Source organism: Anser brachyrhynchus, assembly GCF_964034855.1.
Source record: "Anser brachyrhynchus genome assembly, chromosome: 4".
NCBI lineage: Eukaryota > Metazoa > Chordata > Aves > Anseriformes > Anatidae > Anser > Anser brachyrhynchus.
This window is the reverse complement of record NC_137698.1, coordinates 58,545,491-58,617,579: the sequence shown is the minus strand read 5'-3', so window position 1 is coordinate 58,617,579 and position 72,089 is coordinate 58,545,491. Positions and strand designations below refer to the sequence as shown.

Below are 72,089 nucleotides of genomic sequence, written 5' to 3'. Positions count from 1 at the left end.
AGGCAACCTAATTCTCCATGAGGTCAGGAGCAGGGAAGCCATTGCATAGTTGACACAGGTTTAAATTTACTGACTTGTGACTGTTGTGTCAGAGTCAAGCCTGGGAGGTTTCAGACACTGAAAAACAGAAAACGTTAGCAAAAAGCTTCTCAAATCAAACTGTTTTTCTCTTGCATGAAGATTTCTCAGCATGATGCTGTTTGACTACTAGCACTACGTTTGACAAACAGTTGTTGCCAACACCCTCTTTCTGGTGCCTTTCATCAGCTTAATGTAAAAGGATTGTAGAGTGGGAAGTCATGTAAGCACTGCTCTCATCTTTGAAACAAAATTTTGGGGTGCCAGAAATTCTTACATGAGACTGAAACTTTCTTGTGTGAACCCATCCTTCACTGGTTGTTTAAACTATAGTGCTTCTGGTATGTATCAGAACAACAGAAGTGAAGAGATCGCACAGCTGTTTTAATCAAAGAGCAAGCAAAGTAGCTGCAAAAAATGCTTCCCAAGTTAAAGGAGAGCCTGACTGCTTGAATGATCATCCTTGCTCAACCTGTGAGAGAGTATTTGCTAGATATGACTATTGGTGAATACCTCTCTAAACTTGTAAGGAAGACCATCTTTGCCAGGCTTTGGTTTCAGCTGACTTTCCCAAGAGTCATCCATGCTGGACAGTTAAAGTTCATGGACTTGGTTCTGAACCTATGGGTATCTAGGGAGTGATGTAATAGAGGTTAGGATTTAAACACTTTACACCGTAGGTTCCAGATCAGATGGAATATATTACAAGCAGTGTATATGGCAAATGCCATACAAGCTGTAATAGATGGTCATAAGATTGCTCGAATAACTTTATGGCTATAATTACTAGGGTTCTGTATATGATAAAACATCCAGTATGCTTCCTTATACTTATCTGTTCACGTTAATTTGCAGTTATGTCTGTGAGAACAGCAAAAACAAATGCATTTGTATACACAGAATTTGGTGTTAATTAAGTATGTATAAGGCTTCAAATCAAATCAATCAGTGTTGATACTGCATGAAGAGAGATCAGAAGTGCCTCCCACCACAGACCAAGTTTGCATATTGAAAAGTGGGTAGAAATAGAACTGATTCAGGAGCAAACAGCAAGATTTTGCTCAAATTCTTAGTTTATTTTTTTGAAGAAATGTCAGCAATCGTAAAATGTCCACAAGTGAACAGAGAAAGAGACAGAACAAAGGTCCACTTAGCTAAACAGCGAAACAGCTCCACTGTTTCCAACGCTGAGCATAATAAATGCTTGCAAAAATAGCATGAACGAGGACAAGCATAGACTATGCCTTCTATAATATAGCTTCTTTGCCTATGGCAATAAACAGCTTAGGGTATTTAACAATATCGTCCAGTATTAGCCCTATAATTTTTAAAGTTGTGCTTTTGGACAAATCACTGAACTTTTTTGCATTTTTCATCTCTCCTGTCCTTCAGCACTTGCTTATTCATTTAAAAATGCCTTTATACAGAATCTAGTGCAATTCATCCTAATCTCAGTTTGGATCTGTAAATATCACTGTAATTTAAATCAATTCTTTTCTGTAGTACTCAAGATTTAGTTTTATTGATTTTTCACAAAGCTTACCGGAAATGTACATTCAGAATTGTTAGCAAAGCAGATTGAACTTATCAGTGGACGTTTTGGGACAAAAAAAATTTCTCCCAAACAATACATATACATAATTCTACAAAACTTTCCAGGCTTTCTTTCACTTCAGATTTGTTTAACTGGTTCTTACACATGCATTTAATTCACATATCTAACAAACACTGCAATAAATATATATTTTAATGTGCTTGGGTTTTATTTGAGCAGTTACTATTCCATATTCCTTTGTAATTAAAAAAGTTCTAAGGTAAGAGCATGTAGAACATATTGCAAGTGAAGTCAGAAAAGAAAGGACCTGTTGTGATATCAAGATAAAATTCAAACCTTTCGTTGCAAAGTATGATTGAGATGTTTAGTACCCAGGTCAATTGTGGTAACAAATTTTGATTACTTAAGAGACTAAACAGATAATGAGCACAGCATCATTTCTTACTGAAGCTAACTGTGATGCTGCAGTGCAACATGCTAAAGGAACTGTGAATTCCTAAAACATTTAACATCTTCATGTGAATGATGTATTAAGAATGCTTCTGGCTGAACCATCTGTTGATGGCACAGCAAATAAAGGATACTTAGAGTCAATCTTGAGAATACTTATTTCTTGGAGAACAGAAATTAAACATTATTATACTTTCTACTTCAATTAAAATACTCCAAGATGGAAAAAATCTGGTTATTTTCCCAAGATACACAGCTGCTAAATTGATTATTAGTCCTTCAAGTTAGAATAGGTCCACTGTTTTTTTGTTGTTGTTTTTGTTTTGATTTTGGTTTTGTTTAGTTGTTTTTTGTTTGTTTGTTTGTATTTAATTTTCAGGGCAGCACAACTTAGTTTCCATTTATTTTAAAGGAAGGAGTCCTATTCAGAAAGTTATAATCACTCATTTTGTTCTATAAGTTTTGTTCATAGATGTTACACTGTGGAATCGGATGAAAGTCAAGGTGAAGAAAGTTAGGCCTAATCAAATAATCTTTAAAAATACTGGTAAGTTTGAAACTGAGTAATAAGAAAGCCAGTTATTGTTGTGATGTGATATTCCAGCCACCTCTTGTTACCTGTGTATTAATTAACCTTTTTTTTTTTTTTTTTTTTTTGTCTATCACTGTCATAAACTTGTGAGGCATGAAATGGCCTATCTTCTCATGATTAAGGAAGATAAGAGAGTTGTTTGTGTCCAAGAGATACTGGTATAAAGTTAAAGGCATTATATCTTCTAAAAAAATCCCAACAGTAGAGGGAATAATATTAGTATCTGTTGAATTTTTTGTGCAGTTTCTTTCTTCCTCAAGTACCCAAATTCTAATTCATTTACATTAATCATCTTAGTTTAATAAATGTACAGAACCCGATGTTATCATTTTTGTTTTAAAATAAAAACAATAGAAAACAATATGGCATAAATAAAGCTTTGTGGTTTTTGTTTGTTTGTTTGTTTTTTCTGCTTGAAATCTGTATCATTGTTCTAGTTCTTCAACATAATGTATTTTGATGTACTAAGAGAGTTAAGCAAATCTTTCCATCTTACTTTTTGAACACCTCCCACATGAACCAGGCAAATTAAAATTATGGTGATGTTCATTTTACATCAACATTGTTTCATTATTAGACTTGCCCTTTTTGGCATCAATAATAAAATATTTTGATCAAGGAACGTAATCACAAATTCTCTATAGATCACACTTGTCCAGAATTACAGAGCTATAATACTTTATTATATCATGTAACTTCTAAACTTATAATGCTTGTGGGAACAAAAATTCTTTTAAACTAAGGAAACAATCTTTTACATATCATTAATTTTCTTGTTTGAGAGATATACTTTATTGCAAAATACTTATTATAACCTTTTTTACTTTCTTTTAACTACCCCAAATATTCATCTGTGGGGTTGATGTATTCTTTGTTTGATTTCTGATTGAAGATATGTTGCTTTTAAAGAGGCTTTTGAAAAAAAAAAAAGAAAAAAAAGTCTTCTCAGTTTGTTATTGTTATTGTTGTTGTTTTTTGTTAGTCTCATGAATATTAGACAAAAAAAATAAAATTCTGACTGCAGTCAACATATGAAAGCAGAAAATTCACAATTCACAGGATTATATTCTGTTTTGGAATGTTGTCTTTCTTCATCTGGAAAACTATAAATATGAGGAGCATACTAAAAATTACACAGTGGGAGTATGAAGCACATTTTTTTCATTAAATCATCAAACAGGTGGTCAACAAATAAATGCAAATTCAGAACATGAATACTTTTAAAATCTGAACCTGTTTGGTAACCACTCTCTTCACTGAAAGTGTTTTCTGGTATGTGCTTTTTGGTTTAAAATTGTCAAAGCTTTACTATCTCACAGAATTTGCATATACCATCAAGTTGCTGCATGTCAGTTTACTGGCATTCTTAGTCCATCATAAATCTGCAAGTCCATGTAATAGATTATTGAACGTTAATCTTTGCCTGGTTTGATTTTTGATGTTCTTATTTCTTATATTGTACCTCCCATTATGTCTTAAATTTGAATATTATGTCAGCTATTATGTCTGATCTTTGACTGAGTTCATTTTTTGATAGTTCCACATATGAGACAGCATAAATCATACTTAAATTAAAGTTAAATTAAATTAAAGTTGTACTGTTTTACAGTTTAGCCTAACCAATCTGGTTAGGGGAGAACTGAGAAACAGAGACAGAACTGAGTACTTCTACTGTCCCTGAATTCTGATCAGCTTGAAACTTGAAACTCACTCATTCCAGGCTTAAAACATGTTTGACATTTCCAGGTCATTCCCAGTTTCTACTAGTTAAAATGAAGTAACATACTTTGAAAGTGTTCTTGGAAATAGTGTATGCAAAAACTCTTAGTCATATTTTCATGCCAGGGTGTGCTGTAGGGAAATCAAATTCATTTTGTTGGAGGCTAATTTTTTATAATATATCATTCATAAACAAAGAATTGACTCAGACTATGAAATATCTAACAGTATTCTGCTTTTTTTTTTTTTTTTCCTTTTTAACCTGATTGTGGACTATTATTTCTGCACAGGAGCATCTGTGGAGTATGTATGGACACGTTTTGTTGGGTCAAAACACAATATTTAGCTAAAGAAAACTTAAATAGTTTTTTTCTTATGATGGTGTCTAGAAATATCAAACAAGAATTTGGCCTACAAATTTTTGTACGTATAGAAAGTAAGGAGTAAAGGAACTTTGACTGAAGGAACTGATAGAACAAACTTTGTGTTCTAAGTCAGATCTATAACAGGGCATATTATACATGAGTTATAGAATGATTAAATTACTCAAAACATGTCCATCAGAGTCAGCAATGAACATAGACCTACTGTTTTTCAGCGAAGAGTTTTAACTGCAAGACAACTTCTTCCCACTTTTATATACGTTCCTTTGATTTCCAGCTGTAATGAAGTATTTGTAACATATTCTAACAATACCAGGACAGTTGATTCAGTCACAATTTTTGCTATATACGTGGGTATATAAAACTGCAAATAGTAGATCAAAAAGAAAATACAGGGACACAAAGGCATTCTTTCTGTCATCTCGGTATAGAGCTCAGCTCAAAGAAATCGTGATGTTTCCATATCAGTTCAAATTATACTAATTGCATGAAAGAAGAGTAGGATATGACCTGAGTTTGAAATAAGGTTTGAAGACCATGTAGTAAAAATTTACCTAGCCTCCCACATTAGGTTAAGGCAATGAAGGTAGCATGGAATTTTCCTTTTGTGTCAGATTATTCTTGTTACTCATATTTATGATATTGCAGCTTTTACTTTGTTGTGCATGTTCATTTTGCATCAGTAAATTAGAAAATACTGTAAAAAATTTACTCCCTTGGTGTTAAAATCCATTCACCTTATTTCTTTGGACTTTGTTACACAAGAAAAGGGAAGGATAACAATAATTGGAAAGAGAGAAGAAAAAAGAGAAAAAAATCAAAGGGTGCTTACATAATCGCCTGGATGCCATCCTGCATAACGCGCTCTAGATGATTCTGCTTGGCAGAGACTTTGGACTAGATGATCTTCAGAGGTCCCTTCCAACCCCACCCATTCTGTGATTCTGTGATTCTGTGATACTTCTACTTTTACACGCAAAAGAATATGGTTACATTTAATTTTTATTGTAAGAGATTCCTGACTCAAACTCATGATGCTGTTCACTCACTCTCCTCTCAGAGGTTGTTCCATCTCAGAGACTGGCCATAAAAACAACAGATTTTATATCCAGCAGATGACAGTGAAGAAATCTCCTGAACATGTGTAAAGTAATAGAGCTGGAAGAGATAGTAAAGTCCTAAACTGCATCTCCACTTGAGAAACAGAAACTTTTTCACTGGCTTCCTGTCACTTCCAAGGAACTCAAGATGTGTGGAAAGATGGATCTGTTATTTCCATGACTACATTCTTCCTGAGAGCATAGAAACCTTCGTCTGGAGGACAGGATCTTGCAATCATTTTTAGTTATTACTGTTTGCTTGTTAAGAACCTTCTCTGAGAGGACTAAAGGGCTAAACTCATATACAGAAAGGTTAAGTGACAAACTAGAGAAGTTTACAGAAATCTAAGGACTATTATTAGTGCCAGGCATTTTGGGGGGCTGAGACAGAGTTTATCTACAAAGAAAAAGGTTTTGATTTGTTCCTATTGTCTAACTTCTTTCAGTGCCTTCATTTTTGAAAGTAAGCTTCATAGCAAGTTTTGAAACAGTCGCTCTTTTGGATTCTTATAACTGTACAGAGGAGAAGATTTTTGTTGCTTGTAGGGGTGAATACTTGAATAACCATGTGGTTCTTTGGCTGAATTGCTTTATTGGGATCGCATATCTTTTAAAATGGTTAGGCATTTTTGTTTGTTTGGTTGGTTTTTGCTTTTCCTTTGGAAAGTATTTTGTTAATTTTCGCACTGTATATTCTAATATTTCTTATTTTCTACAAAGAATTCTAGTATGAAATTTAAAATTTGATAAAGACATGTTACATTTGATTAAAAAGGGATAGCATTCTGCTAAGGAAAGAATTTGAGATGCATGACTTTAAAGCACTGAATTACTTAACAGTTCTCAGGATTCTTAGTTCCAATACCAGTATTTGCATATTATATTAGTGAAGTGCATAGTAGTCCAAAGTGGAAATTTGTTATATATCAAGAAGTATTTTACTTAAAGTCACTTAAGTAAACAGACAAGACAAATACATAAGATATAAATAAACAACATCAAATAAATAAAATAAAAAATAAAAGCCTTTTTGTTCCAAGTTTTATAAGCAGTGATTGGGAAATGTGGTGCTCTTTGCTCTAGATCTTGGTTCAAGTACTTTAGTTAGAATTGAAAAAAGCTCCTTCATTCTGCTTAGGATCTGCACCTGGGAAATTTGCCTTAAAGGCATGCAATTACTTCATTTTACTTAAAATCTGAAAAAGAACAGTATTTTATTTTTAAACACAGCCATGAAATCTGTTGCCAACATGCAAGAACAGGCTACATCTAAGGCAATTCTCACAGAAAGAGGTATCTTTGTTTGCATATGTGTATAAATGTTTATGAGGGGACGAACAGATAGCTCATAAATAAGATGCTTAAAATAGGAGGACAACATCCTGTACTTTAATTCTTGTTAATTATGAAAATAAATAAATAAATAAATAAATAAATAAATAAGGTAAGAGGTATTAAAAGCAAATAAAGGAATTTAACCTTTTCATGCATATTTTGGATGAATCTTCTCTATATTTTAAACAAAAGCAAGGGTCACCATGGTGGTGACCAACAACAGGACAATAGATCTGGTTAAATATCGATGTGCTGCATAAATTTGATACAATTAAACTTCTCTGGATTTAGGTGAAAAATTATCTTTCTTCAAGAAAGGTAATTTTTAGCTGGGCTTAGAAATGAGAACGGTAATGAAGAGATACTAAGTACCTTTTGATATGAAAGAAGAATAAGCTTAAGATAAAACAAATTGCTTGCTGTGCTATAGCAAGATGTTTTGTGACCACAGCCTTGGGGTTACATATCTGTGCAGTTTACTTGCTTAATCTTAAGTGCCTAGTGATGTTTCAGATATTCTTTGTGTCTGACACGCCTACAAAAACTAGTAGATAAGACCCAGGAACTGAAAGATTTCCCAGCTGGAGATTATATGTGTGGTCTTAGGACACCAAAACTGGCTGATTAACACAGGCATCCAGTGTAAATTTTCATGACTAATATAATATTAGATCCCCCAAGTGCTTACATATCTTTTGTACTATAATTTTCATTTCTTGCTCCCTAAATCTAACACCAAATACAAGTCCTCTGGCCAAAATAGTTGAAAATCATCATTCTGCTTCCTGAATTTTGCTCAGGTAAACGTGAGACAGTTTTCCTTACTTTCATTTTTTTTCTTCTTGTGCTGTTGGCTACATGGGTTTTAGAGTAGGATATCCTTGAGAGGACACAAGAGTTCTATTAAAAAAAAAAAAAAAAAAAAAAAAAAAGGTAATGTAAAGGCACAAGGAGGTGATCTGAGACAGCCAGCATGGCTTCGCCAAGGGTAAACTGTGCCTGACCAATCTGGTGGCCTTCTACAATGGAGTAAGTTGATAAAGAAAGACTGATTGATGTCATCTACTTGGACTCCTGAAAGACCTTGGACACAATCCAATCTGACATCGTGATCTCCAACTTGGAAAGAGATGGATTTGAATGGTGAAACATTCAGTGGATAAGGAATTGGCTTGAAGGTCACACCCAGAGAGTAGTGATCAATTGCTCTATGTCCAGGTGGAGGGCAGTGAAGAGTGGTGTCCCTCAGGGGTCTGTCTTGGGACCAATAGTGTTTAATATCTTTATCAATGACATGGGGTCAAGTGCCCCTCAGCAAATTTGTAGATGACACAAAGCTGAGAGTTGCAGTCAATACAACAGAAGGAAGGGATGCCATCCAAAGGGACCTGGACAAGCTTGAGAAGTGGGCACACTTGAACTTAATGAGATTTAACAAGTCCAAGTGCAAGGTGCTGCATGTGAGTTGGAGCAATCCCAAACAATACAGACCGGGTGGTTAACTCATTGAGAGCAGCCCTGCAGAGAAGGGCTTGGTGGTTCTGTTGGACAAAGAGCTTGACATGAGGCAGCAGCATGCGCTTGCAGCCCAGAAGGTCAACTGCATCCTGGGCTGCATCAACAAAGGAGTGGCCAACAGGTTGAAGGATGTGATTGTGCCTCTCTATTCTGCCCTTGTGAGGCCCTACTTGGAGTACTGTATCCAGGTCTGGGGACCCCAGAACAAGAAGGTTTTGGATCTGTTAGAATCCTTCCCCCAAAGGAGGGCCATAAAGATGATCAGAGAGCTGGAGCACCTCTCCTGTGAAGACAGGCTGAGAGAACTGGGGCTGTTCAGCCTGAAGAGAAGGCTCCAGGGGGACCTTATTTCAGCCTTTCAATACCTAAAGAGGGCTTATAAAAAAGAGGGAGAGCAACTTATAAAAAAGAGGGAGAGTCATATAATGATAGGACAAGGGGAAATGGTTTTAAACTAAAAGAGGGGAGATTTAGACTAGACATTAGGAGGAAATTCTTCAGTGAGAGGGTGGTGAGGCACTGGAGCAGGTTGCCCAGAGAGGCTGTGGATGTCCCATCCCTGGAGGTGTTCAAGACCAGACTGGACAAGGCCCTGGGCAACCTGATCCAGTGGGTGGCATCCTTGCCCATGACAGGGGGCTTGGAACTAAAGGATCTCTAAGGTCCCTTCCAACCCAGGATGTTCTACCATTCTGTGTATCTAAGGTGAAAGGAGACAACCGTAGCTTCTAATGACAGCTACTATTAAATATTGCAAATATTTAATAATAAAATTGTCCATCTATATTTTGGTATACTTTATCCCATTGAAAAAATGTACCAGCATTTTTGATTTTACCAACTGTTATTACTACAACTTGCAAATGAATCAAAAAGGGAACTGTCTTTGACAGAGCTGGAGTAGGAGGGAACAAACAGTAAAAGAGCCCGAAAACCCAATTGTCATACTCTTCACTACCAAACTCGCTTATCTAAGTTCTTCCACTTTTTATTGTAAGTTAACGTTATGCAACAGAACATAAAATGACAATATCTATAATTAGGGTCCAAGTAATAAGAGTCTTGCTTTGTCCAAAGTAAATGATTTTAGTGGACATTGAATCTATTGAACACAAAAACATTAAATTGTCTACAGACTGTTTTTATCAGGTCTGCAGATAATTAATTAAGCACAGATGTCTCACCAGAAGATGAAATTAAATGCATGCACAAATACGTCTCAGAAAAGCAGAATTAGAGAAGAGGATAAGGAATAATGAGAATTTGAAATACAATATATCAAATGAAGAAAATATGTAGGATAGGGACTAATCATATTGTGTATTACACAGATGGTCTGGGAGAGCATATGCACAGTGAAAGCAGCAAGTGCATCTAGTGTTCAAATTGCTACAGTGTGATTTTACAACTTCTAAGGCGAGCACATTCAGTTAATTCAGGTAAATCTTGTATGCTAAGTAGTACAGCATCTGAAAGCTGGAAACACTTGGGATTTTTCATTTTTCCTAGTTGTTAAAAATTTCCCAATCACTTAAAGAAGGAAGTCCTACAGTGTTTTAAATTAATATTTAGGCACCTGTCTTTTCACCTACTTATGCCACTTCATTTTTTCCCATTAGAAGTTACTCAATAGTCCAATGTTTATCAAGCTGTATCTTATACTACAAACTATACCACTGTGTGCATAGTGGGCATGTAGAACATCCAACTGACTGATATTTCTTTAGCTCTGAGTCTCTTCCACACTCCTATCTGTTGAAGAATTTCATTAAAATAAAGGTAGAACTTAAATGCAGAAATTAGCTTTCTCATTTAACATTAATGTATCAGAGATAAATCCAGAATGTTAGAGACTCACAAATGGTTATTTTTTGAGTGTCAGAGAAGACATAAATTCAGCATGCCTCTAGCATCCTTAGGATTAAATGAAGTCTAGTGAAAGATTGTTAGTGAAATGAAGTGGGACAAGGATTCAAAAACAATTATAACCTCCATCAGAGCATGTAGTTGTTACAGAAGTGTTTCTTTCTGCCCTATGAGCTCTGACCTAGAATTGTGGACATTGAGTACTATATTACTATGGACTGACTTAGATTCTAATTATACACACTTCAGCTTTATGGTACTGATGTTTCTGATAGACTACTACCAGAAATACAGCAACAAGGTGTACATACTAGTTCACAGTTTCCTTGCATTTGGGGGTTTCATCATTTTAGGGGAGGAATCTACTTGATTATTGCATTTTTTAATATCTATCAAAATTTATGTTTATTAATCAAATCTTTACTGCAGTTCTTTACTGCAAAGATGAGTAAAGACTCATCTTTGTGCCTGCAAAGTTTTAAATACTACTTATTATAAATGTATAAAGAAACTATATTAAAATGTTACATTCTAAGTGTTTTTAGCTGATAAAAATAACAAAAAATACAGCTAATTTGATAAGACAATAGTTTTATTATAAATATTTTAACATTTAGATCAGCTTTAGTTCAAGGAAACTCTCTTATTTATAGGTTTGGACATGTAAATTTCCTCTAAAGTAGCAGCAGTATAAAATTCAGGGAAAATATGTGATTCTAAAAGAACAGTACAGTTAACGATTCTTATTACTGCTGTTACTGGACCAGCTCTCACATTGCAGAGTAACTGAATACTTTTACCGGTTGGGTTTGCTTAACTGTCATGCTTTCTTAGCCAAAGGCACAAAGCATTGAAAGCCTGTTGCTGAAGGTATTAGCAGCTTTACTGATTATGTGTGAAACTAGCAAACCAACAGCACTCTTAATGATAATGGAGCTGATATTGCAAAGGGAGTTTGAGGTGGTAGTTTATTTTATTTATTTATTTATTTATTTATTTATTTATTTATTTATTTATTTATTTATTTATTGACTTTTCGATTGTTTTCAGCAGTGATAACCACGCTTAACCAAAAGGCAAAATTAACATGTTGTTCTTTACAACCAGGTTATCCAAGACATGGACAATGTTGGTTAATTTAAAAATTACCTTACGACACATTATATGTGAAGAAAATTCATTTTTTAGCATTTTAGCCACTGCAGGTGGAAAAGGATAAAGAAAGCACAAAACAAACTGTCAATTAATAAAGCTGTACTTTGACATTAGGATGAGACAGGAGTGGAAAGAACAAAAAGCAAAAGAAAAGAAAGGTAAGGAGTGAAAGTATTCATGAGGGAAGACAGATATTGTTTCCCAACTCTGGCACATGAGGCCAGAGGTTGTCATTAAAGATGTTTCTGGTCTCATGGCCTCAAACACCATGTGGCATTGCTGGTGCATGTATTATGGTGCAACAACCCAGAGCATAACAGGCACTATCAGTATAACATGGATAGTCTTTGTTTAAGTCTTTCTTTATAAGGAAAAAAAAAAAAAAAAAGGAATATTAAATGAGAAATAAGTTAATGCTAAAATCACACATAGAGAAAGAAAAATGCAAAAAAATATATAGTTATGTTTGTTCTGTTACTTTCTATTCTCCAGGACTTGAGTCACTGTATAAAATATCACGGATCTCTGAAAGTTATACTTGATCCATATCTGTCCTTGGTCTAAAGTGTACTTTGACTTCCACTGTTTTTAGTTTGTGCTTCTCCCCATGTCAAGCTTGTCCCTCCATCCCTGATCTAGAAGTCAATGCTATCTTTTTCTACTAAGCAAAATACAGATATGCTTTTCAGTATTACTAACATGGTTGGGACCATAAAGCAAGCATTTATTTTCAATGTTTTTGTTTGATTGTTTGTTTGTTGCTTTTTTTTAAAGGAAAATAAGACAAAGTTCTGCTCCTGTGTTACTTTGAAATGCCGTCATTGATTTTTTTAGTCCATTTCAACCACATATGGAGTAGAGGTCTTAAATAAAGGAAGTTCCTACAAGTTGTATGGAAAAAAAAAAAAAAACTGGCTGAAGGAGAGATAATAAAATGGGTGATCCTTGGAGAGAGAGAGTTACAAGACTAACTTAAATCCATTCTGAATCACAGCAGCCAAATATGACCACACTGGTATGTGTTCAGCATAATCCATTCAAAACATATTGTCAAAAACACAAACAACTTAAATAAAGAAGAAGAAACTGTGTTTGCTCCAATATGATATAACAAATATAATATCATTATCACTCACTTAGCTTTTGTGTTCTTTGTTTTTATTAAGACATTAGTCTGGATGAATGAAAACCTTTCTTATTTCTGTGGACATATACACTTATGTCTTCATGACTGTACTGCCTGTTTTACTATGACACATCTGTGTGCTTGTGTCATTTTCAAAACATCATGGCATTCAATATTTAGGAGAACGGAGTGTGTACCCCTCCCTCCTAATGTTAAAACGATATAGGTTAATTGAATCATAGCATGTAGGTCCTTGCCACCTTCCTCCCTTTTTACCAATGGAGGGGAAAAAAAAAAAAAAAAAGAGAGAAGCCACTGAGGACCCACTGTTCTCTTTCTCTTTACTTGCATCATTAAGAGCATTATCTGCTTTAGTACATTAATATATTAAGTATATATATATTAAGTATATTAATATATTAATGATTCCAGCCAACCTATGCACTATTGGATGCTGCCTGCTTCCTCATACACAAGGAAGACAAGGGAAAATAGATTATTTTTTTCCAGTGGGGAAGTGAGAGGAGCTGATGTCTTGTTGCTTTATGTGAATACTACAAAAGAAATTATAGACTACTCTTCAGCCAGGGAAGAGACTTTATTTATATTGTTTAAAAAGCAGATTCAACAGAGCTAGGAGGGGATTGAGTGACTGTTTTGTTCCACTGTTATTTTGTTCCATTTTGTTAATAAGGAAAGTTCACAGCTTTGCAATCACAGCCCTAGTTTCAACCCCTCTGACTCCAGTAAGTCACACAAACACACCACTCAAATGTGTCCGAACAGAAACTTCACAATCAAAGCAGCCAACATATAGCCTCACAATCAAACCCAGTCCTTGAAAGAAAATACAGACCACACAAGACTGGCTGGACAAGCCTACACATGACATGGTTTGAAATGAAATTGTATCAAAATGAACAGAATGAGCTGAAATAAAAAGCTCTGTTACATTTTAATGAGTTCTGTTCTGTTTCCAAACTTCACGTCAGTTTTTACATATTTTTTTTTTTAGCAGATGGAATTCTCATTAAATATTTCGATTAAGATGAGACTAAATTTCTGAGAGAAAAAGTAGTCCATCAGAAATATTTATACCTAATGGTTAAGATGTTATTTAAATGTATTTTATTATCATCATTAAAGATTGAAATGTAATAGTGTTATAAGCTTGAAATTTTATCAGCAGCAATAGTATAATTCATCATACACAAATAAATAGATCTAGTTCTCATGTGTCTTGATTTTATGAAATGTACCTTCCCATAAATATTGTAGAAAGACACTTCAAACTGGCTCAATAGTAGTTCAAAAACTGGTGTACAGGGTTATCAAAGTTCCCCAGAAAAAACAATCTATTACCAGTTACTGATTGGTGTATCTAGAAAGTAATTTTACACATGTATAATGCTGATTACTTGGAAGTAATTGATTACAGATTACTTTTTTCTTTGCTCAGTACAGCTGTTACCATGCTGGCTACTATGACCAAGTACTATAATATTGCACACAATCAAGACAGGAGTAGTGAGATTGCCAAGAAAATTAACAGAGAGTATTTAGAGTTGCTTTTTCACATGAGAAGTGCATGCACAACATCTTAGAACAGAATTTTAAAAAATAATTTCACTTACTATTCTTTATTCTTTCAAAAATCCTGCAAGTCAGCCTTGTTCATCTCTACTACTCTGTGCTTTGGAAGGATTATTCTTTTAAAACTAAATGATGTACGTGCCCTATTAGGCAAGCATATCCTATGTATTCTTTTATCATTCTTTTTTAATCTGCCCTAACTTATTCGGTCTTTTCTGTTATTTTTATCTCTCATGACTGTCATATTTATCAACCCTCCAGGACTGGACCTAGACATATTGAAGAAGGGAGTTGTGTGAACCGACACAGTGCAGCTTCTCCCTTCTAAAGTGACATGGAGCATGTGATGCTCTGCGCAGCACTGATTACAGAACCACAGTATCTTGAATCACCTCCACTGATTATTATGTCTTCTGTATCCCTTCAATTGTAACTCTTCTCTCCCTAATGTGCATTGTTAAACATCTGCAAAATCATGTGATCTTCTGACCCAAAAAGTTTTTGTTGAAAGGTCTTATGTTTAATGAACAAAAGATGGCCTGATCTTAATTTATGTGAATGATCACAGTAAATTATAAATGAGGATTGTCATTGCTAACTCCTTCGTCTGATGAAAATGCTCACTGAAAAAGGCAAGCCATGTGGCCTAACAACATGTCAGTTTTGTCATGTCTTGATTTTGGCTTGCTGACTTCTAAATGATTCATCTCTATCACCCATAGAGATCACTTTGCATGGTCGATATTAACATAACGCATAAAGAGAAAAGATAACAACATCAGATTATGAAGACTGAAATAGACAGACCAAACTAAATACCTTCACTCAGCATATGCTGGGTCTATATTATATATAGACTCAGAGAAGAGTCTACTCAGAGTCTGTTATATGTACAGGCTCAAACATATTTTTTTCTGATTCTGTTTAAGAGCATCAATTCATGGGGACCTCTGTGTAGACTTCATCTTTATTTCAGAACTGTATCAGAATTATTTTTTGCAAAAGTAGTGAGAATCCTATGCTAGAAAAACTATTTAGATCAAGAATTCCGCTCTCACTCCCACCACCTTAGTGTATATCTGTCTCACCTACAAGGAACCTGTCCTCACTCTGTATCTTCACTCAAATGTAAGAACTTCTCTAGGAGTCATATATAAGACATGTAAATCTGATTCATATACTTCCTGGCTTGTGAAAGGTACTAAAATGTACCACTAACTTTAAGCTTAGTGAATAACTTATTTCTAGAATACTTTAAATAACTTTACTAATGTGATTCTTACATTGAAAAGAGAATTAAATGTAAATACAATTTAACTGCTTATATTTCAGCTTAAAAGATGAGGCAAAATGAAGATCCAACTAATAACGGCAGCTTACTTTAGAAAATAAGAATTACAGAAATAAAGACAGAATCTTTCTGAGTATGATATTTTAGTTCTTCTACACTAGAGGAAAGGGAGGAATCCACTATTATTTGCTAGATTTTTAAAAAAGTCATCTTAATTAACATACAGTAGCTAAGTTAACACAGATTTTTAGTACATTGCATGCTCAGGGAACTATAGGCCTGTTAGCTTGACCTCAGTGCCAGGGAAGCTCATGGAGCAGATTATCTTGAGGGTCATCACGCGGCACTTCAGGGCAACCAGGCGATCAGGCCCAGTCAGCATGGGTTTATGAAAGGTAGGTCCTGCTTGACAAACCTGATCTCCTTCTATGACAAAGTGACACGCTTGGTGGATGAGGGGAAGGCTGTGGATGTGATCTACCTTGACTTCAATAAGGCTTTTGACACCGTTTCCCACAACATTCTCCTCAAGAAACTGGCTGCTCGTGGCTTGGACTGGAGTATGCTTTGTTGGGTTAAAAACTGGCTGGATGGCCGGGCCCAAAGAGTTGTGGTGAATGGAGCCAAATCCAGTTGGAGGCTGGTTACTAGTAGAGTCCCCCAGGGCTCAGTGCTGGGGCCGGTCCTCTTTAATATCTTTATCGATGACCTGGATGAGGGGATCGAGTGCACCCTCAGTAAGTTTGCAGATGACACCAAGTTAGGTGCATGTGTAGATCTGCTCGAGGTAAGGAAGGCTGTGCAGGAGGATCTGGATAGGCTGGAGCGATGGGCTGAGGTCAACTGTATGAAGTTCAACAAGGCCAAGTGCCGGGTCCTGCATCTGGGGCGCAACAACCCCAAGCAGCGCTACAGGCTGGGAGATGAGTGGTTGGAAAGCTGCCTGGCAGAGAAGGACCTGGGAATACTGGTTGATAGTCGGCTGAATATGAGCCAGCAGAGTGCTCAGGTGGCCAAGAAGGCCAACAGCATCCTGGCTTGTATAAGAAGCAGTGTGGCCAGCAGGTCTAGGGAAGTGATTGTCCCCCTGTACTTGGCTCTGGTGAGGCTGCATCTCGAGTACTGTGCTCAGTTTTGGGCCCCTCGCTACAAGAAGGACATGGAGGTGCTCGAGAGAGTCCAGAGAAGGGCAACGAAGCTGGTGAGGGGTCTGGAGAACAAGTCTTACGAGGAGCGGCTGAGGGAGCTGGGGTTGTTCAGCCTGGAGAAGAGGAGGCTCAGGGGAGACCTCATCGCTCTCTATAGGTACCTTAAAGGAGGCTGTAGAGAGGTGGGGGTTGGTCTATTCTCCCACGTGCCTAGTGACAGGACGAGGGGGAATGGTCTAAAGTTGCGCCAGGGGAGGTTTAGGTTGGATATTAGGAAGAACTTCTTTACTGAAAGGGTTGTTAGGCATTGGAATGGACTGCCCAGGGAAGTGGTTGAGTCGCCATCCCTGGAGGTCTTTAAAAGACGTTTAGATGTAGCCCTTAGTAGCCCTTAGGTTTACACTAAACCCTATGGTTTAGTGTAGGACTTGTTGTTGGGACAGAGGTTGGACTGGATGATCTTGGAGGTCTCTTCCAGCCTGGACGATTCTGTGATTCTGTGATTCTTTCAATGTCCTCTGCTTTGTTTCATTTGTTTATTTAGTGAATTCTTTGTAAAAACAATTATTAAAAAAAAAACAGAAATTGTTTAAAATATATTCAAACAGCACACAGAAAATGTATCCTTTTTAACAAAGTAAGTACTTGAAGTCTTCTTTGTATCTCACATTTGCTGCAGAAGAGGCTTACTTTTTAATAGTCTTTTTCTCTTTTAATATATGCTCTTTTAGCTGTAATATACTTTCCTTTAGTACATCATAAAGCACACATGGTAATAGAACTTGGCAAGATAGCATAAACATATTTTTCTTAATGTTAACTATGAATTGGTAGCGTATTCATGCAGTAAAACTTTTTCTTGTGACTTCATCTTACTGTCATATAAAGAAATGTCTGTAAATGTGCTATTAGCTTTGCATTTCATTCAGCATGATAGATTTAGTTAAGGCCACTATAGTAGAGTTAAAAAAATCAATGCAATAAATGTCAGTAATAATAGTCTACCACAGAACGGAATGATTGCTAGAGATAAATAAATAAATAAATAGACAAACAATGTGCAGATTGTACAGACAATACAGACAAGTAATAGGTATTAAGTTTGGATACAGACAATGGTTAATATTTTTAACATTGTTTTCATTAATCACTGATAGTATATAAGTAGTTAGTGGATAGTATTAGTGTTAATGTATAGTATTACACCCATGCATTAAAGAATTAAACAAATTATATTTAATATGGGAAATAATATCCATGAATTGCAATACCTGATTGATTGGAGTCAATAGTATCTTTTAAGAAAAGTTTTCAGGAAGGGAAATGCAACAGCATAACAAGAAATAAGAATTTTGCAGGGCTAAAGCAGAGGTCACTAATAATATGACTAAGGCCCTGTCCAGTGAGAACCAAAATGTGAGGGCTGGAACAAAAAGGAGAGGATAAACTCTCCAAATAACAGTATAGCCATTCTTGTTCAGAATTTCAAGACAGGGCTAAAAATATATATATTTTTGCCTTTGTATGACATTTCTACTGCCTTTGATGTGTCTTCCTGACCTATGAACCTCATGCTTTGTGTGTTGCAACTGATTTTATACATCACTTAGGGAATTAGAAATTGTAGGGATGGCAGTGTTTAGAAGAGTGAAAAATCAGTTTTAAACTTAAAAAAATAAAATAAATAAAAAATCCTAGACTGACATTCATTAACAACGCACCATATTATCAAAGGAGCTCTTAAACATTTTTTATCATTATCACTACTTATTCCAAACACTTCATGATAATCACATCCTGAATTAGCTGTATGCCACAGTATTCATAGCTCATGGCTAAAGCCCTTTGTAAGTCTTAGTCATCAAGGTCAAGGTAGTCAACCTTGAGAGCCTGTTGTTAAGAAAAGCTGGAAATGTACTAGTTCTCTGTTTTTAACTCTCCCCTCCTTCTCAAATTTGTTATCTTTTCCTTTTGTTGAATTTCTAGAGAATTGCTCACCCTTGGCCTCCCTTCCCTCTAGACTATGCATTCTGCCATGCTGACTGAGGCAGGACTGGTTTCCCAGTATCCCAGGACACAGTGTGTGCCTTACCCTACTGCTTTGCTGTTTTTTTTTTTTCTTTTTTTCTCTCTTTTTTTTTTTTTTTCTTTTGCTTAGCTGCTGCTCCTTTTCAAAAAGCAAAAGCTATCCTCTTCTAGCTCTCAAGGTTGTGTTTTCTCAGAGATCAATAATTGACTATCAGTGTACTGTTTACAGATTTGGGGCCTCTCCTTTCAGCCTGTGCTTGTATTTTCAGGTATTTGCTGTTATCCCATGATAAAACTGTATATCACAAGAAGAGAAACGTGGTACAAAGCTCTGGTTCACACGGCATGTTCCCATAGCAAGTTGATAACAAGCCTAATAGGTCACGACTTGAGCCTTGCACGTAAGACAGTAACCATGGGGTCTTTTTCTTCCAAGAAGCAATGAAAATTATATTTTTACAGGAGCATTGGTTATAAAAATCTTTATACAAGTATAAGATATTAGTGCACTTAGGGTTTAAGTTCAAAACAAACCAGTATTAAAACCTGATTAATGGGCTTCTACTTTTACAGACACAAAAATCCTCTGTTTTAGCTACATGTGTTTAAATTTTCCAAGTTTATCATTCCAGTTACTGCTGGCAATGTCCATGGCAAATCCTTTGCAAGCAAGATACGAGTTCTTCATTAGGCTATATCTTACGATCAAAAGATCTTTGGATACTTAGACAGCTCTCTTTGGAGACTCTCTCTTTGGAGACTTAAATAGACATTCAAAGACTGTTCTGCAGCCATCCAGCCCAAGACAAGGGAATTCTCTGAGCACCTGAAATTCTTTGCAGTGCTCATGTCTAGAATTGTATTGGTGAAGCAGCTAGAATTCTGGGTGTTGCATAAACTATTCAAGTGTTTAAACAATAGACAGATTACAGAGAATCACAGAATGGCCAAGGTTGGAAAGAACCTCTGAAGATCATCTAGTCCAATCCCTCTGACAAGCAGAATCAACTAGAACACGTTGCGCAGGATGACGTCCAAGCAGGTTTTTAATATCTCCAAAGAAAGAGACTCCACATCCTCTCTGGGCAACCTGTTCCAGTGCTCTCTCACCCTCACAGTAAAAAAGTGCCCTCTCATATTCAGCCAGAACTTCCTGTGCTTCAGTTCGTGCCTGTTGCCTCTTGTCCTGTCACTGGGCACAACTCAAAAGATACTGGCTCCATTCTCTTGACACCCTCCCCTCAGACATTTATACACATGCATGAGGTCTCCCCTCAGTCTTCTCTTCTCCAGGCTAAACAGGCCCAGCTTGCTCTGTCTGTCCTCATACAAAAGGTGTTCCAGTCCTATAATCATCTTGGTAGCCCTCCTCTGAACTTGCTCTAGTAGTTCTATGTCCCTCTTGTACTGAAAAGCCCAAAACTGGACACAGTGCTCCAGCTGTGCCTCATCAGGGTCAAGAAGAGGGAGAGGATCACCTGCCTTGACCTGCTGGCAACAGTCTTCTGAATGCACCCCAGGATGCCATTGGCCTTCTTGTCCACAAGGGAACACTGATGACTCATGGTCAGCCTGCTGTCCACCAGGACTCCCAGGTCCCTCTCTGCAGAGCAGCTCTCCAGCAGATCAACCCCCAGCCTGTACTGGTGCTTGGAGTTATTCCTCCCTAGGTGCAGGACCCTGCACTTGCCCTTGTTGAACTTCATGATGCTGCTCTCAGCCCAACCCTCCAGCCTGTCAAGGTCCCTCTGAATGGCAGCAGCACAGCCCCCTGGATATCAGCCACTCCTCCCAGTCTTATGTCATCAGCAAACTTGCTGAGGGTGCACTACGTTCCATCATCCAGGTCGCTGAAGAATACGTTGAACAACACTGGACCCAGTATGGACCCCTGGGAGACACCTCTAGCTACAGGCCTCCAACTAAATTCCTCACCACTAAGCACAACCCTCTGAGCTCTGCCATCCAGTCAACTGTCAATCCACCTCACTGTCCACTCATCTAGACTGTACTTCCTGAGCTTGCCTATGAGTATGTTATGGGAGACAGCGTCAAAAGCCTTGCTGAAGTCAAGGTAGACCACATCCGCTGCTCTCCCCTCATCTACCCAGCTAATCATAGAAGGATATCAGATTGTTTAAACATAATTTCCCCTTGGTGAATGCTGACTATTCCTGAGCACCTTCTTATCTTCCCCATGTTTGGAGATGACCTCCAGAATGCTGTCCTATCACCTTTCCAGGGATGGAGGTGTGGCTGACTGGCCTGTAGTTGCCTGGGTCCTCCTTCTTGCCCTTTTTGAAGACTGGTGTGATATTGGCTATCTTCCAGTCCTCAGGCACCTCTCCTATTCTCCATGACCTTTCAAAGATGATGGAGAGCGGCCTAGCAATAACATCAGCCAGTTCCTTCAGCACCTGTAGGTGCATTCCATCAGGGCCCATGGATTTGTGGATGTCAGGTTTACTTGGATGATCTCTGACCCAATCCTCTTTGGCCAAGGGAAAGTCCTCCTTTCTCCAGACTTTCTCTCTTGTCTCCAGGGTCTGAGATCCCTGAGGACTGATCTTAGCAGTGACGACTGCGGCAAAAAAGACATTCTGCAACTCTTCATTCTCCATATCCTTTGTCACCAGGGCACCTGCCACATCCAGCAGTGGGCTGACATTTTCCCCACTCTTCCTTTTTCTACTGATGTATTTGAAGAAGCCCTTCTTGTCCTTGACATTCTTTGCCAGATCAAATTCCAAATGGGCCTTGGCCTTCCTTATTGCATCCCTGCATATTCTGACAGTGTTCCTATATTCCTCCCAAGTGGTTTGTCCCTTTTTGCACACGCTGTAAACTTCCTTCTTCTGTCTGAGCTCTGCCAGGAGCTCCCTGCTCATCCATGCAGGTCTCTTGCCCCCTTTGCTTGCCTTCTTACTCATAGGAATGCACTGATCTTGAGCTTGGAGGAAGCGATACTTGACCAGCTGTCTTGGACCCCCCTTCCTTCTAGGGCCCTAACCCATGGAATTCTTCCAAGTAAATCCGTGAAGAGGACAAAGTCTGCTCCCCTTGAAGTCCAGTGTCACAATCCTGCTTTCTGCCCTGCTTCCTCCTCTCAAGATCCTGAATTCCCCCATATCATGATCACTGCAGCCAAGGCTGCCCCCTACCCTCACAACTCCAACTAGTCTTTCCTCATTCGTTAATACAAGGTCCAGCAGCACACCTCTCCTTGTTGGCTTCTCCACACTTGTGTCAAAAAGTTGTCATCAGGGCACTGCAGGAACCTCCTGGACTGTTTGTGCCTAGCTGTGTGGTCTTCCCAGCAGATAACAGTCCCCTGCAAGAACCATGGCTTGTGATTGAGAGGCTGTCTTTCTCGAGCTGTCTGAATGTCCTGGTTTCAGCTAGGATAGAGTTAATTTTCCTCCTAGTAGCTGTTAGGGTGCTATGTTTTGGATTAGGATCAGAAGAGTGCTGATAATATGCTGATGTTTTAATTGATGCAGAGCAGTGCTTACACTAAGCCAAAGACTTTTCAGCTTCTCGCTCTGTCCTGCCAGCAGGTAGGCTAGGGGTGCAATAGGAGCTGTGAGGGGACAGACCCAGGACAGCTGACCCAAACTGGCCAAAGGGGTATTCCATATCATCTGACGTAATGCTAAACAATATATAGGGGTGGCTAGCCGGGGTGAGGGGGCTAGCTGCTCGGGGATAGGCTGGGCATCAGTCAGCGGGTGGTGAGCAATTGCACTGTGCATCACTTGCTTTGTACACATTATTTATTATTATTATTATTGTTATTATTGTTATTATTATTATTATTTCCTGTCTTAATAAACTGTCTCTATCTCAACTCACAGGCTTCATTTTCCTGTTTCTTTCCCCCATCCCAGAAAGGGAGGGGGGAGGGTGAGCGAACGGCTGTGTGGTGCTTAGCTGCCGGCCGGGTTAAACCACAACACTGAAGAAGGCTTCCTTCTCAGGAACATCCTCTTCCTGATCAGGTGGCCTGTAGCAAACACCCACAACCGTGTCAGCCATGGTCGCCTGGCCTTTAATCCTTACCCATAAGCTCTTGAAACACTCTTCATTCACCCCTAGGCAGAGCTCCACGCATTCCAGTTGCTCTCTCACATAAAGAGCAACTCCGCCACCTTGCCTTCCTGGCTGGCCTTTTCTAAAAACCATGTAGCCTTCCATGACAGCATTCCAGTCATGTGAGCTATCCCACCATGTCTCTGTGATTGCAATGAGATCATAGCTTTGTGACTGCATGTAGATCTCCATTTCTTCCTGTTTGTTTCCCATACTGTGCACATTAGTATGCAAGCATTTCAGGAAGCTTAAATGCCTACTTCTCGTGATGCATGTGTATGTATAGAAACACTTCAGATGTCTTTCATTCAACTCAGCCCCTTGCAGGGCAGACTGAAGGGCCTCATCAGCATGCAGTTCCTCAAAAATGTACAGTCTCATAGCTTACCGCTAAGGGCTGGTTTTATCCCTTCCCCCCTTCAAATCTAGTTTAAAGCCCTGTCAAGCGGCCCTGTTAACTCCTGAGCAAAAATCCTTTTTCCTGTCATAGAAAGGTGCTCCCCATCAGATTAGCCTGTTCCAAGGCCTAATCCATTAGGAATGTGTACTTACCATTATATTGGTACACCCCTGTTTGAAACCAGAGGCCTACTGCCCTGACTATTCATAGTGTATATACATTAGTTCAAAGTTCTAGCTGCAATCTAAAATCACTGAACCTGTTATGATAAGAACAATGACTATCCTATGTCTTATGGAAGAAGTAGTTCAGTTGCATCATTATGCAGTCCATCCAAACAATGAACGTTTAATTTGAATCTATTTAGTAAAAGTCACTGTATTATCAGAGGACACTTTTACTTCCACTACTAGCTTTGACCATAATTTGAAATAAGGATATGATTTACTCTTCTCAGAGTTATGTCAACACTCTAATTCTTGCTATTTAAAGGGAAAAAGAAATAGAGGAAAACAAACAAACAAACAAACAAAAAACAGTAGAACAGTAGAAAGCATTCCAGCAGCAAATGTCATACAGAAATGCAGTACAATAATGAAAGCACTTTGTAAAATATACCACCACAGGAAGAAGGAAATAGCTTTTATGTTTACAGTGTTTACGTATCTCTGCTTGCATCTAGTCTCCAGTAATATATTTCTCCAAATCCTCAGTTTATATGCCTTGCTTTCTCATCTGATGACAAGCTTTATGTTTTTCTAGAATCCTATCTCACAAACATTTGACATCTGTTAGAGAACATGTAATAAAAACCTGAATAGTTTGTTAGAAAATAAACTCTCTTTCCGTGGACAGAAAGTGTGTATTTCTTTTAGCCACAGTTTACTAATTTCCTTTTACTTTATTCACATACTTTCACTACTTTCACAAATTACAAATATTATTGATTTAGACTCAAATCCGACAGAAGCCCACATATAGTCTTCAGTACCATAAAAATTATATATATATATATATATATGTATAACATTCTATATTTTTCTTTCAAGGCTTCAAAGCAATTTGAGATTTCCCTGATAGTCTGGGCTGTTCCCACATGTTGTCATTATGTGCAATTGATCAACATTGGAGAGAAATTCAAGCCATGAAAAGACACATTAAATAATAATATTACATTAATTTTCTTAGTAGTTTATTGAGAAATTAAAGTAATGAAACGTATTCTTAAAGATTTATACCTCAGAGTTGAGCTCTTATTCGGATCATTTGAAATCACAGTTTTCACAGTCCATTCACAGCTTTCCTCTGTGAAGGGACCCAGTGATCAAGCTCACTCCCTAGCTCTGGGTTATTCAGAAGTATAAACTTTTTTTTTTTCCTCTTCTAATATTTTAATCTATTTTAAAATAATCATATGATAATCTGATTCTTGAAACTTCTTTTCCTCTGTCCATTAGAACAAAAGTTTAACAAGCTGATTGATTATATTTGTTTCTATCTTTTCGGTCTATAGACTGAATTCAATATAGCTATTTCATTTGTGCACCAGTTAAGGGTTTATCTTGGTTTTCAACAGTATGCTGCTTTCAGTATAGTACAAATAGCGGTAATTAAGTCAAGCAAAACATACCATATGATATATACATATGAAAGAGTATGTCAGACTAAAAGTGGTAATTTCATTAAAGTATACTCACAAAAGCTGGTGAAGTGGTAGGCTATGCTGATCTAATGGCATCCTATCACTTAACAAAGCCTTATTCTTTGTTGTGTCTTTTTACCCTTTCTGTTTCCATAGAAATACTTATGTTGTACTAAAATACAAGCAGAACAGATCTCTTCCATGAACTAGTTTAAATTAACATCTTTCCTCTCCCTTTCCTCCCACAATGGTGAAAATGTAGGGTTACATTGATACATTTCAGTCTATGTGTATGTATTTAATCATGTATCCCACTGAGTCAATGAGTTACCTAGTAATGGTATAAAGAAGAGAAAGAAAATGTACAATCAGAACTAGAGCAAGAAGAAGGAACAAGTAGAGGGCACTGGCAAAAGGGATTGAGACCTCTTCTTTGATAGCAGAGTGGCTCCACCATGCTTGTTTCTTTCATCCTCAGCTGAAATCTCAAATGTCATCTTTAACTGACTGTATTCTGTTTTATGAAGAAATACATCTCATGGTGTTCCTATTTACTGACTTTTAATTAACATGAACAAGTATTACACTCTTTCTATTCTCCTCTGGGAAAAATTCATGATGAAAAGGTAAAGTCACGTTTATACATTTCAGTTTATACTTATGTATATAATCATGTACAGTAGATCAAGGCATCTAAGTTAATAAATCTGTTTTCTGGATCTCTAGGAAGGTAAACTACATCTATACCAAAAGTGACTAGAAATGTAAAACTAGAAATATATTCAGGTCTTCCTATGACCCAACGTCTGGGCCATTTTTTCCTCAGTTTCAAGTTCCTCATGTGAAACACATAGATGACTGACAGTTGCTGCATAGGCAAGGGTCAAATTCCTGGGTATGTCACAGCTTGAGTCACTAAGCTGTACAGGTTGACCATGACAGGCTGAGGCCTGGTGCTCTCATCATGGACCTCCAGTGACACCAAAGACTCACACAAACTGAGGTAAAGAGAATAAAGGAATGCAAATGTTGAATAAAGTCAAGGGCAGTGTGGTTCTAGACACCTCCTGGAGCATGAGCTGGTTACCCACAGCAGATTCACTTTCAACAGGTTTGAAAGGACTGAGAATGGGGCATAAGAAATGGTATACAAGTTCGAACCCCTTCTCACCAGCAGCTGCCTGTGGACCAACAACTCCGCCACCACTGGGGACACCCCTGATGCCAACTGTCAGAAAAAGCAAGATTCAGCCCAGTCCTGCGTGAGTGGGGTGACGACATCCCAGGGAAACCAATTCTAAAGGGGTTGCTTACAGGATGTCGGAGACAGTGGTAAGTTGTGCATCCATGTTGTTTGGAGAAAGGCCTTAAAGAAAGGCCCAGAGACGTTGTGTATGCCCCATCCCTGGAGGTGTTCAAGACCAGGCTGGATAAGGGCCTGGGCAACCTGATCTAGTGCATGGCATCCCTGCCCATAGCAGGGAGGCTGGAACTAGAGGATCTTTAAGGCCCCCTCCATGATTGTATGGCCATTCTATGATTTTGTGATTCTATGATTCTGAGATCAATTGATGGTAACTACCTATCTGGCTGCAGTAGAGAAGAGCCAAATAAACTTTTTCTTTCTTTTCTTTAACCTTTTTTTTTTCCTTCCCCCCTCCCAGTTTTTACTTGATTTACATTTCCTTTGAGTGATTGCTTTGTTAGGACCAGAAACTGGAAGATATGCTGGATGCTTCTTTTCTCGTGTGTCACAATTATTATATATTTTTTATTTTTCTTACTTCAAGAAACAAAAATCTTCTAAATCTTACAGTGAAACACTGTTATTTGGAATAGAAGACCATTTGTGGTCACAGCATTTACCTTGTTGTCTTTGTCCTGTCATTTTCTCCCTCACATTACAACGTAGGTGATAGAAAGAAAGAGTAACATCACAATGAACGCACAACAGTGCATTATTAAATATAGCTTAATTGTTGTAATCCAAGGTATTTTGGTTAGCATTTAAGCATTTAAAATACCTCATATGATCTCACGAACCCTTGGTTTAGTGATCAGTTGGTATGTTCTTGATTAGCAGCTGTGGAAGCTTGTAAAAGTCTGGCAGTTCCCAGAAGTCTTTGACTAGCTTTCCAGGTCGTTGAAGACAAATGAGAATCTCCAACAAATCAAAAGCATCGGTCTTTCTGCTGACTGAGGATCATGTCTTCTACTCATTGGGTTGCTTGCCAGCTAATATCCTAGTAAAACATCTAATGTCTCTCAAGGGGGTTCTAAAAAAAGAGTGGAGCAAAAAAATAGGTCTGCTGAGGGAAAAAAAATAAAAAAATAGAGTGAGAAAAAAAAATCAATGGTAAGAAATCAGTAGAAATTTATACTTCACGTTTACATGTTTCCATTGAGGAACTTTTTATTATTATTATTATTATTTTTTAAATCATGATTAAATTAGAATAATTTTACTTTGCTAATATTAATTAACTGAATTACAGCCACTAATTGAAAATTATTTTTTTATATTAAAATAGGCTTTTATATGGTCAGACACTTCCTAATCTCCTGAATTGAATGCAAGTTAAAGCCCCAGATGTAAATGTATTCCACTATTTAAAAATGTATGAAAGATTAGGTGCAGCTTTTAAAGATTTCCTGGTATTACTTAAATTCCAGACAGTGTCTGGCTGCTGAGTTTTTCATGTACAATAAACCTATTGTATTGATTGACAAACAAAAGTAATGTGTTCCAAAAGAGGTGTTAATATTTGGCAAAAGATATGGATGAGGTAGGTATGCTTGGCTGTAAATAAATAATGTACTGTTGAATTATGCTTTTTCAGATGTCTATCATTTGAAATTTGTCAAGAAAATTTTTGGGTGTAAAAGTGAATATTGAAAAGCAGTTGATTAATAATTCAGGTTTCTATAAGGAACCTGAATATAAATAATATACAATAATTATTTTTGCATATTTAAATCTATTTTGAAAATTGAAATATTCAAAAGTATTTGGGGATATAGAAAATTGTTTTTACATAATAACATTAAATTTTAAAGAAAACTAATTAACTAATTATGTCAGTCTTGTCAGTGTTTTTCTTTCATTTATTATTGTATTATTGCTGCTATATGATTCTTATGATTCTTCCTTATGGTGTGTATGATAAGGAAAAAAAGAAAAAAATAAAGATTTTTATCTTTTATGTTTGCTACGTTCAGTCCTTTCAAGTCTCCCCTGAATTCAAGAATTTGCTGTGCTGTTTGTTATACTTTCTAATTGTATATTGGCCTGGTCATAGACATTTTTGTCTCCATTCTGTCTCTTGCACTGTTTTGTCTGCTCAGCAAGGCAAAGAGATTACCCATCTTTACTAGTGAGAGTCAAAGAATTTATGTGTCATTTCAAGTTATATGAGCTCCTTATGTTGCTAGATATGCTGGTGTTTTTAAACTGCATGTATCTCTATTTTAATGCCTGTTTGACCTAAGAGATATTGAACTGTTTATCACCTACTTATAGTTTGTGGTTCCAGATATCAGTTTAGTTAGAATTTTTAAAGACTAGTATCATCTCAGAGGACTCATTCAAGTTTATAATAAAGTACACAAAAAGGAGTTGAAAGTTCTAAACCAGTTTTTGCTTTATTAGAGAAAACATTTTCTTATTTTGTTCCATTAATGTTAGTCAGTGTTTAGTTCATTCAAAATCAAAGAACCACTGAAAATCAAGAAAGATTTTTCCAGTATGTGAATATAAAGAAGGTGTTATAAAAAGAAATCAAAAAAAGCATGAAAAATGAGAAATATTTTCAAAACTGTTGTTTTGCCTATTTAGAATTGAATTCCAATTTCTTATTTAATGAAGGTGACAAAAATAATGACTAAATGCGAGCCACTATTTAGATACTAATTGAGATCCTCATTCCTTATTTGCAAACAAAATAGAAATTCATAAGTTAAGTTTCTGAATAAATGCGTATTACATGACATAATAGTTTAAATAAACAATTATTTATATGTTTTATTTTATATTTTGTCTTTGTAGTTTCCTACAGTAGTTCATCAGCTTGTACTGTAGCATGCTGACATTTGAAATATTTATACTTATTATTGAAATATAAACTATTAAGTATCTTTGCAAAATTGCAGGGCAAAAATAATAGTTGTATATACATGGTAGACAAAATATTGTACTTACTGGAAGGTTGTGATTTAGAACAGCAGACAAATAGAACACCAGGGAAGTAGGAAGGAGTTCCTTTTCATACAGGAACTTGATAATATGATAGAAGACTTTTAGTTGAATTGAAGATTTTTTTGAGCATTGTGTACATGATACTATCAGAGACAAGCTTTAACTAGGTGTAGTTAGAGATCATACATCAATTTCTTATGTACACATTTCCTTCTACCAAGTATATTAAAAGATAGTCATAACTTACACAAAAATGCTGTCCATAATACCTGAGTTTCAAGCTCTTTCAATGTCTTAATTCTCATTATTTAAAACCAAGGCCAGAAAGCAAACCACTTAGAAATTTCCAAGAGGAAGTAAAAATAAAAACATTTATTATGTACTTCAAAAGAGAGAAAGAGAGAAAGAGAGAAAGAGAGAAAGAGAGAAAGAGAGAGAGAAGGAAAGAGAGAAAGAAAGAAAAAGAAAGAAAGAAAGAAAGAAAAAGAAAGAAAGAAAGAAAGAAAGAAAGAGAAAGAAAGAAAGAAAGAAAGAAAAAGAAAGAAAGAAAAAAACACTATCACAATCACACTCATTCATCTTTGAGCAAGTCCATTTACTTAGTTTTTCTTTAATCATGAATAAACAGTTTGTTGTGGTTTAACCCAGCTGGCAGCTAAACACCACACAGCCGTTCGCTCACCCTCCCCCCTCCCTCTCTGGGATGGGGGAGAGAAACGGGAAAGTGAAGCCTGTGAGTTGAGATAAAGACAGTTTATTAAGACAGGAATATCATAATAACAATAATAATAATAATAGTGATAATGATAATAGTATTAATAATAATGTGTAAGAAACAAGTGATGCACAATGCAATTGCTCACCACCCGCTGACCGATGCCCAGCCTATCCCCGAGCAGCTGGCCCCCCCACCCCGGCTAGCCACCCCTATATATTGTTTAGCATGACGTCAGATGGTATGGAATACCCCTTTGGCCAGTTTGGGTCAGCTGTCCTGGGTCTGTCCCCTCCCAGCTCCTGCTGCACCCCCAGCCTGCTCGCTGGCAGGACAGAGCGAGAAGCCGAAAAGTCCTTGGCCTGGTGTAAACACTGCTCTGCAACAATTAAAACATCAGCATGTTATCAGCGCTCTTCTCATCCTAATCCAAAACATAGCACCCTACCAGCTACTATGAGGGAAAATTAACTCTGTCCTAACTGGAACCAGGACACAGTTACAATAAATGTCTTTCTGCTAGAAAAGAATAAGAGAAAGTATATATTCACACGGCTAGTCTGTAACTGTCTGGGAAATGAAAATCTAAAACACTGAATCTCGTGCTAAGACTGTGGAAAGAATTTCAAATGTCAGCATGCTACACTACAAGCTGATGAACTATTATTGGACAAGAAATACCCATGATGCTTAAATGTACCTAATAAATGTAGCTCTCATGCTCAGTGCTGATGTCTATAAATCAGATATATTCAAAGTGACTGAATTTTATTATAACTAGATATTTTAACTCCATAGACATGGAGACAGTATTCTTAGATGTATAAGGTACATAAATTCATGGGAAGTTGAAATAACCCCCCCACCCCTCCACCTGCAAGCCCCCCCCCCCCCCCAAAAAAAAAGAGGAAAAAAAAATTAAGAGATCTTAAGAGAGGGTAGTAGGGCCTGTTTTAAGGTAGGATGAATTGTCAAAAGCAGCATTATATGAGATGAAATGGCAAGTGCTGATTCCTGTCTTCTTTCCCCTAATGTTAAAAGCAACAGCTTCAGTCATATTTTCAGTAACATGCCTGATATGTAAGGATTAAAATGGTTGGCTACATTAGGTGATGATGCAAGCCTCTATATCTTAGACACAAAACTTACATGCCCACCCATGGTCATATATCTTTAGAATTTTTGGAAGATAAAGAGAAGAGGTATGTCATCTCAGTGCAAATAATAAAGCTCATGGTGTGCAAAAAGGCAATGTCCTATTTTTCCAGTCTCAACATGGAGAAAAAAGGTCAAATGTTAAGTAGGAGTACATGGGAAGTATTAACCTGCTGAATTCCTTTCTGAAATTGTTCTAGGTCTTTGAATATTTCCACACACTTGTTTATAATTGCTTATTTTACAGCATGCTTTCAGGATAGTAAGAAGTAACTGCTCAATGTATATGGAGTATCTGAAAGATGATAGAAGCTAATGTTACTTGCAGAAGCATCATTTCATTTAGAGAGTTTCATAAAAACTTGTGCTAAGCATCTTAATTTTGGGAAGATTATCCAAAACTCAAAGCCTTCTGAGCTTCATTCATCCCTAGTTACAGGATGAAGATTCTACATTATCTGGTTTAGACAGGTACTGTAGCAAATTTCATTTCAGTAACAATTAAAAAGAGGGAAATACTGATGTTAATTTATTGGAAAATATTTTTTTCCCCTGAAGAATAACAGGCACAATAAAACGAAAACGGCTAACCATTTATATCATTTAATCTGGTATGCAACTCTCTTGAACATGATTCATAGCAAATACTTCTATGCAAAGGCAGTCAGCTGACAACTTATAAAATCATAGCAACTATGGAATGTGCAATATAAATGAAAGCTGCTGTTCATTGTGACCCTGGGGGAATTATGCAGTTACACCTTAGATTGCCACATCTTGCGGCTAGTATATATCATTTGAAACATTTGCCATCTATGCTTCTGAGAGATCTTCATACATAGAATAGAGAACTTGCCTGAGAATTTGATGTTTCCTGAATGCATTATTCTTTTGTTCGAAGTCGGTAGTTAAGTAAAAAGAAGCATGAAAATCTTTCTAATACAAGCCTGGAGTTTTCCAGGGAACACGCTGGGGCTACCTGTTCAACCAGGATAGGCTAACATGAAGTCTTAGCACAGGGAGTTTTGTACAGTTTATGACCTTAACAGTTGTTCTAATGGAACTGTCTAGGAGTTTGAGGAATGGAAGAGTGTGTCTCACCAGGTTCAGCTTTGCAAAGATAAAGTCATGAAGGACTGAAAGGGTTCCTATCACACAGCATACTTTTTTGCCTTCCTTGCATTAGTTAACAGGTCATCTAGTTAAGAAGAGACACTAGAAAAAATGCGTAATATATTGTTATTTTTTTAAATAGTGTAGCCAGCAGGACCAGGGAGGTGATCGCTCCCCTTTACTCTGCTGTCGTGAGGCTGCACCTCAACTACTGTGTCCAGTTTTGGGCCCCTCAGTACAAGAAAGACATCAACATCCTGGATCATGTCCAGAGAACAGTTACAAAGCTGATGAAGGGCCTGGAACACAAGTCTTATGAGGAGCAGCTGAGGGAACGGGGATTGTTTAGTCTGGAGAAGAGGCTATGGGGAGATCTTATTGCTCTCTACAACTACCTGAAAGGAAGATGTGGGGAGCTGGGGGTTGGTCTCTTCTCACAGATAACTAGTGATAGGACTAGAGGGAATGGCCTCATGGTGTGCCAGGGGAGGTTTAGGTTGGAAATTAGGAGAAATTTCTTCTCAGAAAGAGTGGTTAGGCATTGGAACGGGTTGCCCAGGGAAGTGGTGGAGTCACTGTCCCTGGGGGTATTTAAGGAAAGGTTGGGCATAGTACTCAGGGACATGGTTTAGTGGTTATTATTGGTGGTAGGGGGACGGATGGACTAGATGATCTTGGTGGTCTCTTCCAACCTTAATTATTCTATGATTCTATATGATTCTATTTAACATTAATTTAGGTATTTAAGGCTTCTTAGACAAGCAGGAAGGCCATAAATATTTTTAGTGATATCTGTTTTATTATTAATATTATTATTATTATTTAATATTCAAATTCATCTGTGGCAGTAACTCTAATTAAAATAATCAAGATCTCAATGAGAACGTATGTCTCTGGTGTATATTTGGTCATCCATATTTTGGTTTATATAATAGGTTCTGTTTCACGGAGGAATATGAAAATCCTTTACCAAAACAAACTCTTCTATGATTGCATATATCATACATTGTTAGGATATATTGTGCAAGAAGTGCATTTTTGGCTAAGCATTCGTGGCACAAAGCAGTGCTTCACAAAGATATCTTTCCTATCTCAGGATAAGCAAGCCTGCATACAGGTATGGAAAGCGTAGCATGCTAGACGAAGAGAATATTACGCTAACACGAAAATACTGCTACTTACAATCAGCATATCTGTCATGGCAAAACACTGAGCAGGGTGAACATATACTTAATAAACAAACATAATAAGCTTTGGTTTCTATTTTTAACTTACTCTTGGTCAGGTGTACTTTGATTTGAATATTTCCGTCCAATTAATTTTCACCAAATTTCACTTTAATGTAAGTACTTATAATTCCACTTAATATGAGGCTGTGGATCCTGATTTCTGCACTGATTATCAAAGCAAAATCTGCCTTCTTGGTTTCCCCTACACTCTCTTGTGGTGTGTATTTTTACTTGTACAATCTAATGTTTGACTGACCTTGCAGAACCAGTTTTGTCCTTTCTGTGAGGATGCAGGATGTTTAAATCTGTTACCCTTACACAGTGTGCAGAATGCAGTGTAACTTTTTCAGATTAGTTCAGAGAAAAGAAAAAGAAAGAAAAAGAAAAAGAAAAAGAAAAAGAAAAAGAAAAAGAAAAAGAAAAAGAAAAAGAAAAAGAAAAAGAAAAAGAAAGAAAAAGAAAAAGAAAAAAAAGAAAAAGAAAAAGAAAAAGAAAAAGAAAAAGAAAAAGAAAAAGAAAAAGAAAAAGAAAAAGAAAAAGAAAAAGAAAAAGAAAAAGAAAAAGAAAAAGAAAAAGAAAAAGAAAAAGAAAAAGAAAAAGAAAAAGAAAAAGAAAAAGAAAAAGAAAAAGAAAAAGAAAAAGAAAAAAAAAAGAAAAAGAAAAAAAAGGAAAAGGAAAAGAAAAAGAAAAAGAAAAAGAAAAAGAAAAAGAAAAAGAAAAAGAAAAAGAAAAAGAAAAAGAAAAAGAAAGAAAAAGAAAAAGAAAAAGAAAAAGAAAAAGAAAAAGAAAAAGAAAAAGAAAAAGAAAAAGAAAAAGAAAAAGAAAAAGAAAAAGAAAAAGAAAGAAAAAGAAAAAAAAGAAAAAGAAAAAAAAGAAAAAGAAAAAGAAAAAAAAGAAAAAGAAAAAGAAAAAGAAAAAGAAAAAGAAAAAGAAAAAGAAAAAGAAAAAGAAAAAGAAAAAGAAAAAGAAAAAGAAAAAGAAAAAGAAAAAGAAAAAGAAAAAGAAAAAGAAAAGAAAAAGAAAAAGAAAAAGAAAAAGAAAAAGAAAAAGAAAAAGAAAAAGAATTCCTTCCTTCCTTCCTTCCTTCCTTCCTTCCTTCCTTCCTTCCTTTTCCTTCCTTCCTTTTCCTTCCTTCCTTCCTTCCTTCCTTCCTTCCTTCCTTCCTTCCTTCCTTCCTTCCTTCCTTCCTTCCTTCCTTCCTTCCTTCCTTCCTTCCTTCCTTCCTTCCTTTATGGCTAACGTGCACATGGATTAACAGTAGCTGTATTTGGGACTCTATAATGACTAATGCTGTTCTTAAAAGAAATCAATATCAATACATTTTATAGTTCAATAACTGTTGATTACACGTTAAGTGAACTAGCACACACACCTTGACTATCGACCCAGTACTATTGACATTAGCTTTTATAAATAGCAAATATCTCTTCAATGGCTTTATTTATGTCCTCATCTAATGGCTACAGAACCCAAGACATCTTTCCAAAGTGTTCCTATCTCTCAGTCACCTATGCATATACATGAAGGTACTTTATATTTGTAAACTGAGGCTGCCTGATGATACTTTTAGCTGTGTGACATGATAAGATTTATCACAGTGCAATGGCTTGTTTTGATGTGAACTTGAGTAAATATTTTTTTATTTTTATTATTATTTGAAGAATGAAATCAAAATGGAATAACCAAGGCTCTTCAGAATATAATCAATTTTCAAGTGAACACAATGTTCCTAAACTACCCAAAATGCCACATATGTGATTGGGCCATCCTGTACTTTTGCAAATATCTACTCTACTGTTAGGACGAAACAAATCCAGAAGCCAGACTTCACTAAGGAAGATAAGTAACTGATTGCTGGGCAACTTTTAGCAAAACTCAACTTTCTTAAATGCTGCTAGGCAATATTTATATTTCAGGGTAATCCCCAATAAATGTCTCTTGATATTTCAACAGCATTGGACACTACTTACAGCAGAAGTAGGTTAATTGGCTTTACTTATTTACATCTAACAAGGAGGATAACCATGCTTTCAAAATATAATTTTTATAAAATATCTGTTAGTGTGTGTGCAGTACTTAATTACTAAAAAGTTTCAAGAGAGTGCATAAACAGTAATACTGTTTGCAACCCATTGTTGCTACATGCCTCAAGTATGCACAGGTAACTCCATATAAGCAAGGGAAACAGCTCATTTAATTCCTTCGTCTGAAGTCTCCTAAGTGTCTCATAATAACAAGTGTTGAGGAAAATAGCAGCAAAACCATTTCAATTATATGGAAATCATTTAACATTCACACAAAGTAGTCAAAATACATCTTTGTTATAATTTGTTGGCTTGTTTCATAATCTGTCTCTTCCAGCAGATGTGTAATTTAATAAAAGAATGAAGTAAAGCAGGCATACATGAATGATAGTATAGCTTCACATCATGTTTAGGAGCTATCCCAGTTAAATTAATCAAAACACAGATCTTGACAGTTGCAGTGAAGTCACCCCTTAAGTGACCATGTCTTTAAAAGTGTAGAGCTATCTTTTTTTTTTTATTATTTTTTTTTTTTAATACTATATGGCAAGACAGTATTAAATCCTAGGGGAAAGCATCTTTCAAATTGTTCCTCTCTGTTTGTTCACCCCAGTTCAACTCATGTTTCAGTAACTTCTTTGGTAGTTTCCTCCTTAGTTCTTTGGTCTTGTAGCTTACATCCTTGTAGCAAATTATTTAAAAAATATTGCTGGTCAATATAAATTTCTGAATGTCAAGTCTCCTACACCCTCACTATCGAGATCTACTTGAAAATACTCTTCATAGCAACAAATTTTATTAAAAAAATAAATAAAATGCTAGGTTGTCTGCAGCTATAAAAATAATTTTAAAAGGTAAATAAGGCAAAATCCTATCTAAGTTACCATATATCAAAAAAGATGCATCTGTGGTACTGTTTTACATATCAATACAAATCACTGCAAAGCAGAAAACACCTTCTTTTCTGCATGTTCACAGAATAAATCAAGCTGACTGCTTTACATACTATGTAAGTTTTAATTATTTGTTTGCTTGCTAGGCTACGGTAGCTCGTTTTAGAAAACAATAGTATATTTAGTAACTATCATCCCTACACTTTAATGATTGTTCTATAACTGGATTTATTCATCAGATCAGTTGTAGAATAAGTTATTTTAAATGGGGTGGAAAGATTTCCTTTCTACATTACCATATATGTCTTAGTATATATCATATCTCAGTCTCTGTGTGGCATCCACAAAGCTAGCTATTAAAATTATTATTATAAACAAATAATTAGGTACAATTGTTCAAAGTGCTTTCTTAATTTAGGTAGAAAAACTATAAAACTATTGGTAAAACAAATTGGGAAAAAATGCAGCAAATGGCTTTTAATATTTCCATATTTCTAATTGAAATGCTTAACATTATTTGTATTCATTTAATTACTGCTTCTTTATTATTTATTTTGTCTGTGTGTCTGTTGCAGTCTTTGAGCTATTTAGGAGCTGTTGAGCTATTTTTCTCAAGAGTGACGCAGCTAGGGTGTAGACTCCCATAGTTTTTGTTTCCTGCCTTTTTCTGCACCATTTCTCTCTCTCTCTCTCTCTCTCTCTCTCTCTCTCTCTCTCTCTCTCTCTCTCTCCCCCTCTCTCTCTCTCTTAATTTCAACAACAGTTTCTTGAAAGACAGAAATAATCGTGTGGTGCAGAGATTGCAGCCAAGCTGATCCTTCCCATATGTGAGTGCTACTAGACACCAGCCTGATGCTCATCTACCTTGCTTGCCATCCTTTTCACCCCATGAGTCCAGAGTTGCTGGCAACAGAGGTGTAAGCACTCTCAGCTTGAATGTGCATTGACTTCGAAAGTGATGTGGGAGATGAACTCCTTTTTGCTGTGATGGGAAAATGTACCCAGATCTTTTTTGGCATTTGTCTAAATATTAATCATTATACAAAAGCTGAACATGATCACAACTAGTTTATTTTTGGCTATTTGTCCTGCTTTCCTCGGTTAAAAAAAAAAAAAAAAATCAATTACCGATAGTGATGTCTATAGGTACATGTATGGGTGTGTGTACACAGCACACAGAACCTGCAAATTTGGCTGAGGGACAAAGATCATAAATGAAATTTTTGTTGTCTCACTCCTGTGTGGTCCTAGGAAATAAGGAATTAATACACACCCAGGATTGAGCTGAGGATCTGAGAGGAACCTTATAATTAGCCTTATCATCATAACCTTAGCATCACCGTATTCGTTAGCAATATGTCTAAGATATATTTTAGAGTAAGTTGTCATTTTTTATACTTCTTTCTGAAGGATTTCTCTGAATAAAGATAAAGTTTCATTAGATTCAACCCAAATATCTTGAATATTTTTAACTAAGGTGTAAGACCCCTTAATCACACTGGAAACCTTTATCGCTAAAAAATATTCTATTTCCTTACATATATGTAAGGAGTATATGTTTGCATGAAAATACAAAAATGTTTTGTATTAAAAAAATAATAATATTTTGTCTTCATAATTTGTTTTATATTTATCACAAAAAAATAAATTAAATTAAAATAAAAAATAAAATAAAAAATAAAATAAAATAAAATAAATAAATAAATAAATTAAAATAAAATAAAATAAATAAAATAAAATAAATAAAATAAAATAAAACAAAATAAAATTTTATGCAGGCCCAGTCAGCATGGGTTTATGAAAGGTAGGTCCTGCTTGACAAACCTGATCTCCTTCTATGACCAAGTGACGCGCTTGGTGGATGAGGGGAAGGCTGTGGATGTGATCTACCTTGACTTCAATAAGGCTTTTGACACCGTTTCCCACAACATTCTCCTCAAGAAACTGGCTGCTCGTGGCTTGGACTGGAGTATGCTTTGTTGGGTTAAAAACTGGCTGGATGGCCGGGCCCAAAGAGTTGTGGTGAATGGAGCCAAATCCAGTTGGAGGCTGGTTACTAGTGGAGTCCCCCAGGGCTCAGTGCTGGGGCCGGTCCTCTTTAATCTTTATCGATGACCTGGATGAGGGGATCGAGTGCACCCTCAGTAAGTTTGCAGACGACACCAAGTTAGGTGCATGTGTAGATCTGCTCGAGGTAAGGAAGGCTGTGCAGGAGGATCTGGATAGGCTGGAGCGATGGGCTGAGGTCAACTGTATGAAGTTCAACAAGGCCAAGTGCCGGGTCCTGCATCTGGGGCGCAACAACCCCAAGCAGTGCTACAGGCTGGGAGATGAGTGGTTGGAAAGCTGCCTGGCCGAGAAGGACCTGGGAGTACTGGTTGATAGGCAGCTGAATACGAGCCAGCAGAGTGCTCAGGTGGCCAAGAAGGCCAACAGCATCCTGGCTTGTATAAGAAGCAGTGTGGCCAGCAGGTCTAGGGAGGTGATTGTCCCCCTGTACTCGGCTCTGGTGAGGCCGCACCTCGAGTACTGTGTTCAGTTTTGGGCCCCTCGCTACAAGAAGGACATGGAGGTGCTCGAGAGAGTCCAGAGAAGGGCAACGAAGCTGGTGAGGGGTCTGGAGAACAAGTCTTACGAGGAGCGGCTGAGGGAGCTGGGGTTGTTTAGCCTGGAGAAGAGGAGGCTCAGGGGAAACCTCATCGCTCTCTATAGGTACCTTAAAGGAGGCTGTAGAGAGGTGGGGGTTGGTCTATTCTTCCACGTGCCTGGTGACAGGACGAGGGGGAATGGTCTAAAGTTGCGCCAGGGGAGGTTTAGGTTGGATATTAGGAAGAACTTCTTTACTGAAAGGGTTGTTAGGCATTGGAATGGACTGCCCAGGGAAGTGGTTGAGTCACCATCCCTGGAGGTCTTTAAAAGACGTTTAGACGTAGCCCTTAGTGATATGGTTTAGTGTAGGACTTGTTGGTGTTGGGACAGAGGTTGGACTGGATGATCTTGGAGGTCTCTTCCAACCTAGACAATTCTGTGATTCTGTGATTCTGTGAAAATAAAATAAAATAAAATAAAATAAAATAAAATAAAATAAAATAAAATAAAATAAAATAAAATAAAATAAAAATGAAAGTTCTTATTTGATTGCAAAACTGCTGATCTACTTATTAAATGCTTACTCTTAAATGCTGACTCATTTTTGTTCATCCCAAATCAAGTGAAGGAATTCCGAATCAAGTGTATAATTCTGTTGTAACTCCAAGTGTCCAGTACTGCCTGAAACACTGCTCTTTTTTTTTTTCCTTCTGTGTCCATGTTAGTTTTTCTGTCCTTTTTTTTTTTCTTTTTTTCTTTTTTTTTTCCTGATGGCTTTATTTATTTGCTTATAGTATGTGGAATATCAAAGTTCAGTGATTTGAAAGGGTACGTGACGATTCTTTTTCATGAATATCAGGAACTACTACTTTAGATTATCATATTGTTTCTTCATCTTCAGCACTTTCTCCATAAAAAAAAAAAAAAGGAAAAAAGAAAGAAAAAAGAAAAAAAAAGAAAAAAAAAGCAATGCTCAAAATCTCAAAATTGAAGTGTTTTTAAATCAAAACACTAGGCACTCAAGTAGATTTTATAACTTTTCTGAACATAACCGTTTAACTGTCCATTTAACTGTGAAGGTTCTTTTAAAAGTCACCACCTTAAATTGTTTCTGCTTTGTTAAAAACAACCATACAAAAGCCTGTGTATGCATTAGTTTCTGGTTAGAATGTTTTTCAATGAACTATAACTTTCTGATGCTATGCTAATGTGCATTACTTAAAACAAGTAGCCTGTAAATCAAACATAGGGTTTGAGGCAGGGTAGCTAACCACTTTTTATTTTTTTTTCTCTTTGAATGCACATCAGTTTTTATTATGTAATTGTTGCTGCATAGAAACTATTAATATACGATGCTGTATTTTCTTCTTTTTTCTCAGTAATGTATCATTCTTACATAGAGATGTACATTCATAAAGAAGCCCTCATTTGGCACCATTGCAGAATATCCACCACAGGGCACCACATGAATTGAGAACACAAAAAATCATGTTAATTTGTATCAGTAGAATATGCAAAACACCTATATTTATACTATAGCATTAGTAGCTTTATTAAATCAAATTCTGGTGAGAAATGGTGGCTATAATGTACTTTAGTGGAAAAGGCTGTCCTGCAAAATGCTAAGCATAGATACTTGGCTGTTGAATAGGAGATGCAGAATTTTCAATCAACATTATCAAATCAGCAAAGTTCTTTGTCTATTGCTAGTAATCACAACTATATATATTCTCTGCTGCAGTTTGAGTTCAGTATTTTTCTCACATAGAAATATATATATATAGAAATATATAGAAATATAGAAATATATAGAAATATATATTTTTTAAATTATTTCTTCTCTATCCACAGAAAAATATTATTAAAACAGAGTCGGTAAGACTGTTGATTGCTTCAGTGCATTAAAACTAGCTTGTTGGCATTAATCAAAAGGTACTGTATGATCCATTAGCTGTGAAAGGCTTTAAATAATTGATTTGCAGCATGGGAGATTAACATGGAATCTCATTAAATAGAAAAGTTTGTTATAGTTCTCATTTAAGTAGAACTTATTCTTTGGAAATTGCTTGATTGGGGAAAAAAGCTATAGCTGAAGCTATAGCTGTCTCAGCTGAAACTCATTACTGCTAATATTACAAAACCTCCATCATATTACATATATATATTTTATTTTATTTTATTTTTTATTGAACAGAAATCTGACATCATAACAAACATGTGCTGTTCCCTAGACATATATTGTCTGACAGAAATATTTGTTGAGGCTTGCAATATTTTATTTTTTTTTTTAGCTAAAGATTATGTAGGTTAAATAAGTCTTGCTATAGATTGGCTATGATGTTCAGATTTTTTTAAAAACTAGTGGTGAGGTTATGACACATCGATTAAACAGAAACATTTGACTAATCTGATGTCATGGATATTTAACTAACAAATGAGAGAGGTCTGGATATGGATGGATGCCCATTGAAGGAACTTTCAAAGAAATGTTCCTCCCTTACACAACAGTTCTCCCTTCTGCTAAGTGATAACATCTTTCTGAGCCTTGCAGGTTTCCTCAGGAGAGAAAATTAATTACATAGATGCTGGGTATATTCTGGAGGTTTATTATTTTATTCAAGTATAAATTCAGTGAGGTGGTCAAGAGTTGGCTGTGTAGTCTTTTCTACATCTATAGTTAACTCAAGTCTTCTAATCATTCATTGCACAAATCTGATTTTACCTTTAAATGAACAAATATAATACCAAAATTATTAAGTAAAGATTCTACCAGTGTATTACTTTTCTTAAAAAAATAAAATAAAAAATAGAAATACATTGTCTTGCATGACCTGGCCTGACCATCATTGTGCATCTCTCAGCTTCATAGTTCTGTAGTCGATAATATCATTTCTTAGAAATGAAGCAATATTTCCCTCAGTCTGTGCACTCCAGCTGTAGTGAGGCAAAGAAGCTGGAAGAAAATTGTCCTGTTTCTCCACTTCCATGGACCAGCTGTGCTCTTTGCTATCCTCATCAAACGCTTGTACACAGCAAAGCTTCTATCTCCATGTGGTAAGTGAGAGCCTGTAAGTCTCAGCAGATGCAATGGGGAAGAAAGAGGATGGAAATGAGATAACCACCAGTCATGTAATTGCTGCATTCTAGGTTCATCCTGCAAACACAATTATGGGGTTAAATCATTCAAGAACAGCGTACATTTCAAGTCAAGAAATCAGACTAGATAGGGAACGGGGAGGGGGATGAGCAAGTTCCAGATTCACGTCTACGTGTTTCAAAACTTCAATGAGTTAGTAATAAAACAGTTTGAGGGTGTCACAGTGTTTAGAGGTGTCCTGTTGCTGCTTTCTTAAGCACCATGGATGATTCAAGGCATGTCAGCCACTACTGCTGCAAAGCTAATTTATTTGAAACCAGGGGAAACTTCTGACAAAACCAACTATCTTTAGAAAAATCAGAAATTTTCTTATGTAGAGATTAAAAAGAAATTTGGAAAAGAACATGCTCTACCTCATAATACTGTTCAGTGGTAATCACTAACACAACACTACCCATTAGAGCTTCACTACAAGGCAAACTGGGAAAATAAAAATACGTGGGCATTTTTATTTGTTTCTGTTTTAATAATTCTAGAGCAGTGATTTTCAATTTAAAAAATTCTTTCAATTTTACCAATATTCTCTACCAAAAGATTGTACAAGGTACTACAACATATCAGGTCAGTTTTGTCTAATCTTGTTTCTGATACTTGACATTATTAGATGGGATGGGAAGGGAAGGGAAGGGAAGGGAAGGGAAGGGAAGGGAAGGGAAGGGAAGGGAAGGGAAGGGAAGGGAAGGGAAGGGAAGGGAAGGGAAGGGAAGGGAAGGGAAGGGAAGGGAAGGGAAGGGAAGGGAAGGGAAGGGAAGGGAAGGGAAGGGAAGGGAAGGGAAGGGAAGGGAAGGGAAGGGAAGGGAAGGGAAGGGAAGGGAAGGGAAGGGAAGGGAAGGGAAGGGAAATATATAATCAAGAGTGAACTTACTCTATTAAAATTCTTTTGTTTTTACTTTTTTTTCACTTAAGTGATGAATATTTACAGCATGTTTGTTTGTTTTCTATTTGTCTGGGATTTAATGTTGCATTTGACCTCTTAATTTAGATTTCTTTTCTCTCAGTGTTTCTGTGATCTCATCCATTCCCTCTATTTCAGCTAACTTTTTTTTCTTCTTCTGTTTCTAGACTATTTTTGAGTCTCTGGACCATGTCATATACTGACATAAGTGCTTTTCAACACTTCATTCTGCTTCTTCAAAAAAATTCCTAAAATGTTATGCATTTTTGGTACCAGCAGACTGGTACCACTTTTGTTTGAGATACAGAAAATACTCTAGCTGTTGGCTAAAGTAAAAACACTATAAATCCTCAATGTATTGTAATTTATTTCTTTTTCTTCACACCACCTTCTAAATCAGCAAATAAGATTATGCATACATCTGCCTAAGTAACACTTCAGAAAAATAGAATCAAAAATTTTAATTTCTATCTTTCCTTTGCTAATCTAATTGTATGATCCTAAATGCATCGCCAATGTGGCATCAACTGACATTCTTAGTGTAATACTCTAATAAGCGTCTATTTCAAGAAGCAGCATATTAAACAGTTTGGACAAAAGTGGACATGAATAGTTTAATATTTATACCATCGATTCAAATTTAGTCCCAGCATAACATTTACTGTGCCTTTTATCATTTTATGGGACAATTACATCTCATAAATCAACAGTTTTGATCTACCATCCTCTTAATGTGTAGTATGACCATTTTGCATGAGACTTTAGTTAAAACGGTGTTGAGCATCCTGGAAATTACAGGTAAAATAAAAATAAAAAAACAGCAATGGTTATGAACATCAAATGATCTCACTTCACTGGGCCATTTCTAATAGAGGTGAAGTTCCTTAGAACAGAAGAGTCAAGGATCTGACACTGCTGTCACATAATATGTGCTTCTAGTGCTATTAATCTGACAATTTTAGTAAGCAATGACTTCATTCTCTTTCTCAAGAAGAAGACAACTGAAAACTCAGGTATTAAATCTAAATACTTCAATGCATACAAAAATCAAATAGCCCACAAACACAGTGCTAGCTTACCCCCTTCCTTAGTAAATGAAGCAAAATAATCCTTTTTAATTTATACCAAGTGAATGCACACAATTGTAACACTGTGACACTACACAAGTTTTTAACATAGCTATATATTTAAAATGTAGACATTTATGTATTTATGCCATATTTGTGTCTGTACTATCCGCTGCTTTATCCCAGAAAAAAAAAAAGTCAAAATTAATAAAATAAATATATATATTTTTTAATGTTCTCCATGTTTAATAAATAATCTTCCCTCTTAAACTAGGAAAAGTCAATAGAACTAAAAGCCTCTCATTTAATTAAATAATAACATATACAATGTTAGGTTACAACTTATTTCTCTATTAATAAACCACATCTTATTTGGAATAAGGACCAAAAATCTTCCATTACCTTCAGTGAAAATTGTGTAAGGAATAACATTGCATCTAAAGCTCACATTTAAATTAGGAGCTAAGTATCTAATTTATGTTAATTTCTTGGACTAAGCTATATACTTGCATAAATAAATAGGCTCAGAATTTGCTTTATTAATTATTCTTTGGGCTTAGCCACCACAAGGTAGATATTATATTCCTTCATATGTTAAATTTTATTATTTTAATTGTTTAATAGAATCTTAGAATCAATCAGGTGGAAAAGACCTCTAAGATCATCTAGTCCAACCTTTAGTCTAGCACTAAAGTCCACCACTAACCTATGCTACTAAGTTCCAAATCTACACATCTCGAGTGAAGACTTCCTGGGATGGTGATTCAACCACTTCCAAAGCCAGCCTATTCCAATGCTGCACAGGCAGGCAACAGGAATGACCACAGACTCACAGCTAAAATGCAAAGAGTACATTTATTCATGTTACCTCACCAACTGGGGGATCCCCGAAGCAACACCCAAGCAGAGGTACACAAGCATGGGCAAACAAATGGGAACGCGAGAACCACCAAACAGGGTCCATGCTAGGAGATCATCGGCCTGCTGGTTTCACCTGTTTTTATCAAGAGTTCATGCAGGTGCAGTTTTTACCACCATGCTGTGATTCTCACTGTGCTTCTTTGATCTCTGTACCAAGACTGGGAGCTCAAACACATCTGATAAGGCACTTCCACCAAATACCTATGTTATCTATGCACAGATATGCTACTTGTCATACACACAGAACACAAACAGCAGCAGACATAATTTGTATGTTTTTCTACATTGCTGCTCTCCAGACTTTATACAGATCCAGCTGCAAATTCACTTGAGCATATTTACAATCTTCCTCGTCAGTCTTCCGTTCTGATCCCATCCTCCTTGCCAATCTTCTGCTTATAACCCATTCCTCACAACAACACCCTTTCAGTAAAAAAATTCTCCTAATATCCAAACAAAATCTCCCCTGGTGCAACTTGAGGTCATTTCCCCTCATTTTACTACTTAGTGCTTAGGAGAAGAACTCGATTCCCACCTTGCTATAGCCTCCTTTAAGGTAATTGTAAAGTACGATAAGCTCTTCTCTGAGCCTCCTTTTCTCCAGGCTAAACAACCCCAGTTACCTCAATCATTCACTTGTTTTCTAGACCCTTCACCAGTGCCATTGCCTCTCTTTGGACATACTCCAGCTCCTTGATATTCTTGTAGTGAGGGGCATAAAACTGAACACTATTCAAGGTGTGGCCTTACCAGACACAAGTACAGGAGGGCAATCACTTCCCTAGTCCTGCTGGCCACACTATTTCTGATACAAGCCAGGATGCTGTTGGCCTTCTTGGCTCCCTGAGCACGCTGCTGGTTCATTTTCATTTGTCTATCAACCAAAAACCCAGGTCGCTTTCTGCCAGGCAGCTTTCCAACCACTCTTCCCCCAGCTTGTAGTGTTGCATGGGGTTGTTGTGCCCCAAGTGCAGGACCCAGAACTTAGCCTTGTTGAACTTCATACTGTTGGCCTTGGCCCATTGGTCCAGCCTATCCAGATCCCTCTGCAGAGCCCTCCTACCTTCAAGTAGATCAACAGTCACTCTCAACTTGGTGCCATCTGCAAACTTACTGAGGGTGCACTCTATGCCATTGTCCAGATCGTTGATAAAGATACTGAAGAGAAATGACCCCAATATCAAGCCCTGGTGGACACCACTAGTGACCAGCTTCCAGCTGGATTTAACTCCATTCACCAAAACTCTTTGGGCCAGGCCACTCAACTATTTTTCAATCCAACCAAAAGTACACTTGTCCAAGCCTTGAGCAGCCAGCTTCTTCAGGGAGAATGCTGTGCGAAATGGTGTCAAACAACTTAGTGAAGTCTAGGTAGACCACATCCACAGCCTTTCCCTCATCCGCTGAGCATGTCACCTTGTCGTAGGAGACCAGGTTCATCAAGCTGGACCTGTCTTTGATAAACCCATGCTGAGTGGCCTGATTACCTGGTTGTTCCTGTAAGTGCTGCATGACAGCACTCAAGATAATCTTCTCCATGAGCTTCCAGGGCACCGAGGTCAGACTGACAGGCCTGAGGTTTCCTGGATCCTCCTTCTGGCCCCTTGTTGTACACGGGCATCGCATTTGCTTACCACCAGTTGACTGGGACCTCCCCAATAGACAGAATTGCTGATAAATAATGGAAAGTGGCTTGGCAAGCACTTCTGGCAGCTCCCTCAGTACCCTCAGGTGGATCCCATCTGGCCCCATAGACTTGCATACATCTAAGTAGAGTAGCAGGTCGCTAACCTTTTCCTCATGGATTATGGGGGATTATTCCTCATAAATTATTTGCTCCGTTTCCCTATCTACCAGCTCAGGCAAAGAAGGCATTAAGTACCTCATCCTTTTCCTCATCTTCTGTCACTATGTTTCCCCCCACATCCAATAAAGGATGGAGATTCTCCTTAGTCCTCCTTTTCTTGTTTATGTATTTATAAAAACAATTTTTATTGTCTTTAACAGCAATAGCCAGATTGAGCTCAAACTGGGCTTCTAATTTTGTTCCCACATGTCCTTCTCTATTTACAAGCAAAAGGTCCAGTGGAGCACTGTTCCTCATTGGCTCACTTCCCAGCTGTGTCAGGATGTTACCTTCCATACTCTAGAAACCTCCTAGCTGCTTCATCTCCACTGCATTCTATTTCTATCAGACATCTGGTAAATTGAAATGCCTCACGAGAACAAGGGCTAGAGATTGTGAGACTTCTAGCTGTTTGTAGAATATTTCACCTGTCTCTTCAGCCTGGTTAGGCAGTCTATAACAGATGCCTTTCAGAACATCTGCTTAATTGGCCTTCCCCCTGATTCTTACCCATAAACTTTCAGCCTTGTCATCGACATTATTAATCTCAAGACAATCCAAACACTCCCTAACATACAGGACTACTTCACCACCTCTCCTTCCTAGCCTATCCCTCTAATGCAGCACTCAGGTCATGCAAGCTCTCTCACCATGTTTCTATGACAGCAACTATGTCATAGTTTTCCTGTTGCACAGCGGCTTCCAGCTCCTCCTCTTTGTTGCCCATACTGTGTAGCTAAAGAAACCACGATTCATGTAAAAATACAGCTATATATACTTGTACAAATTCAATTGTTGTTGATGAGAAAGGGGAATCAGCATAGACATTTCATTACATGACACCGTAAAAATCAGTGAATTCGAAGTAGCTGTTGAATGAGTGTCAGGTAGAAAAAATGATTGCCAAAATACATTCAAATTACATTTCCTCCGTATCATAAACTGTGCTTTTGCCTGTAAATTAACTACTACAGTGAAACAAAACCACTTTCAGATTACATACTTTCAACATTATGATTACATACTTTATCTACATATATAACTAAAGTGCTAAGTGTTAACTGAATATAAAACAATGTCAGGTTCCTCCTAATCCACTTTTTGCCTAATAAACAAACTCCACATATTATTCAACACAAAATTGCATTTTCTATAATACTGTTCTTCTCTGATATCTGTTCTTTTTCTGCCAAATTTTCTCTTTGAAAAGATAAATATAAACTAAGTAAGTAACATGAATTTATATAAGATTTTAATTTCCATCAAGAATAATATAAAATGCAAGAGAAAAACAAAATAAGAAAAAAAGTATTAAAGGCTCTTGGAAAACAAACATAACATTAAAGGACAGACACAGTTATTTTAGGCAATTTAAATTATGACCATTCCTGTTTCCTAGAAATAATGTGGCATCAATTTCACGCAGAGGCTCAACCATTCTTTTCAGATTCTTTATAGCATAGAAGCTTTCTTCAGAAATAATTTTAAAACTAATCAATTCCTGATCATATGCATTTCTTCTGCAATATCCCTTTTGCTATTCAAAATCCCCAATATTTTATCAAATATTTTTAGTGTTTACTCAGTTCATACAGATAAGCATATCTAGATAATAATAAAAAAATAAAATAAATAAATAAAAAAGTGGGAGTAATAAGGAATGCAGTATGAAAAACTCATTCAATTCAATTTCCTATTCTAATATAGTGCAGTATAGTGAATATGATTTCTGCCAATACCAGCAAAAGACTACTGACTTTTGATTGGTCTGAACTGACTTGCTGACTTCAGTTTGTTATAGCTGTGATAGTAATTGCCTGGGAGACGAGTAGCTATTACATACAATTGTTTTAGTTAAAATTTAGTTTATAGTAATAACAAGAAAAATTTGTATATTGAACTGTTGGTGACTCTCAAATAAAAAATGGTGGAGAAGAGTACAGACACAAGATAATACCTAAGGGCCAGGACTGCAATCTTGTGAATCAAGCAGAACTGGATTCAGGCATAATTGCATGGTTGCCATGAAATTTATTTTCCCCAGAAGTGCCAACAAGAATGATAATAAGAAAATAGTTCCATGATAAAAGTATTCATTATATTAGCTCCTCCATACCTCCCTCTCTGGATCTGAGTTGGGAAAAAAGAATGCAGAGAAACTTACATCTCAAAGTAATATATTTCAGTTTGGGTTTTAAGATAAAAACATTCAACTTAAAATTATAATCACCCAATAAAGTAGGAACAAGACTGAGAATCAATATAAGAAAAAGAATGTGCATGTATTACGTTAATATAGAATTTAAGATTATGAGAGAAAATAAATGTAGAAAACACTCCCGTCTGTATTATTATTTTTTTTACTTCAAAGGATACTACTATGTAGTCAGTCTTTAGAAATAAAATTGCAGTTACCTACCTTAAACTGAGAGACAGTGTTTAAAGCAATAATGGTGGAAACCCTGAGATGAGCTTAAATTCAATGCCAAAGAAGCACTACTGCATTTGTTATTTTTCTGTCTTCATTATTTCATCACAAATATAAAAATACTGTAATCTATCTAACATCTGATACTATTTCTACTATCTATAAATATGTAAGGTATGGGTATATATCTGTTGCAAGAAAAAACTTAAACATAAAGCTATATGTTGGCTATTCTCCAAGCATACTAGTTTTCTACTGTTTCTGTTTCAGAGGAACCTGGTCTATATTTTTATTTCCACATCACTTGCAATGTCTGTGTTTGATGGCTATCCTAGTTCTTAGAAAGGCTAAAGCTAAGTGACGTGTATATTGATGATTACTTGTTAATTTTTAGTAACCTTTTACTGACATTATTTTATCTCCTTTGTTTTATACCATTTCTTATACTAAGTAATAGATATAGGTATAATGAAAGATTTAAAATAAAATTATGCCTCCAATTAACATAGGGTTTTGCCCAATAACATCTCAGAGTTCACTAGCATCAGATTTTGGAAAACAGAGAAGCAGTGTCTCTCAAATTGAAACTACTTTGATGAAGGAAAGACAGTAGACAGTAACAGCTGGTTTTCACTCTCTTCTCTATGAAGACATCAGTTATGTTGCAAAGATATAATTGTGCTCTTCCCAGTCTTTTCTCATCTAAATAGGCCTGATCCTTCCTCAGAAGTCATTTTTTCTCATTGTATCACTTGTTTGATATTGTCTATGAATAACTTATTATGGCAGAAGACCCAACTGGATTTTTATATTTTTTTACTTTTTATTTTTCCAGATTAAGAATGTGCTCAAACTAATGGCATAACTGGGGATTTTTGTTACATTGTACTAAGTATTGATATGCATAACATAAAACATTTTCATTAATACTTTGAATAATGCATAAATTAAACTTTCCTTTCTGTTGTATCTAATTATTTACCATACCAGAATCTGGCTGGAGCCATTGTATTATGGAAACATATTGAAATACATTACAAAATCTTTTTGGCTTTGGGATGCAACCTGTACTCCTGAAACTTTAATTTTTCTCACTTCAGAGATTTGGGATCTTTGGCCATATTTCTCTCCTTATTCTTGAATTGTTTGTGCAGTATTTCTTTCCCTGGAGAGAAAAAGAAGGATAAACCGTCATAAGGCAGCTTGCCAGGTCTCTGAAGTCTGCAGCTGAGAACTGCAGTTACTGGTGTATCAACCCTTGTCATTGTAAAAGTCTAATGCTGAGCAAGCAAGTATCAGAGTACTTGATGTCTAAATTAGATCTCACACCTTCTTGTCCTATATTTCCTCAATAGTTTCTACTTTTGTTCTTGTGTTGTTGAGTGTCTAATCATAGAAATAATAGAAACTTAAGTGTTGGAAAAGACCTCCAAAATCATCTGGTCCAACCATCCCCCTACCACCAATATCACCCACTAAACCGTGTTCCTAAGTGCCATGTCCAACCAGGGACTGTGGTGACTCTACCACCTTCCTGGGCAACCCGTTCCAATGCCTAATCCTCATAGTTCCAAAGGAAGCCTAACTAGTCACTAGAAAAGTGACTAGAAAGTGATACCTGACTGTGATTTTTGATTGTTTAATCCTGCAAGTACTGGGATAAATAATTAGCATATAATCCTGAGTTGGAGTGGTATGAGCAATACCATAACAATCACAGCCACTTACCTGCTTTTTGCATGGGACTCCCAGAACCAGCTCCATGGTGTCATGGTGTCTTTTTTATTCCTAGATGAAATATAGACAACCAATGCAGAGAAAAGTCAGTAGTTTTATGTCATCACAAGCTTCTTACTACACTGTCTGAGAGACATTGTTATCTTCCCAAACAGATCTAAACAGTGACTTACCAATCAAATTTTATTTTGTCTGCTATTTCAATACTAACTAAAGAATTTGTAGTGGCCATATAGTGAAGTGTTCATTGCCAATCCTGTGTTTTGAATAGGTTTAACATTTTACATTCATTCACTGTTATTTTTAATTCCATAATTGCAAATGTAGATAAAAATAGATTAGCAATGTTTGAATAGATGTATGAATAATTGTACATGCTTTAAATGTGGTTTTTGTACCCTGTTCAAGAAATACAATCTTCATGCCTTGAGGTAAGTCTTTAAAATATGACCAATTCCCTCAATTACTTTTAGTATTTTGAAGAAAGGTTGTCTCAGAACAGTACTTAAGTGATTACACTTTAATGTTCTTTTGTGTGTCAAATACATGTAACTTTTTCTTTGGTCAACTGTTTTCTCTGTGGCTTTTTGGGTCTTTACAGTATAATAAAAATAAAGATCAGTGGCCTAAGGAGGTTCTCTTTCAAAAAAAAAAAAAAAAAAGAGAGAGACAGAGAGAGAAAAAGAAAGAAAATCACACATCACATGTTTGTATTCCAATAGTTTATTGCATAAGCTTAAACAGCGGCATTTATGCCCTGAAGAATATCTGCTCAAATTTAATTTTTCAACATTTTCTTTCAAGAAAAATTTCCTTTGTATTTAAATTGTAAATTAATCTTTAACCTTATGATTTATTCATTTTCTTACATTCATATCCTACTGCCACTGAAGTATTATTCCTACAGAAATTGATTTTTGATACAATCTGTTGAACATAGGTAAATACACATTTACTGTAGTCATATTACATTAACTGATTAACAATATACAATTGTATTCTAAATATATTATTTAAATTAAGAAGAAGAGTATTTTACTACATATTACATTTGTCTACTACGATATGTTATTGTTCTTGAGTGGGGGAAATGGAGAGGGAGGTGTCAATCTCTTTTCCACGATAACCAATGAAAGGACACACGGAAATGGCACAAAGAACCCTCTCTTGGAAACTTTTAATAATTACACATAAATTCTTGCCAAACTATGGGGGAGACAAGGGAGGGGGACACTTTCTCCCCTCTCCTTCACCTTTCTTTTCTCCTTCACTGTCCTCTTCTGCTCCAGGCTAGTTATAGTAGCTCTTGAGCACTTTGAATATCCTAGGAATGCTCAAACCAGCAGGATCCTATTGTTATGTTTCCTGAATCTGTTGCAGGTTTTGTTTAAGGTTAAACAACTATTTAAGAATATCACCCGGAGAGCTTCCCTGAGACTATACAGTTATGAGTGTCAGGGTGTTTAAGATAGTACGGGTTGGTATCTAGAACATTGTGTACCTCCAAGTGCTTTGGAACTTCACCCCTGAACAAGTGCAGAATCCTGAAAAACTAGTAAAATATTTGGAAAAAATATGCTGTCACAATGGCAATTTCAGAGAGACACAAATTACGACAACATGCATGGGCCTGGCCCATGCCTACCGAGCCCTGTGAAACTGTACTGAGCCTGGCTGAGATGGAGTTAACTTTCCCTGCAGCAGCCCATATGGTGTTTTGCTCAGCATTTGTAGCTAGAACTGCATTGATATCACACCAACGTTTTGTCTATTGCTGAGCAGTGCTGGCACAATATCAAGACTCCCTCCAAGCCCCCCAAAACCTGGGCAAAAAGTGGGGAGGGGACATCACCAAGGCAGAAGACCAAAGGGATATTCCATACCATATGGTGTCACACTTGGCAATGAAATCTGGGAAAGGTGAAGGGGTGGCTCTTGTTATAAAGATGTCTGTCCTCCCAAACAACTGCTACATGTATTAAAGCCCTTCTTCCCAGGACATGGCTAAACATCACTTGTTGGTGGGAATTAGAGAAAATATCTTTTTTTTTTTTTTCTTCCCTCTTTGCTTCCACATGGCCTTTTCTTGTTCTTTCCTCTTTCTTTTCCCTTTAGTTAAACTTTCCTTATCTCAACCTGGGAGCCTTTTTTTTTTTTTTTTTAAACATATTTTCTTCTCTCCCTCTTTTGAGAAGGGGGAATGAGAGAGTGGTGGAGTTTAGTTGCCCAGCAGGGTTAAAACACCACATAAACACAATTCATTACCCTCAAGGGGAAAAGAAGGTCTCTGGGGCTGATGACAAAATGATAGGTGTTGTGGTTTAACCCGGCTGGCAGCTAAACACCACACAGCCGTTCGCTCACCCTCCCCCCTCCCTCTCTGGGATGGGGGAGAGAAACGGGAAAGTGAAGCCTGTGAGTTGAGATAAAGACAGTTTATTAAGACAGGAAAATAATAACAATAATAATAATAGTGATAATGGTAATAGTATTAACAATAATAATGTGTAAGAAAACAAGTGATGCACAATGCAATTGCTCACCACCCGCTGACCGATGCCCAGCCTATTCCCGAGCAGCTGGCCCCCCCACCCCGGCCAGCCACCCCTATATATTGTTTAGCATGACGTCAGATGGTATGGAATACCCCTTTGGCCAGTTTGGGTCAGCTGTCCTGGGTCTGTCCCCTCCCAGCTCCTGCTGCACCCCCAGCCTGCTCGCTGGCAGGACAGAGCAAGAAGCCGAAAAGTCCTTGGCCTGGTGTAAACACTGCTCTGCAACAATGAAAACATCAGCATGTTATCAGCGCTCTTCTCATCCTAATCCAAAACATAGCACCCTACCAGCTACTATGAGCTACTTAACTCTGTCCTAACTGGAACCAGGACAATAGGCCACTCCAACTCCTGCAAAAAAAAAAAAATGTGGCTACTCCAATACCTGTGACAGGTCCTGTGGCTACTGCAGCCCCCGTGAGAGGGGGGGTTGCTACTGCAGCTGAACCAGAGAACTAACCTGTGCAGATATCAGTTGCCGCTACGCAGAAGAAGAAATAACAGATGTGAAAATCAGCTCATGTAGCAAGGGTAGAAGCTCCTACTATGAAGGGGAAGAGGAAGAAGAATATGAGGTAGGCTACTCTGAAGCAGGGACATCAGGAGAACAGGAGGAAGAAGAGGCAGATCCTTCCTCCCATGTGGCGGAAGTTTGTATGGAGCACACCACTGCCATAAGCCAACTCGTTGGCAATAATGACCTGGAAAGACAGAGAGGAACAAATAGTGGATGAATTCGCTGGACAGGTGTGTCAATATGAAGAAAGGCTCTCTTCCTCCCTATGAGCCATGGAGTTACATCAATTCAGAGATTCTACTCCCCACATGTATGGAGCAGTGTCTCAGATATTAGGACTAAGCATCCCTCTGCTCAAGAGAGAGGATGTAGTGGTACACACCATGCACTACCCTGTGATGTTACCTGTGTGACCACAGAGACAACATGATGACTTGAGATGGAAAATTTACTTCTATCCTAAAAGCATGCGTGTGTGAGTTGTGAGGATAAACAATTACAAAAGGGTGTTCTTCTAGAAAAATTACCGCTCTGATTTACATTGTGCATCACATTTTTGTATATTGTATTATCATTATTACTATTTTTTTTTCCTTTTCTGTCCTACTAAACTGTCTTTATCTCAACCCACAAGTTTTAACCTTTTTACAATTCTTTCCACCATCTTACCTGGGGAAGAGAATGAAGGGCTGTGTGGTGCTTAGATGCCTGCTGGGTTAAATCACAACAGCAATGCAGATTTAAGAATTCAAAAACAGAAGGTTTGTCTTAAAGGGTATAGCCTCAAGTGAAAAGAAAGATAGTATACAAACCAAAGGAATAACAAGTTTCAAAACTTAGACCTTATAAGCTAATATAAATAAAGTTATTTTCCAAAGATTAAAAAATAATAATAATAATAAATAATTTAATTTTTTTTTATGGTTATGTATAGTGTCTTTTCAATTTCACTCTCCCTAACTGATGTAACTAATTTCAGAAACTAGTGTTATCTCTGAATATTTAAAAAATCATTATTTCTCTACCTATCTGCTGAATTATATGTATTGCCATCTAAATCAAATAATATCTGCAAGAAATAAAAGTACATGATTACCTAAAAATTATGATATCTTCTCTTCTTCAAAAATTGTTCCTATGGGAAAATGCAAACATATTTTACTTATTTCAAATTATCATCTCTTAGAATCTGCTTGCCTTAAATAATTGAGGAACAATAGAACTTTCCAGACCTCAATCCTGTAAGAATTTAGTATACTAATCCCGGTTCCATATCAAGTCGCACACCAACTTTAGCATAGAATTCCCTTACTCACTCATTCCTGGCTGCACAGGGCATTGACACCCTTGCAAATGTTAAATTAAGTTTCTGGGAAATCTGATAACTTTCTACAAGCAGTTAGAATTTACATAATCCTAGAATTAAAAAACTTTAACAATAATTTTATTAGATCCTCCACATTCTCCTGCCTGTAACTGTCATAGCTATACCAAAATCATTGCTGCTAATGTCACTCATAGTCCTGTGGGTGCTAGGTAATAAAAAGAATCATAGAATCATAGAATATCACGAGTTGGAAGGGACCCATAAGGATCATCAAGTCCAACTCCTGGCACCACACAGGTCTGCCCAAAAGTTTAGACCATGTCACTAAGTGCACAGTCCAATCGCTTCTTAAATTCAGACAGGCTTGGTGCAGTGACTACTTCACTGGGGAGCCTGTTCCAGTGTGCGACCACCCTCTCGGTGAAGAACCTCTTCCTGATGTCCAGCCTAAACTTTCCCTGCCTCAGCTTCACACCGTTCCCATGGGTCCTGTCACTGGTGATAGCGGAGAATAGGTCACCTGCTTCTCCACTCCCTCTCGCGAGGAAGTTGTAGACTGAGATGAGGTCCCCCCTCAGCCTCCTCTTCTCCAGGCTGAACAGGCCCAGTGACCTCAGCCGCTCCTCATACGTCTTCCCCTCTAGGCCCTTCACCATCTTCGTCGCCCTTCTATATTGATAGTTCATCAGAATCATTGATAGTTTTCTTCTGCATTGATAAACATGAAAGACATCAAGTAGGAGAATCAGAAAAGAGAAAAACAAACAAACAGGGACAGGAAGACCAAAATGAAATACCTTCAAAAGTGTTCAATCTTATTTCAAGCATTTGTGCATGCACCTCAGGAAAAAAAAAAAAAAAACTTTAATATATCATTTAAACAAAATAGAACTTCTCATTAAATATTTTCTGTCTTTTCTGTCTGTCTTCTGACAATTTCTTTAGACATTGATATTTGCCTTTCATTTTAAAATACTACATCAGTTAACGGAAAATTTCTCTAATCAAAAATCTGCAAGAAAATCCCAGAAAATGCAAAAATACATGTTCAAGTAGATCCAGATATTGTGTATTGTTTTGCGATACAACAATGCATGTTAGCCTGTCTTTACATTATATATTTTACAGAAAGATGAAGTCAAATGCTGTTCTAGAATAGCATTATCAAGAGACTGCAGAGCAATATGATCAGGTCATTTTTAATAAAAAAAAGTAGTGATTTTTTTTTGGGGGGGAAGACTAACACACTTTTTGATTGAGTTTTCATGTTCAATATGTAATTAAAATGCATGTAAAATTTTAATTAAAGCCAAACTAATATCATAGCTACATTTCATTTATTTATTTATTTATTTTCTAAACCGTTTAAGTTGGGACTCATTTAATCTATTTAAGGAACCTATCTAAAGTCTGGCTCATTAAACCTAACTCTCACCTCTCCATCCAAGCCAAGGTAAAATATGTGAGTAGGCAAACTAGTCTTTGAGAAATATCTGTTTGTCCCTATAATGGATGCAGAGAACAGGTGAAGTTAAACCATTTAAGTTTTCCTCAGATAAATCTAGATGATATAAGTCCACTTCCAGTGACTTTAGTAACATACACTGACTGACATATGAATTTAAAAATCTCTGTACTTGGATGTAAAGTAAAAAGTAATAGTGTTAAATGAAACAAGGAAGAAAATCATAAGGATAAAACATAAGGATATTTTAACATCTATAAAAAATGACCCTAAGCACACACTTGTGCAACCTTGATCAAGTTAGAAAATGAACAAAATTATCATAAAGTAGATGGAACTGTTGTATGATTAAGAACCTAAGAGCGAAGACAAATTTTAATGTAAATTTTTGTATGTCTATAGCAAGATTAAAATCACCACGGCAATACTTTGAATATTAAAAATGTAGTAAAACAGATTTTGAGTTGCTTATCATCTCCATCTTCATTTTCACAGAAAAAAAAAAAGTTTTAATTTGTTAATACTTACAACATCACATCTTTGCCTTTATTAATAATTCTTGTATTAAATTATTTAACATAAAATACTTTGAATCTTAGAGATAAGAATCTTAAAAAGGTGTGACTGAAGTGTACTGCAAAACAACAGAAATCAACAAAGTCCTTAGTTTCTTTTTCTATTATGTAAACACTCACAAATTCCATTTGCAAACTTTATTTTTTTTTTTTCCCAAAAAGCTAGTATTATACTTATAGGGTGGTCATTCTTAATGTATTCTAGCCATACCTACCATATTCTGACCACTTTACTTATGTGGAGTATTACTTTCCTCCATGAGGAAACTTAACTTCAGTGGAGAACACTTACTAAATCTTGCAAGCAAGGGTATCAGAATATTGGTGTTTATCATTGATTGAGTTCATGTTTAATAACCAATAAAGTGGAATCCTCACTATAGCCTCGTGACTGAATGGTTTAATTTGGATTTTTTCTTCTTTCATGAATGACTAAAACATTGTTCCCCTTTCCTCTTCCATTTAAATTGAATAAAGAAGTATTTTTCAAAGAAACTGATTTTTTTTCTTACATTATATGTAAATATTGTAGATATTCTTCCAGTTTTTTTTCCTTTTCTTTTTTCCCAGACAATATTTTTTAATCCCTTTCTTACCAACACATCTTACCAATACATTTTTAACCCATACCAACAGAATTAAAAAAAAAAAAAAAATGAATCACTGAATACTTGTTAAGTTTACCTAGAAAAGATGTGCACATCTTATTTATGGGTTGTTTGTGTATTTTTAGATCTAATAACTATATTTGGAATAATTTGGAATTTAATACATTTTGGAAAATATTTTGTTAGGTCACCTTCGTAACTGATTATTCCATCTGCAAAACATCTTTCTTCATGAAAGTGAAAACAATCCTAATAAAAATTAATAAAATTGTACCTTATTGTTTACTTTTTCATTATTTTTCTTATCCAATACCTACTTTCCTCCCTGCTGATCCTCTTGCTTGCATTTTCCATGACTTTTAAAAGTAGGTCATAACAACACACACACTGCTGGGGGAACACTAAGAAGGAATCAGTGTAGTAACCTGATCTCAGATTATGTTGCTTCCAAATCAGTGTAGTAACCTGATCTCAGATTATGTTGCTTCCAGCTGGTTACTGTTTATGTGATGACAATGTCCACATAGTTATACCAGTTCTTTAATTCCATGTATCACATTTAATTTGTTCACTGATGATAGCATTCACATTTCATTTATTTAAACACTTTTTTCTATGCTATTTTTTCTCACAAATAACAGAGATGTTCTCACTTAAAGATCAAAGCAATACACTCATTTTAAAATCCATTTTATTCATTAGCAGCTTTAAATAAAAATTTTAAATATGCTAACTGATTTCATGTATATTACAGACTTTATCACTCTTTAGAATTACAGCACATCATAACCCACACCTCACTGTTTTCTAGTATTAAGTATTTGTACTTTTATTTGCATCTAAACTGTGCCACAGATCTGTACCAAAATCCTGTTGAAACATGGGCATTATCATGCTTCGACAGTGAGTTTATAACACTTCGGTATATCTCTTATTCATATATTAGAAAAGTTATCATTCTTATTTACCTGGCAGCTAGAATTCTAAATGCAAATTAGAATGCTCAGGGCCAGTCCTTCAAGTACAATGGTTGCCAGAATGTGATACAAGCCTGTTTTTGTTTCATTTCTGTATCTCCTCATGTCAAAATAAGTAATAGGTATAATTTTTGCTCTTCTGCTGAAATGTAGTGTATGAACAGTGAAGATCTCTCAAATCTCTTAAACTCCAGATGATTCTTTTGTCAATGTACATTACATTTTCACAGCCAAAACAGTTCATTTCCTTTACCATCAGTATTTACCGCCATCTTATTGATAAAGTAACATTTTTAATTACAAGATTCTGCACAATTGTATATCCCCCCCCCCCCCCCTTTGACTTCTGAGTATGCACTGCCATAGTAAATGTAAAATACTCTGATCCAACTTACTTTTGTAAGGAAAATCCACCACATTCTTTTCACCTGAAATCTCATTGTAAATAGTGGCTGAATTTCCTTTAAACACATGTACCAACATTTCTTAAATATTTGCTTAAAAAACATATTTACATATTTTTCTTAACATAAATTTTAATGTGTGATTTTAAAAATCATCTATACTGTTATATTCATTTTAAATCTAAATTTTTTATACTAGTTTCCTAATCTTCCTGGATGCATATTACTGTATTATTTTGTACAATCTAGTGTCATTTGTTGTCTGTTACAGCAAGGGATGGGAATCGAGGACATTGGGGAATCCTTTCCTGTATTACCTTTTGGTAAAGGCAAACACAGAGAACTCCATCCTTATTGTAATGTGTAGTGTAAAGGACTCAAGGGAAAGATAAACTGTAAGAAATAATTAATAATCTAAGAAGATAGATGAGGATAACGAAATGTGGAAGCTAAAGAAAGCTTTTCAGCTGCTGAAAAATTGAAGATTTCTTCTTTTGGAGGAAGGGTTAAAGCTGATGGACAAATAGCCATCATTGTTCTGGGGTTTGAGGACCTAAACCTAAAATTGTTCTATTGCATATATTTTATCAAGGAAAAAATAAATAACTTGCTTATAGGACACATGTCAAAGACAATCACTTAAGTAAAGGTAAAAAGAATATCAATTTATTAGTTTGTAAGTATAAAGCAACAGTACTAGCTATACAGAGAATAAATTAACAACCATTTCCAAAATGATATCTGAAGGATTAATTTTCCATTTCAGCAACCAAGTTTTTTTTCCTTACAATTGTAAATTATGTTTGGCAAAAACATAACCAGCTGAATGAGAAGTTTATCCCTTAAGATGTGCTGTTTCTGTCTGTTACTTTCAGAAGCAATCTATAGCTTTTTTTTTTTTAAATATGTATTAATACGCCATATTTGATACATATGTGTATTAGTCTGTCTGTGATTGTTGCATTGCAAGAATTCTCTTAGCTTATCCAGGTAACATATGCGTCAGATAGCCTATGCACCTGACATTTTTGGAGTGTGCTTCTGACACTGTTTTCGGTGTTTAATACAGGACGGGTCACTGGTCCTGTATTAGCAAAAGAACTAGTATAGATTAATGAATAACACAATATATAGCGTCCCATGCCATTAACTGTCAGCATCATTTGGTGCCAGATGGACTTGTGGGATAACAAAATTATTTCTGCCATAAATATTAATGAATACTAAACAAAAAACAAGATGATTCACCAGAGAGTGAATGTATTGATGACTTGTTCTCGTTAATGTCAGATTCATTTTTCATGGTTTTTTTTTTTTTTTTTTTTTTTTTTTTTTTTTTTTTTTTTTCCAAACACAGGTTGGACCAGGGCTGACTGGAGAAGATCGATTGATATATCTATCTGTCCAAGGAACACATTCACTTGAAAAATAGCCTTTTTGTGCAACATTAAATAAATTATTATTTAGAATAGAAACCTCCCACAATAAGATCATTTTCACTATTTTAGAAAGGATGTGAAACTCATCCTTACTGATTATTTTAATGTTGTTCTCTTGAAGAATAGTCTTCTTCTTTTTTCTTTTTTTTTCTATTTCAAGCATTTTATTTCATTGATATTGATATTTTTATCATAAATTATATTTCTAAATTCCTTAAATTCAGTTGATTTCTATCTTTATATATACTGTTAGATTTCAAATGGCTGCTCAATCAGTGTGGTGGTCACAATCATTTGTAACTCAGTTTTGTTATATTTGATAACTTTGATATTTCTGTGCACTCATGTGCAGAGTTGAAAAACAAAACAAACAAACAACAAAAAAAAACATTCAAAATGAAAGTCCTATAGTATTTATAGTATTTGCATTTTTCCATGAAAGTTCCATTCTTAGTACAACAGTGTTAAAAAAAAATAAAAATAAAAATAAAGGTCTGTTTCTGCTGCTGAGAAAACAATTGATAGATGAACAACAGTATGAAATTCAATACATCAAATAATATTGTTATTAACATAAGACATTTGGAACTTTTTGGAGAAAATAAATTATAGTACATAGTCTACTGTAAGCTGTGACAAATCTTATCTAGGAAAGAGCAGAAATAGTTGTAGTAGTAAAGTAGTCATAGTAGTTCTTCATAACAACAACAAAAAAGGTATTTTCATTTTTTCATTATAAGAGAATTAGTAATATTGAGGTAATAGAAACAATGATATGTAAAATAATAATAATAATAATAATAATAATGGGAAAAATGCTTTAAAATTTTCAACTGATGCTACAAAATGAGGTCGAAGATAGAAGAAATAAAAATGAAGAGATGAGTAAGGTTGAAAAAAAAAAAAAAAAGAAGAAACATTCAGTGGGCCTCATGTTCTTTTTTTCATGTTATAAAGGTGACTGCCTTTTCTAAACCATCACAAACCCACAGGCAAACAGACCACAAATGAGTAGACAGTGGGTTAAAAATAACTCACTTCTCCATACAATTTATCCATACATATACAGTAGGAAAGTCATTAGGGGGGCATCTGAAAGTAGGAAAGGCAGTGGGTGGTGAGAAAATAAAGGAAGAGCTGGTTCTGAACAAGTCTGGGATGCACAATTCTTTGGAAAATGTGTATCAGTGGGAAAGAGTGAAGTTTTCCAAAGGTAGATTTTAACAGTTTCTTGAACAGCTAAAGAAAATTGGCAGATTATCACAACTGAAAACATACATGGACTTAGATGGACTGAGATGCTTTACATATTCTAATATTCATACAAATATTTTTGTTGTTAAGTATATTGCTGCCTCAAATATTCTGCGTTGAAATATTTCCAGCTTATTTGTCAGAACTGTATAATCATTTTGGCAAATAATGAGCTTAGTCTCTAATGATGACAGCAATCTGTCATCATTAGGATTTCACAGTGTGGAAGAATATACTTTACAATCTGCTTTTCTCAATCACTTCTCATTCTTTATTTTACTCCACAGAACTTTATTTGGCACCATCCAATCACTGTTAAAAGCTGCATGCAAAAAATTGTTCCTGTTAAAAAATTAATTACAACACCTCAAAAGATGATAGAAGAAAAAAATATAATAATTTAAAAAAAAATAAATCACATTCCTTCATACTTGGGGTAAGTAGTTTAAAACAGCAGATTAGGTTTATTGTTTGTACTTTATTGAAAATACAGGCCTATTATTAGAGCAAAATATTATTTGTTATGCACATTAGCCAAACTGGGAAATTATCATGACAACTGTAAAGAAAGTGTTCAATTTTTCTTCCTAATCTGTTAGTTTTTGCATGAATCATAGAATGGCTCAGGTTGGAACTGACCTTAAAGATCATCTAGTTCCAAGCCCCCTGCCATAGGCAGGGATGCCACCCACTGGATCAGGTTGCCCAGGGCTTCATCCAACTTGGCCTTGAACACCTCCAGGGAAGGGGCATCCACAACTTCCCTGGGCAACCTGCTCCATTGCCTCACCACCCTCTCAGTGAAGAATTTCCTCCTAAGCTCTAATCTAAATTTCCCCACTTTTAATTTAAAACCATTTCTCCTTGCCCTGTCATTATCTGAATGAGCAAAAAGTTGCTTTCCATCTTTTTTATAAGACCCCTTTAAGTGTTGAAAAGTTCACCCTGGAACCTTCTCTTCTTTAGGCTGAACAGCCCCAGTTCTCTCAGCCTTTCTTCACAGGAGAGGTGCTCCAGCCTTCTGATCATCTGTATTCATGGCCCTCCTCTGGACCCGTTCTAACAGTTCTAACAGCAAGCTTAAAAATAAAATTAACTGTCAAAACATTGGGTTTAAACCTGATCTGAATGCTAATGTATATTTGTAGATATGTTCTCTTTTTCTAGGTACGATAGTTTACAAAATAATGACTGCTGCTAAACCAGTATTTCTGTGTTCTCAGCAGCCTGGTTAAAGCTACGAATAGGATGGCTTGAATTGTCCAGTACCTGAAAGAGAACCCAAGCAAAGAGTCAGTTAATACATTTCAGGTCAGCTGCACATCATGTACATATGCCTTCCCTTGTTCTGTATGTGATATCGGTCAGACCTAATGTGTCTATTGCAGATCATCAGATGTGGAATTTATGACCAGAAAATCTCTGATTTTTGTTTGATGAACTGCCTGCACATAAACTTTAGTCTTGCTCCATTCAATTACCACCTCTACAGTGCAGAAACAAATCTGCACTTGGGATTTTCCTTATCTCTTCATTTCATTGAGTAATACAACTGATTTTAAACTGAATTAGGAAAAATATTTTTGGAAAATTTTAACATTGATTTATAAATGCCACCTTATAATTCTTCTAATACTAACTCACTATGCTTATTAGCAAACTCAGTCAATGTTGAGAGAGAGGGAGAGAGAAAGAAAGAAAGAAAGAGAGAGAGAAAGAAAGAAAGAGAGGAAGAAAGAAAGAGAGAAAGAGGAAGAAAGAGAGAAAGAGAGGAAGAAATAGAGGAAGAAAGAAAGAGAGAAAGAGTAAGAAAGAGAGAAAGAGAGGAAGAAAGGAAGAAATAAAGAGAGAAAGAGGATGAAAGAGAGAAAGAGAGGAAGAAAGAGAGGAAGAAAGAAAGAGGAAGGAAGGAAGGAAGGAAGGAAGGAAGGAAGGAAGGAAGGAAGGAAGGAAGGAAGGAAGGAAGGAAGGAAGGAAGGAAGGAAGGAAGGAAGGAAGGAAGGAAGGAAGGAAGGAAGGAAGGAAGGAAGGAAGGAAGGAAGGAAGGAAGGAAGAATTTTTTTTATTTTTTTTTAATATTGGCTAAAAGCTTGCTAAAGCTTTAGCTGCACCAGTAAAATATAGGCTTTTAAATAAATAACATATATAAAGTCATATACAGATATGCATAGTGGTGACTTCATACACTATGACTAGCTTATTGTTGTACAGTCTCATTTCCCAGCGAAGACAGCTTCCGTCAAGCAGCTTTCAGCTAAATGACAATAGGTTTGTTGTTCTTGTGACTGTTTATGAGTCTATTAAAATACCCAAACCATAGCTGGAACAATTTCATTGACAGCACTGTTACTCTGCTATATATGGATTCTCTCCTAGTCTGAGTTGTATCTGCTATTTACAGGGTTTTACAGAGTTCCAAAAGCATTTGGGGGAACAGATGACACAAAATTCTTTAAAAGAGTATTGTGCTCATGGAAGAAGTTCAAAAATCTTCTTCGACCTTTGTGAAAGAATAATATTTTTTAAAAGAGTTTTTAAAAAGTTAAAATTTGGTTTACTCTCTTACTAGCTGCAGTAGTTACTTTCTATATTTCTGGTTTTGTTTGGATTTTTTTTTTCTTTATATTAAAACAGAGGTATGCCACATCTATTCTTACTGAGTGCTATATATGAATGTGTGTTGATTGTGTGTTGTGGTTTAACCCGGCTGGCAGCGAAACACCACACAGCCGTTCGCTCACCCTCCCCCCTCCCTCTCTGGGATGGGGGAGAGAAACGGGAAAGTAAAGCCTGTGAGTTGAGATAAAGACAGTTTATTAAGACAGGAATATAATAACAACAATAATAATAATAATAGTGATAATGATAATAGTATTAATAATAATAATGTGTAAGAAAACAAGTGATGCACAATGCAATTGCTCACCACCCGCTGACCGATGCCCAGCCTATCCCCGAGCAGCCGGCCCCCCACCCCGGCCAGCCACCCCTATATATTGTTTAGCATGACGTCAGATGGTATGGAATACCCCTTTGGCCAGTTTGGGTCAGCTGTCCTGGGTCTGTCCCCTCCCAGCTCCTGCTGCACCCCCAGCCTGCTCGCTGGCAGGACAGAGCAAGAAGCCGAAAAGTCCTTGGCCTGGTGTAAACACTGCTCTGCAACAATTAAAACATCAGCATGTTATCAGCGCTCTTCTCATCCTAATCCAAAACATAGCACCCTACCAGCTACTATGAGGGAAAATTAACTCTGTCCTAACTGGAACCAGGACATTGTGAAATATGAAGTGACATTGATCCTGACAGTAAAAGTGTTCTGTATTTCTGTAAATTTGTTTTTAATGGATTATACAAAATACTTGTCTTGATACTTGAAATGAAGCTCCTGTAAATAGTAAGATAGATCACTGCTTCTTCTAATTCTCTCATAACAACTAGAAAGAACTACATTATCACATTGTTTGCTAGTAAACACAGGGATAAACTAAATCAAAATGAAACACAATATTACTGTAGGCTTTTCAGATTTTTAACATTCCAAAAATCTTAGAGGACTTTTTTTTTTTTTTTTTCTATCAGAACACTCACAAACAATAGGCAAGACCTCAACTGACCATTTAACCCTGGATATTTATATACACAAGTGTATGTAATTGTTTACATTTACAAAAAATATGGTTTCAGTCTTTTCAGAAGATGTTTTACTGTCAGATTTTGACTAACACATTTGACTGACTATCTTTCAGAGGCAGATTACAAATGCTGTACAGAGCACCTTTCCCATGATGAAGTTTCCTACAAAGTGGGATGTTTTGGGCTAATCAGCTCACTTCCATATAAATCAAATCTCCAATAAGAAGCAAATATATGAACCCAGGTAGATGTTTCAACCACTGAATAGCAATTCACTTAACATTATTCATAAAAAGAACATGTATAGTTTGTTTGTTTGTTTGTTTGTTTGTTTTAAGTGTTGGGTTTACATGGCAATGTTTTGGGTCAAAAGACGATGCAGGGATCACGTCTGTGAGAAGAGGCAAGGGGCTGCCTCTTTGTTGGAGAGAGAGAGTTTTAGCTAGCTCTGAAATAGACCCAGTGCTGGCCTAAGCTGAGCCCATAACTGATGGCATCTCTCACATATATAAGAAAGGGTTAGAAATGTTGTACAGTAGCTGTGAGAAAAATATGAGAGAACCCTGCAGACACCAAGGTCAGTGAAGAAGGAGGAGGAGCTCCAGGCATTGGAGCAGAGTTTCCCCTGCTTCCCATGGCAAGGACCAAAGTGAAGCAGGTTGTCCCCCTTGCAGCCCATGGAGGATCACATTGGAGCAGTTATCCACACTGCAGCCTGTGGAGGAGCCAACACTACAGCAAGCGGACATGTCCTGAAGGAAGCTGCAACCCATGGAGATCCCATGCAGGGCTTGTGGAACTGCAGCCCATAGACAGCAGCCCACTCTGGAGCAGTGCCTGTTCCTGAAATAGACTACACCTCTTCATATGGACAAATGCTGGAGCAACTCTTGAAGAACTGCAGCCCATGTGAAACCCACGTTGGATCAGTTTGTGAAGTACTGCCTTCCATCAGAGGGACCCCATACTGGAGCAGAGAAAGAGAGGAAGGAGAAAGGAGCAAGAGAGACAAAACGTTATGGACTGACCACAACCTTGGATCTCCATTCACTTATGTCACTTGGCAGGGAAGAGATAGAAGAATAGGGAAAGAAGGAGGAAAGTTGAGTCTGGGAAGAGGAAGGGGAGTAGGTGAAAGGTGTTTTTAGTGTTTGTTTGTTTGTTTGTCTGTTTGTTTGTTTTTCCTCACTACCCTACATTATTCTAAGTAGTGATAAATTAAATTAATCTTCCCCAAGTCAAGTTTATTTTGCCTGTAATGGTAAATGGAGACAAACTCTCTGTCCTTATCTCAACATATAATCTTTTTGATTTTATTTTCTCCTGTCCTGTCCTGCTGAGGATGATAGGAGGGGGGAGTAAGAGAGTGACTATGTAGGCACCAGAACCCAGCCAAGCTTAACAAACTTCAAACGATTAATTCAGTGAATTCAGCAATGAATGCTGGAAACTCACTTTGTCTGTTGCTCTTAGGTAGAACACCTTTCTTCAGATAGCTGCTCAAACTTGTTTATGCTTAATTTAAAAATGACTACTTTTTGAAAAGATATTGCTTAAGTGTCCTTTAGGAAAATATCAAGGTTTTTATTATCATTATTATTATAATTATTTATTTATTTATTCATAATCAGTGGGTTAGGGTACTCTGCTGAGGAAGAAAAGTCCTGAGTTTAGTCATTGTTCTTAGAATTGATTATAAAAGAAAGAAGTAATCCTTGGAAAATTTTGAGGGTGGAGGTGAGAAAGGCTTTAATCCACAAGATCCCTGTAGTAAATGGGAATCTTACATATGGAATAAGATATGTTCTCTAAGACTAAAATAATAATAAATAAATAAAAAATAAAAGGAAGTGATTTTTCATCTCTTACTCTCATGATCTTACTCACATGAGCCTGTATTGTGTATAACTGGGAAGATATGATGGTCAGCAGTGATTGCTGGCATTGAGCTTCAGACTCTATAGTAGTAATTCTCAGTTACTCTGAGAAAGGCATGAAGACAAGTAGATTTTTATTTCATGCAACATGTTCTCAGCTACTTTGTTAACTAATCATATGTACATATTTTGGGTTCTGCTTCAAAGCTCCTAGATACTTAATTCTCTAAATAGCTAACATGCTAGCCTCTATGGGTATGTGACTAATTTCCAGCCAAGGAAAAAAAAAAAAAATGGGGGGGGGGATACAATTAATATTTTAAAGAAATTGATGAGATTAGATTTCTTAGTGAATCTGATCATGTCAGTGTGTATTAACTATAGATCGATGTTATCTACAGAACTGGGAGGACTTCTACTGTGTTGACGGAATGTCTTCTTTTTGGAGTGATATGATGCTGGAGTGCATGGTCCCCAGCACTGTCCTGGCAACAAGTGCACAGATTCAAAATCAGATAGTCAAGTTCTTTTAAGGTTTAGGGATTTTCTAATTGAGAACTTCTCTTTGGACTACAGTATCTTATTTAGTTGTCAGTTCTGTCAAAATACAGGTACCAGCAATATCTGATAGTCCAGCAACACTGTTCCAAACACAAACAACCTGGAAAGTGCCTGTAGTTGTTGTCCAAAGGGACTGTAATGAAATAACTATCACATATTGTTAATGTAAAATACTTCATAAATATTTGTAGCCACTTTATTTTACTGTTTGTGTAACACAAAACCAGGTATCATCCTAGAGTGCTCAGAAAATGAATTTAGATGACTGACAAATGCTCTCACAGTCCAATGGGGTCCAGCTTGAGTGAGTAAGTTAGTAGCTACAGGTGGTTGCCACTGAGAATTAATTTCCTTCTTCATTAAGCTCTTTATACACAGAGGCAAGGGAACTGACTAAGATGGTGTGATCCTCGATGAAGCAGGAAATTGAGTAATCCTAGACAGTCTCCTAAATAAGCCTCCCTGTTGGAAACCTGCTGCAAAAGAGAAGTGAATAGTTCACTTTGCTGTTGTCACTGACTTTTTCTACTTAATATCTTTGAGAGTACGGGTCGATGCACTGTAAAGAAGATTTAAAAATAATAAATAAATAAACAGAATTATGATAAAATAAGATTGATAAAAGAGGTAAAAGTACTCATTTATAGACATTCAGAGTGAGGTCACAGATATTTTACTCTTCTAGGTAATATTTAAGGGCAGCACCAGAAAGACTTTCCAGCAATAACTTTTTATAAAAAGACAATTCTGTATTGGGGAAAGTAGAACTCATAATACAAGAAAGCTTTCTGTATTGGAAAGTATGGGAGATGGAAGTATTTTGTTTTGTTTTGTTTTGTTTCTGGTTTTTATTTTTATTTATTTATTTATTTATTTTTGAATACTTGCTTGGCCTGCTGCATATTACATTGTCACTATGTTACAGTGCTCCTTTACATCTGGGAATTTTGATATTAGCCTTTAACTGAAACTATTCTTTAAAGTGTAGAAATGTTTTAAAAGATACAAGACATTTAGTTAATAACACAGCTGAAGGCTATCAAAATAACAGTTGCCCTTCAAAAAAGAGTCAAAACAAGTGACACTGGGTGCCGAGAAAATCTGCTAGTTACAAAGTACTTTAAAAAATTCAAAACTATATAATTTTTAAAACACCATTTGAAATGGTCAATTCCTTAATTGCTCTCAATTCACCACATTTCCCAGGGAGCTGAGGAAATTCCTCACACTGTGTAAAGAATCCTGATACTTAGGTACAAAAAATTTGCTTTCTTGAACTCTGATTCCCGCAGAACACAAAACTTCAGCTGACGTTACTATTGATTTCACTGTGTCTCACAGACATGATGGCAAGTATTGGAGCACTCGGGGATGGGTCAGCATAGATTTGCAATAAAACCCACTTAACCATCTGGCCTACCTTCTGGAAATCTCTTCCCTCGCTCTGGCATGGACTAAATTTCTTCATTTATAATAATTTCCATAATGACTTACAATATTGACAGTGAATACTTATATTTCCCTATATAAGACATCGCTATCACAACCCCCTAAGAACATATATAATTCAAATTTTCTATTTTAAATTCTCCTCCTAAATAATCTCCCTGTAATTAACAGTAATCACATATGTTTTACATTAATTAATATTTCTAGAATTCCAAAACCAAAAACTGTTCCTGTTTGCATCTCCGCTGATACAACTTCATCTGCAACCCTAGGTAAAAATAACTTTTGCATTCTGCAGTGTACCTCATCTCCTCCAAAAGGCACAGAACCAGCAAAAGCAACCAAGAATCTTCCACTGAATATAGTGTCATTAACTAGTGAAAAAATCCAGTCTATCACATTTGTTTGTTCATTTGTTACAAAGTAGGAGAAAAAAAAAAAAAAACACCTCTCAGAATATGTTAAGCTTAACTCTCCAGATAAAGAAAACAGACTTAAGTCTTCTCCAAAACCAATTTCATAGGTGAGGGTTCTAGATGCCAAATTACTTTTTTTTTTTTTTAATTAGTTTTTAAATTGTACTATTTTAAAACTTGTTTTATTATAATTCATATTTAACAGACTAAAAATTACTTACTATAATTTGAACTCTCCTTTACCTTTTACTTATTGTACTTCTATAGCAAAATGTTTAATATGAGAAACATATAAGCAGGCAATATTTAATTTGCATAGGATACTAATAAATAGTATGTTAAAGACAAATATAAGCAGCATACCATTACATAATATTTTAGAAAGGTTTAGGGGAAAATTTGAAAAAAAAAAAAGTCTGTAATTAGAAAATTATATGTGTAAGCAATCACTTAGAAAATCAATGTTTTCTGTATGTTTTATAACAGACGTTGAAACTGTCGTATTAGACCATACAATCATAGCATCAGTCAAATATTTATTTATTGTTTGTACTTATTGTGTTGTACTACTGTGCAATAACATGAAACGTTATAGCAACTTTTACAGAATGATTACCAACTGTTCAAAAAAAAAAAAAATTTAAACAACAGAAAACTTTCCTGCTTTCACATATAACTTTTTCAACAACAACAACAAAAACCTCAACTTGTTCTTTAAGAAAAGCAAAGCTTTGTGAGAAAACATGAGATAAATTTCAGAGTTCCTTATCTCTCACAAACCTGAATTTATATATATATATATAAACTTATATACATACCTGAAAATGTAATATATATAAATTTATAATATATATTATATATTTTATATATTTTATATTTTTAATATATATAAATTTTTATATATACCTGAATTTATATATATATATATATATGTATATAATATATATATATATAATTTATTTGTATCAAATGAAATAACTTTGTGATCTAAAAGCAACATTTTCAATACATGGTAAATAGCCTGGCACGGAACATAAGCAATAGGAAAGGAATGAGCAATGTTCACTGAGTGTATTAAAAAATGGAGAAAAAGACCTCTTGTTTTCAAAAATGGCTACAGTCACAATCCATGGTAGTTACTGATGTTAGATTTGATGTATTTGCTGTCTAGAAAAATACAAATCAGTTTTGCTTTTTTTTTTTGAAAATGGAATCTTGGATGACTTATGTAATACAGACATTTCTAAAAAGACAATATATTTTAATTATTTTGAAAGTAGCTCATATGATCATTGTAATTAGTCAAGAGTAGATGAGTATGCAATTTCTTTTAACAAGTACTTTAATTGGGAATCCACGCATAAAGATGCTCTGATCATTCACTTATATAATTCTTTACTCAGCTGTTTTAAATATGTTTATTAATGAAAACTATCTTTTGAATGAAAAAAGAATGTATATATGAATGAAATGAACGAATGAAATGAAAAAAGAATGTATATATATTTAGATGGTACCAAGCAAATGCGTACCAAGAATTTCTTCAAATTTGAATTTCTTCAAATCTTTCCAAAGATCTTGATATCACCAGCTAAATCATTTAGAGAAAACTAAATAAACAAATAAATAAATAAATAAATGCTAGTTTTTTTGTTTTTTTTTTTTTTTAAACTAATAACCCAAGCAGTACTATATATCAAATGATTAATAATAACTCCAGATAAATATACATTGCTGGTTAGAGGATATCTCCTGACACTAACCTAGAAAGTTATATATAGTTTCATATGATAACTTTTCACATGATAACTTCATACGATAACTATTCAAAAGCTGAAATAAACTCAGCTTTCCTTGGTTCTGTAATTAGTTCTTACTAGCCTGTACAAAGAAGTATTCCAGCTTTAGACCAGCGCTCACATATATTCCTCCAAATCTTTCAGGCTGACATTAACTCATTTTTCAACTGTCATATTCCATGCAAATCTAATGCTCTTATT

General features: G+C 36.0%; 1 long non-coding RNA gene across 1 annotated transcript; it reads right to left on the bottom strand.

Annotated features, from left to right (window-relative positions):
* Positions 1-50,100: 50,100 nt before the first annotated feature.
* On the bottom strand, positions 50,101-53,612 carry LOC308195197. Its single transcript, XR_013951321.1, has 3 exons — positions 53,576-53,612; positions 51,024-51,083; positions 50,101-50,460 (listed from the first exon to the last, which is right to left on the bottom strand). It is a non-coding gene; the product is annotated as an uncharacterized lncRNA (long non-coding RNA).
* Between the last annotated feature and the right edge of the window lie 18,477 nt (positions 53,613-72,089).